We start from the raw sequence: 71,326 nt of genomic DNA on the forward strand, positions 1-71,326 counted from the left end.
TGCCCCAGAATATCTATCGCTCAACCTATTCTTTGATATGCCTGGCTAGGGGCATGTGATATAAATTCAGAGAGGAGTTAGGACCCCACTTGTGCTCTAGTCTCCAGGAGCAAGGGACATACCCCCACACCCACGATAGAGTTGTGGCCCAGGGTTGTCATCAGAATGGCTCCCAGACAACACCAGAGCTGTACTACCTGGGTTTCAGCCCCACTGAATAACAGCTTTTGGTACATATCTTCCTCTCCTTATGTTCACATTTTTACTTTCTTATTTCCTTGATTTTCTTCTTTATTTGTATTCAGATACATTATACAACATTTAATACAATTTTGCAAGTTTCCATTTGGGAAAAAGTGGCGTAAAATAGAATGATAAATACATAACGAAGTGGAAAAAACAACCAGAAATTTGTTTAAATGATACCACTATTGTGTCCAGACAGAGGCTGGGTAATTAAAATGACTTCTTGGGGGCATCTTTTAACCCTCAGCTTTCATCCTTCTGGGCATCCAATATTTACCAAGCACTATCTAGGTGTCAGGCTTCCAGACAGATGCTGGGGACAGCGCCTTCCTGAGTTCAACCTTACTCCAAGGGCAAATTGCCTTCTGCCTGCCCGTCCCCTGCTGCATAAACCTGTGGGCAATTTGTCTGCAGCAGCCCCTGCTTAGCCTGCTGTGGCAACAGGTTGAGGAATGAGATGGTTGGAAAGGTTAGTGCAGTTACCACTACAGGACCCACTGAGGGCAGAGCAAGAGGATGTGGGCAGAAAGAGCCACAGGAGGGATGGGAGTTTACAGAGGGAAGGCTTCCCTCCATCCGGCTGGAGGAGCTGTCTCAGCTGACAGGAGAGCTAAAGGAATCAGAATTAAAAGAGGCACTGGCCAGCCTCCTCCAGGTCTCCGATGGATCTCCTGGCCTGAGCACACACTGCTGTGTCTGCCACACTCTCCGGCACTTCTCATATAGCCCCTGTGTTGTTCTCCACAGAAGCGTCATGTCAGGGAGGTACAACTTCATTCTCTGCATCGAGTACAGGACACCAGCTGGTTCCTACCAACCTTCAACAAATATTGAAGGGTCTGCTACGTGCCAGGTACTGGGGACACACCAGTGGAGTGAGCGCACACACACATTTCTGTCCTTATGGAGTCTCTATGCCAGCCATTATAAATTAAATTTGAGACTTTTAGGCAGTGATCAGATCTATGGGGAAGATTAAGTAGGATAACTCTGTATGTGTACACTTCTATACAAATCATTTTTTTAAATAGAGCCATGAAAAGTATAGTGCCCACAGGGAGGAGTCAAAAGAAAGAGGGAAGATTGCAGTTTTCAACAGGACAATCGAGTAGATGCCATTGAAAAAAGTGACATGGGAACAGTTGTGTTGATATGTGAAGGAGTGTTCCATCCCGGGGACCTCAGCTTACACTGGGCCAGGTGTGGTGCCTCAGACTTGTAATCCTAGCACTCTGGGAGGCTGAGTGGGGAGGACCACTTGAGGTCAGGAATTCAAGACCAGACTGACCAAGAGTGAGACCACGGCTCCATTAAAAATAGAAAAAGTAGCTGGGTGTGGTGGCTCATTGCAGTAGTCCTAGCATTCTGGGAAGGCTGAGGTGGGTACAAAGCAGCCTGAGCGAGAGGGAGATCCCATCTCTACTAAAAATAGAAACATTAGATGGGCTTCCTGGTGCCTGTGGTCCCAGCTACTTGGGAGCCTGAGGCAGGCAGGTCACTTGAGCTCACAAGTTTGAGGTTACAGTGAGGTGTGAGCTTTGATGATACCACTGAACTCTAGCAGAGTGCAGAAAGAAACCTTGTCTTTCACTGTCCCCTTCCAGCCCTTGCGGTCCGTGAACACTGTCCCCTTCCAGCCCTTGAGGTTCATGAACACTGTAGGCCACTAAACTGTGCCTTGGCCCACAGAAGAACAAGGGGCCTTGAGCCTCTCTGAGCTTTAGATGCTTTCACTTCCTCCTCTTCACTTTCGGGAGGTGTTCCGAGTAGGCTGGCTGCAGTGAGTTGGCCACCAACCCCTGCCGAACCTCAGGGCCCTGTATTAAGAAGGATGGTTTCTGAGGTATTGCATCAAGCTGAGCCTCAGTTTACACACCAATAAAATGGGCATAATAACACCTCTTCCTCATAGGATTGTTGGAAATCAAAAATCCAAGAGAAAAGAAAAGGTCACAGAGAGAACTGGGGTCTCAGATCTGAACTGGGAGGCTCCTCATTGGGCTTTTGTTCACTGTGTGCCAGGAACTGGACTAAATGTTGACACTGATCAGCTGTTTCATTCTCACAGCCGTGCTATGAAGACGCTCTGAAATCACCGTTGTTACCAGCTAGGAAAATGAGGCATACAGACTTCAAGGGTTCTGAGTTGGCAAGTGGTAGAGCCGGACCATGAACCCATATCTTCAGGAGCCCAGGGCTCTAGCCCACATCACACCACATATCCTCTCTTGAATCTCGCAAGCCAAATTGTCTTTGGTGGTGTGAGCAGGAAGCACCACGTTCTGAAACCCAAACTAGAAACCACTACACTCACATTTCCTCCCAATCAGCCCTAATCTCTGCGGCCTCCTTTGCTGGGATATAACCCAGTGGTTTTCTTTGCCAAATTCTTATGAGAAGAGAACAGTACCCCCTGAAGCTGCGGCCTGATTAATTTTGGCAACTGTGGGAGGGAGAAAAAAGGAGGCATTCTTAGAACTGGGGCCTAAGCTGGGGCTGGCGGGCTCCACTTTCAGCAATTCTAGAGACCATGGCATGAAGGTTTCGAGAGAAACCCTGTGACTCACCCTAACCTCTCACGGTCTGTTTCACCCAAAGACACACTGCCTTCCCATCATCCTCCCTCGGACCCTCACTGCCAATTCTGCCCAGCTGCCAGCACCCCACAGTGACCCACCACCTCCTCACATTGCCTCCCAGCAAGTCTACACCTCAGCACTGCAAGGGTGAGCTGGGCTAAGAAGATACCAATCCAGGGTAACTTCACTCCCCGCAGCAGACCTTTGAACCCCCCTCCTTCCTCAGCCAAACTGCCCAGCACTCATCACTTTCATCCCGCAAAGAGGAGGTGCAGACAGCCCAGGAGATTGGGAGGAACAACTACCACTCTCATAAAGCCACAGGCAAGGGAGGGGGTCAGTAAGAGGACTCGGGAGACGATAGAGCAGGGCAGGGGCAGGAAAACAAACTTCTAGATGCCCAAAGCCAAGTTCCCCTCTTAAATTAACTCCTGCTCACACTGGGACAATAATAATGACCACAGCACTTACCACTTAGTACCAAAACTTACCTACTCTAAGAAGCAGGTGCCAAAGCAAGAGTTAAACATACAAAGGTTTTATTAGGGAAAATTGCTTTTTTTCTTTTGTTTTGAGACAGAGTCTCACTCTGTCACCCTGGGTAGAGTGCCTTGGTGTCATAGCTCACAGCAACCCCAAATTCTTGAGTTCAAGCGATCCTCTTGCCTCAGCCTCCCAAATAGCTGGGACCACAGGCGCCCACCACAACAGCCGACTAGTTTTTCTATTTTTGGTAGATAGGGTCTCGCTCTTGCTCAGGCGGTTCTCGAACTCCTGAACTCAGGCAATCCACCCACCCCAAGAATGCTAGGATTACAGCATTACACAGAAGGAGACGAACAAGGCTGAGTGTGAACCAGCTGCACCCAGCTGAAAAATTTCTTTATGAGAGAAAATAAGAACCTAGGAGGAGGGACAAGAAGATGGGTGCAAGGGTTCTAGGCACACGTGTCTACAAGGGTGCCAGAGACTTCTCAAGCCAAAGTCGGCTCTCTTTAGATCCTGGTTCTTTCTGGAATGGATGGGCCTTAGTATCCCTATCTCTCTCAGTCACTGGGAACAGGTGAATGGAAGTGAGGCCTCTGCATAAATACAACAATGAATTTCAGAGCATAATATCTGGGGCCCTTGGACAACTAAGTAATAGGAAGCCTGTGAGGCACATTCTCATGCACGGCTCAGTACTGATCCTCATTTTACTAGTTGGTAAGCGGAGGCTCAGAGAGGTCAAGTCACCAGCTCACAGTTTGAACCCAGTTTAATGTAACTATGAAGATTTCTCCTGTGCAGTGTGCATCTGAGCTACTGGCCATATATCCCAAGCCTGATTCCTCAGGTTCAGTAACCTGCAAAGAAGGCTCAGCACATGATCAGTGTCCCATAAAGGCTTTGAGGGAGGCAATGTGGTTGAGCTCCTGTAAAGTAAGAAAAAATACTTGTATGTGTCTTGGGTCCCCCTGAGCAAAACACACCTACCCCACCACCTGCCTTTCCCTGATATCCCTAACCAGAGGGAATCCCTGCCCCTTAACCTCACACAGCACCCACCAGAGTCTGCCGTGTGTCAGTTATCTGCACACTTGTCATCTCCTTGGTGCTCCAGGGGCACTTGCCTACCAGTCTGAGAAGCAAGTCAGGTAGCCTGCTCAAGATCAAACACAGTAGGAGACGAACAAGGCTGAATCTCAGATTTTTGTCTTTTGGCCATTCTGCCTACACAACCAAAATATATGCAAATAACCATAATTGAGATAGCAGAGCTGCTGATGTGGGGAGAGGTTGAAGGAATCCCCTACCCCACCTCTAGGGTAGACTTTTCCAGTTGCCCATGATGAAACCAAGGGTCTGTATCGATCCATTTGAGGAACTGCTGCAAATGCCCTCTTACTCTCAGCTGACTGACTCCATCCCCAGATTGCTCCATTGCTGTATTCATGCATTGATACTGCCGAAATCAGCAGTGCCTATCAAAACCTAAAATGGATGCATTTAAATCCAGCTACGCCACTGCTAGTAATATATTACTACAGAAACCCTTAAGAATGTTTTCATAGCTGGGCGTTGTGGTGAGTGCCTGTAGTCCTACTTGGGAGGCTGAGGCAAGAGAATCACTTAAGCCCAAGAGTCTGAGGTTGCTGTGGCTGTGACGTCACAGCACCCTACCAAGGGCAATAGAGTGAGACTCTGTCTCCAAAAAAAAAAATGTGCTCATGACTGTACAAGATATTTGCAGCATTTATACCAATAGTAGGAAAAGGCAGTGAGGGAACAGAAATATCCATCTATAGCGGATAGTAAATTGTGGCACATCCATACTATGGAATATTCTGTAACCAAAAAAATACATAATTAGTTCTGTGAGTTCAGTCATGGAAATCCACTGAGATATGCTAAGTTAGAAAAGCAGTTTTTACATTATTTAGTGGTTCTGAAAAAGTTCTGGAGAGTAGTTACACAACTGTGTGAATACACTACTTAACTTAAAAATTTACCATCTGCACCGTTTAAAGTGTACATTTAGGTGTACCATGGTAGACTTAAATGTACACTTTAAACGGTGCAGATGGTAAATTTTATGTTGTGTGTTTTATCACAATTTTTTTAAAAAAGCAACTTGCAGAACAGTATGTCTGATTCCCTTTACACTTGTTATAAGCTTCAAAGAAATTTCTCGGCTGTGCTTACAAGCGCAAATGTATCTAGATACATTAGCACAGTGGTTCTCATCATGGTCATTAGAAAATAGCTTTATGGTTGGGGGTCACCACAACATGAAGAACTGTATTAAAGGGTCATGGCATTAGGAAGGTTGAGAACCACTGCTCAGCAGAACGTTTGGGATAAAAATCAAAATAAAATCAAGCTGTTCAAAGAAGTTATTTCTGAAGAGGAATCTGGCAAAGTTGGGTGAGGAGAGGTTTTAGAGAGAACTTCACACTTTGCTCTATAGGTCTCTCTCTATATATATACAACTTCTATGTTTGAATTACTAAAAGTATTTGTGTCAATTTTTCTTTAGATCCATTCATCCATCCAGTAGACTTCCAGTTCCTACCCTGAGTCAGCCCTTGTTTTCAGACTAGTTCTACCCTCTTCCTCCCATGTTGGCTCAAAGAACTCCCTGACCTCCTTCCCCTCCCCTCCTGCCCTCGTCCCTCCTGTGGCTGGGTGGCTGGGAGGGATGAGAGGTAAGGCTAAAGTCTCACTATGAGGACCATTTCCTTAGTACAGGTCTATGACCAGAAAAGGGGACACCTGAGTTCAGAAAACCACAGGCCCCTCTAGATCTTACTACAAATACCAGATCTCTGGGTACACAGACTGTAGCTAAGCAAGGTCTCAGTCGCAGACTCAGATGAGATAGTGGTTTCTTTGAAAAGTAAACCATTGACTAGTGAATTCAGAACCACAGGTCTCCAAATCAGAGGTTAATGGCTGGGAGGACTCATTTCATTCTGAAACTTGAGGCCTTATTACCCCAAGAGGCTCTGACTGTTTGAGGAACAAGAGAGCCACAGCTGCCTGGACTGAGGAAGGGGCATGATCACGTTTCACATGGACTCAGACAGCTGTGCCCAGAGCCAGCCAGTGACTACCCAGAGCTAGGGCCAGAGCCACCCAGACAGGGAGCTCATTTGCATAACTTGCACAGACACTTTGCATATCAGGATCCTAGGATCAGAGAGGTTAAGATTACAGTTTGGTCTTCTTTGGGTCTCAGAGACAGAACCAAAACCAAGAGGGTTGGGGTTATCTACTGGGGAGGGCCATGGGACTTGTAAAGGGGGAAAGTCAGTCCCAGTATTTCACTTGCAAATCCTGGCAGGGGTGAGGGATGGGGGTAGGAAACTTTACTGTCCCTGAGAGCCAGAAAATTATGCAAACAAATGCATTTGCATGCCAGACCTGGTCCCCAAATGGTTTACCATCACAGGTTCCCTCCAGAGAACAGACGTAAATTCCAAGGTAACCCTAGGTTTGAGATGTTGGTGTGTTAAAAATAAAAAGGGTGGAAGCCTAGATACAGTGACATTTGCATTTGTACCAGAGAGGCTCCTAAGGGCTTCATGTTCAATATACTGACAGCCAATCGTAAAGATGGAGGAATGAGGAAGGCTTGTTATCAGCAGAGGCGAGAGGAGCAAAGAAGCCCCTCACAACGTTCATCCCACTCTTCCAGAAGGGCTCCCAATTTCATGTCATCGTTTTCCATGATTTGTAAAATGTATGACTATAAAGAACCTATGTTTAGGGTACTACTTAGTCTTTTTAAAAAATTAATTAACTAAAAAATAAGGGTTGAAATCTCCATCAGACTATATTATCAAATTTTGATTTGGGGAAGCAAACATCAGGAATAAGGGAGATCCAAGTTGGAAAAAGAAAATGGGTAGAAAACACCAAGGCAGATTTCTGAGGGAGATCAGATTTTGTGGGCAGAACACCTGGGGGTAAAAGGTCAAGCTCAAGAGGAGCAGGCAGTAGTTCAGACCAAAGACAGAAGGGGTGAGTATCACAAAAAGAAGGACCTAGCTCTCGAAAAGAAAAGCTAGAGTGGAGATCAATGGGAAAAAAAATTTTTTTTTTTTTTTGAGACAGAGTCTCACTTTGCCACTCTCTGTAGAGTGCCTTGGCATCATACCTCACAGCAACCTCGGACTCGGGCTTAAGCGATTTATCTTGCCTCAACCTCCCAAGTACAGACACCCACCATAAAGCCCAGCTATTTGGTTTTAAAGACAGGATTTCCCTCTTGCTCAGGCTAGTCTCAAACCCGTGAGCTTAGGCAACCCACCTGCCTTGGTCTCCCAGAGTGCTAGGATTACAGGTGTGAGCCACCCTGCTGCTCCTTCTATCCCCCAAACTGTCCTTCCAGAGCCAGATCACAGGGACGCTAGAAGGCTCTGCTGGGTGACAGCCAGCCCCCTCCTGCACCACAGCCACCTGCTGCTCCTCCCTTAGAGCACATGGACTCCCCACCTTCTATCACAGCTGTGTCTGTCCACACCCGACACTGCTCCTTGAGGGCTGGACCCACTTCTTACTCATCTGTGTCTCCATAATTCCCGAGCACTAGTCATTATACAGAGTGGGGGTTCTCAAGACAAACTGAATCAAAATGTGGCATTTTTACATTGAAAATGTGGCTTTATAAAAGTCTTCTAAAGGAGCAGCTCAGGACCAGGAGGCCAAAAGCAGCACTGACCTGCCCAGAGCTGGGGAGAGTGGTCCTGCCCTTGCACACCACAGTCTTGTGGCCTCATGTAACCCTTACATGCCTAGATGGAGGACAGACCCCATCCCCAGCCAAGGCATGGATGTGAGAGCTTCAAAGGATGAGGATCTAGGGCATGTTTCTTTTAACCTCACTCCTCTTTCCAGTCTCAAAACCCCTAGGTGGCCTTAAGAGGCCACCCCATTCACCAGGGCTAGGATGGCACACTCCTCACTATCTGGAACAGTTTCTGATGTATCTTGGCCTGTGGATACAGGGGAAGGAAAGACAAGGCCACTCATTGATGGAGTGAGGCAGGAACTGAGTTTTATACTTGGTTCACTTTTCCCAAAGTACGTGAAGCACAGCATGTGCCTGGGTATTCAGTGGCCAGTCCGTTGGGCAGCCACTCCATGCTGGTCTGACTGGGTGTAAGGAGAGGTGAGGCAGATCAAGTCTCCAAAAGGGCCCCCAGGGTTAGAGCAGGATGTCCCTTTCAAAGAGGTGCTACTCCCAAACTCAGCCACTCACCCTGGGGTGCTGGGGCCCCTAAATGTAGGCTACAAGAGATAGAACCCAAATGGGGCTGTATTAGCAGGGCTGAGGTGCAGTGATGGCTCCCCAAAGCCACCTCTGTCCCGCTCTGGCCCAACTGGGGAGTGCCCAGCAGGGTTTGTTTACATTCACCAGTAAGTGGGACACCACTTTCCCCAACCTCACCACCCTCACCCTCCTTCCTTAAATAACTAAATTTCCTTCACACCCTGAGCACACCTCCCCACTCATCATACACAGTCGTTAGCATTTCCTGTCTCCAACCCAGTCAAAGGAAAACCCCAAATTTACTGTTATTGTTTACCAACCCAACTGCCTCCTCATCTCAAGGGACAGAGATCTACCCAACTATGGGAAGGGCAATGACCCAGCCCAGGCCACTGGCCCCGCTCCAAGCCTAAGCTCTCTGTGCTCTCTGCAGGGCAGTAGTGAAGTAGTGACAAAGGCTGCCTGGTAGTTGGCATTTTAGGAAGTATTTCAATCTTTTATGTCATTGAATCCCTCACAATAACCACAGGGTGCAGGAATACCACCCCCACTTCAGAAGAAACTAGACATCCCTTGGTGGAGGGGTGTCCGGTCTCACAGCTCCCCTCCTCCCCACTCCTGCTGCCCTCCTTTATCAAGGCTTCCAAGTTCTTTGTTAAAGGACCTCTAATCTTAGAGACAGGAGAGCTAGGTCAGAATTGTCTGACAAGTTGTGTCACCCTGGAGAAGTCTCTTTACTTCTCTGGGCCTCAGTTTCTTCGCAGGTTAATCCGACACTGGACTGAGCCCCCAGGGGGTGTTGATGATGAAGAGGGCACTCAGCAAGTGCCCAGGGGTGTCTGCAGCTCCTCTTCGTGTCTCACACCATTTAAGAGCCTTCTAGAAACACACCTTGTCTCCCCTACTCCTGCACACATGCAAGGCAGTATCTACCTTTAGGGACAAAGGTTTCCATTGCCAACCTGCACCACCACCACCCCCGCCCCGCCTAGGAGCGAGCAGAAAAGTGTTTAAATTTTCCCTAGAGTCAGGAGCTTGCCAATATGGAAGGTCAGAGTGTGGGGGCATGGAAAGATGTGGACCCCACTCACCATGCCAAATCCCTCCTGGCCCTTCATCTCAGCCATTTTCCCTGAAAGCCAACCCAGGATGGATCCTCACTAGCCACAAGAGTCTTCCTAAGCGGGGCTGACCCAGACAGGAAGGAAGCAAACGCGTGAAAAGGTGTGAGACAGGCCTCTGTGGCAGAATCAGGGCCCCAGGGATGCCATGCCCTGGTCCCTAGACCTGGGGCTATGTCACCTTACATGGCAAAAGGGACTCTGCAGATAAGATTAAGGCTAATGACCTTACAATGGGGAGATTATCCTGTATTATCTGCACAGGCCAGATCTCACCACACCAGTCCTTAAGGGCAACAACCCTTCCTAGCTGGGTCAAACAGATGTGACCATAGAAGAAATGTCACAGAGATGTGAGGTTGTGGCTAAAGATGGAGGAAGGGGCAACAAGCCAAGGAATGCAGAAAGCCCCTCGAGGCTGGAAAAGGCAAGGACACAGCCTCCCAAAAGGAACACTAGATTTAGCCCAGTGAGACCCTATCACTCTTTTGACTTATAGAACAGGAAGATAATAAATGTATATATTAAGCCATTAAATTTAGATGGCAGAATCAAGAAATACCGTATTACGGCCTCTGAAGACAGCAGAATGTTGACAACTTCTTCCTCCCCTCCTTCCCTGACTTCCTTCCCACCACCCCTCCTTCCTTGTTCCCCTTGGGACCTTATCACTTTTGACATCTTTGTAAGTGCAGACAAAAATAACTGGATTTCTCTCAAAGAAAATTTTCTGCTGGCTTATTTTAAACAATGCTTTCTAGAATGGAAAGTAGTATCTCAGGTACGACCCGACCCCAGCAACCCATTCAGAAGTCATGAAAGGGTGGTCTGGGGCCTCTGTTCCAATGAGTTGAGGGTAGAGATGTGATCCCTTTGATGACTGAGGGGACAAGACAACCTCCCCTCTCTCCTCCAGGGAAGTGGCAGGTCTGAGGAGGGGACCCTGTGGCCTGAGTTCTAGTCCAAACTAGTTAACTGTGTGACCCTGGCAAATTTTTTTTGCCCTCTGGATCAGATTCCTTGCTCATAAAACAGGAACAGCCATCCTGCATTGCCTTTGTCCTGAGTTCTGAGGATAACATAAGAGAAAGTGGGTAAAATGATCTAGGACATGCGATTTCTCTGCCTGACTGGGAGGGAGAGCGATGGGGTTCCTAGACCAGTTTCTATTTTAGACTCTAGAGCAAATCAAGTCATCATGTGATCTCAAAGCCCCATCTCTGGGCCTCCTTTTTTTGAGAATGGGTCACATGAACTCTGCTGTGTCTCTTCAGCCTTTGGTCTCTTCCTCACTCCTATCGCCATCTCCTGGAATTTGCAGGCACTACACCAACTGCTCCCTAATTTCTTTTCCAGGATTTCAACCAAATTTACCACCTCCTCTTCCCTGTGCCCCACACAAGCCAGCTCTCCTAGACTAAGGGTGCCAGTACCTAGCAGCGGGTATGTAGGTCAAGAATAATGTGCCAAGAAGCAGCTGGGCTTCTGATTAGGTATTTGGTAAAAGAGGATGGGCTCCCAGGCAGCCCTTGCTGCCTCCTGACTTGTGCTAGGGAGAGCAGCATTTACCATTCCAGCCGCAGATATGCTGCTGCCCAGGCCCTAGCCAGGCAGGCACTGACTCCTGCTGATCCAGGAGGCCCTCCTCCTTTCTCCTTCCCTCCCCTCTCCTCTCCCAGGGCGCCCAGTTCTGCCTTTCCAAATACACAAAACCTCTCTGCACATGGGAGAGGTGGAGGCTGGGGCCCTGAGCCCCAGAAAGGAAGAGAAAGAAAAACTTTCAACTATTAAATCTGTTTAGTAAAGACAATTTTGTAAAAACGACAGTATACAACAATCTGAGTGCTGGACACACCATCAGAGACGAAGGAGGTGCTGCGGGCACCCGGAGCCCCTCCCCCATGCACAAAAATGACCCTGGGTGCCCCTCTACCACCTGTCCCTGAGGAACAGGAAAGCTGAAGTGCTCCTGCCACCCTTCCCCCAAAAGGGAAGCAGGGCTGGGGGGCCGTGGCACAGAGAACCCCTCCCCAGCTGCTCCTCACCAATACCAGGGAGACCCCTCCTCTCACGGACCTGGACACAGAGCTGAGTTGTTTCAGGTAATGACAAAGTGGCTGATGGGTGAGGGGGCAAAGTCGGGACATCTTTGGTGCAAAGACTCCCCACCACCCACCAGCCACGTGATGGAAATTTGAGAGAGGATCACAGCAGCTCTGGCTCTACCCACAAGGGGTAGCTGGCTGATGCCCCCAGAGCCCAGGAAAGACACATGAAATGCAAAAGCTTTGTCAATACAAACTGCTCAGGTTCACCTGTGTGAGCTGAGAGGTGACCCATTGAGAAATGGCTAAAAATTGAAGGAAAATAAACAAGAATGGGTTAATAATGGCGAAAAGGGGCAGTAGAGAGATTATTCGGTAGATCAGCGCTTCAGATGTCCTAGGACTAGCACTAATTGGGGAGAAGGGGGGTCCAGTCTTCCTGATTGCTGTGCCAGTGCCCAGGTCACTCCTCTCTGCCTCCCGAAACCAGCTAACAGAGACAGGCCGTGGAGGGCCTGGTTCAGAATCTGGATGGGCTTCCCAGGCACTTTGGCAGGCTCAAAATGGGCAGGGCAGGCTCGAGGAGAAGGAAGGTTCTTGAGCCACTGTAGGGCTCCCCTTCTCCCATACCCTGCCTGCCCCTGGCCCTGCAAATGCATGATCCCAGGTACAGACCTGGGCACTCACGCACATGCACACACACACATACACACACACTCACTCCTATCTGTCTGGCACACTAGTGATGTCCAAGGACTTCAGGAGAGGAGGTGGGTGGCATCCTCCTCCAGGGTGGCCTCTAGCCACCAGAATGCCTGAGCCAGCAGGGAACCCAGGCTGTCCTGGGGAAGTAGGGAGGGTAAATGGAACAACACAGGGACATTCCCTATAACAGTTTCCACAAATACCCTCAACAAACCCCATATCTTTGCAGGATCCAGACAGGAAGGGGTCTGGTAGGAAGGAGAAGTAGGAGAAAGGACAAAAAAAAAAAAAGTTTCATAAAAATTCCAGGTCAAATTACCAATAAGGTTGTAAAATGAGCACAGGTTCTAGAGCACCTTGCTCACTTCTCTCTGCAGCCTCCCAACCTCCCAGCCCCTTCCCCTGCAAGGTGGCCAGAAGAACCAAAGGCAGAATTCAGCTGCTGGCACAGTTCAGGGCTCCAGGCAGCTGAGGAGAGGAGGCGCAAGTGGGCAGTTCTGTGTCTCCTCGTTTAAAAAATATATTCATGTAGAGAGTTATTGCTTGTCCTGCAGTGGGGCAGGAGGGGCCTGGAGGCTCAGTGGGCAAGGGCTGCAGCCTCCAGGGCCCGAGCTTTCTTCCGCCTCTTCAGAAGCAGAGGGTTGGATGCATCTTCAATCTTTTTTATCTTGATCTGCTCGTAGTCGACGCGCATGGTGGCCAAGGCACTGGTCATCTCCTCCTGGGAGCAGGGGCAGGGTTTTGGCACCAGCAAATGTGCAAAAAGAAAGCCAGAAGACAAGGAGAGAGAGCAGAGACACATGAGAGATGAGGGACACAACAGAGGCAGGATGAGGGTCGCAGGTGTGGGTACCCACTGCCAACAGCAGCCTCACCCCAGCGCTGGGCAGCAGACAGTATGGCCATGTGCTGCTGCTGCTCTCCTGAGAGCCCTCAGCAAGAGCCCAGGACCTGGAGTCAGGAGACCTGGGTCTGGTCTATCCCAGCCAGTCCCCAGTCTTCCTCTCTCTAGGCTTCAGTTTCCTCTTCCACAAAATAAGATCATACCACATGGCCTTTAAGGCCCAGCTGGAGACCCAGGGAGCAGAGGGCTTCTAGACAGGAACATAGAATGCCAGCTTGGCGCCCATAGCTCGTTAAGGCACTGGCCAAATACACCAGGGCTGGCGGGTTCAAACCCAGACTGGGCCTGCTAAACAATGACAACTACAACAAAAAAATAGCCAGGCATTGTGGCAGGTGCCTTAGTCCCAGCTACTTGGGAAGCTGAGGCAAGATAATCACTTAAGCCCAAGAGTTGGAGCTTGCTGTGAGCTGTGATGCTACAGCACTCTACCAAAAAACACACACACACACACAGAATGCTCTACCCACAACCTAGTCAGGCAAGTGTCTCTGGCCACTGCTCTTGTTGTAATGGAAACACCCTGGGGGTGAGAGGGTACAGAAGCCAGCACCACCCCTCCCTGGGCTCTCCTAGTGAGCTCCCACTCCCCACCAAGCCCCTTTCACCCAGTGGCGCCCCTCACCTTGACATCCTCCCACCGCTCCTTATCCTCCTTCAAGACTCGGCTGGTGTGCAGTGGGGTTTGAGGGACTTTTGTCGATTGCTAAGGGGAGAGGAAAGAGTCAGAGTGAAAACCTGGGGCAGGCAGATTCCTAGCAAGGGCCCTATCCCGAGGGACAGTCCCCTTGTACTTGGACCCAGGTGTCCCCAGCCTGCCAGGCTTACCATGATCCAGGGGTGGTTCATGAACTCTGTGATGGTCATTCTCTGAGTGGGCTCTGTTTTCAGCAGGTTCCGGATGAGCATCTTCACTGTGGGATGGGGTAGGGACAGGAACAGTTCAGGGGCCACTCTCCCTGTCCTGCTCTTCCTCCCAGTCTTCAGGAGGAAACCAGACTCAAAGAGGGAGACTGCTCACAGATCACTACACCACTTAGCAGGCCACATACACAGGACACAGCCAGCAGGTGAGAGCACAGCTGCTGACAGACAGCTACACCACCCACATGAGATGGATGCCACACGGACATGTGCACGTGTGCATGCGCATTCCACACCCCCGACACGGGTTCTTCCCATTGTCCCAAAAGACTGGGTTCATACCTTCCTCTGATACTTCTGACCATTCTGGATTGGGAAATTCATACTGGCCCATTCGAATACGAGTCTTCATGCCCGGAGAGATGGCAAGGCCATGGTTGGAATAGAAGGGGGGATACCCACACAGCCTGCATCAAAAGAGGGAAGGAAGTAGGACACAGGGCAAACATTACATTGGGAAATAGGATGAGAAATGGGCTCTTCTTGTAAAGGTCACAGAGAAATAATGGCTCGTTGATACAGGCACAACATGCAAAGCCAGGGACAGGGTCCAGGAATCCATATACTAAGTATCTAAACCACACTCTTTCCACCCCTTTAGATAGCTTATAGCCACCACTCAGCTGTCAGAATCCACTGAGCACTGAGGGAAGGAGACACAGAGGGGATTCCCTGGGATTCCCCATCCACAGGGGAACACTGACACTTGCCTCTCCCTCTAGTCCTGGAGAGGTCCAGGGCTCCCCATGCCCGCCCTGCCCCTTCCCAGCACACACTCACAGGATATACATGATGACACCCAAGGACCACATGTCACAGGACTTGTCATACTTCTCTGGGCCCAGAACTTCCGGAGCTGCAAACCAAAGGTCAGCGTGGGTAGGCCTAGCCCTCAGGATGTGTGCATGGTGCTCCCCATCCCACCACCCAGCCCATGGTGAGGAAGCAGCAGCTGGGCTGCAAGGAGGAAGAGCCACAACCCAGCTGGGGCTGAAGGAAAACAGAGCACTCTCCTCCAACAGGCACGCTGGAGCTAAGAGCTGAAGATTAAAAAAAAACCTGAATTGCATGAGACTTGCAGACCTACGTTGCCTATTTAATTTGAGAAATGTGCTTTGGAGCTTATTCTGTGCCAGTTAGCTGAGGCTCTAGAACCAGATCTGGGTGCCAGATGCCACTGAGAATCAGACAGAAATGGTAGCTCTTCTCAGAACTGTGCATGTGTGTACACAATCCTGCCCATAACCTCAGGCACATAATCTCCTACGATTTCTCACTCCCAGCTTAACTCTACTTCTGAGCAAGTCCCGCAGAACCAATGCCAGAAAGGTCCACAGGGTGCGACTGTCCTAAATTCTGTGCCCCCCCGCCCCCCAGTGACCTCCAAGAGGAGGGGTTGAGGAAAGTTCTTGGGGAAGCCGAGGTCCCTGGGCCTCCTCTGGACTTACCCACGTAGTATGGCGTATAACAAGGAGTGGTCAAAGAGTTGTGGCTGGTGGTTTCCTTGGCAAAGCCGAAATCAGTGAGTTTCAGAATGGCGTTGGGCCTTCTGGAGGTGTATAAGAGATTCTCAGGCTACAGAAAGAGACAAGATAAATAAAGCCCTGCTGAACCTGCGAGGGGCTGTGAGAAACCTAAGGGGAATGGTTCCTCCCTCCTTCATTCATTCAACCACCCAGCCCCTGGAAGCTGCCCACTAGGAGGAACATCAGCTCTGTGTAACCAGGTCCTGCCTTCACAGAGCTTCCAGGATGCTTGAGAAGCAGTGGTAAACTCTACAGGGACAAAGAAGCCAAGGGTGTGAGGGCGAGGTTCCGACTGAGGAGAACCACAGGGCTGAGTGTGACCAGATAGGGCTTCACTGCTGGGTTTGTGGGTCTGCCCACGGGACGAGAGAGCAGGGCCCTGCAGGGCAGAGAATGACACCCTCAGGAAACAAGCAGGGAGGCTGCAGGGTGTCTCTGCTAACCCGCCTCCACTGCACCCAGGTACAGAGATAGGAATAGCTGGCACCTTGACATCCCGATGGGCGATGTTGATCGAGTGCAAATACTGGATGGCCTCACCAATGCTCTTCATGATCTCTGATGCTTCTGTAGAGGGGAAAGAAGAGAGAGTGGAAAGAAAGTCACAAAGATGCATCACTGCGTTTCAAAGCCCAATGCATCAGACCCACAGCTGAGCAGCCTGAGGCTCCCCAATCCACTACCCACCCTGGAAAGAAAGACACCAGGAGCTGCCCTGGTTGGCTTAGGACAATGCCCTCTCTGGTGGTGGCATGCCAAGGGAAACAGTAGCCTCAGAGTCTTCCCCAAGTAGGCCCTGCCCCACCTGCCTAAGCTGTCCCCACGACAGACCCTTTCTACCTCTTTCTGTGAATGCTTGGTCTCCTCGGTCCTGGATTCGACTAAAGAGTTCTCCACCATCCAAACTGAAACAAAACCACAGTGAGATCTGTGAACACAACACCCCACTGCCACTCTCCATCGTCCCCGGAAGAAATGATGCATTTACATTTCAGCTTCAGGGTCCATGCCTGGGCTGTCCTCAGAGGGTGGGGCACCTGAGTGGGAAGTGGGATGGGCTGAGCCAGGAGCAGCCAGCTGCTTACCACTCCATGACGATGAGCAGGCACTTCCTCCCCGCATACAGGTTCTCGTAGACATCCACGATCCGCACGATGTGCGGGCACTGAGAGGCCCGCCAGTGCAGCTCCACCTCCCTGCGGGCCTTGGGGCAGTCCTGAAGCATCTGCAAGCCAAACAGCTTCCTGACAACTGCACTGTCTCCCCAAGGGACAGGTGGTACCACCCCAAAGGCCTATTCTAAGCCCTGGGCCCATATGCCCTGACATTTCCACCAATACACCACAAACTCCCCCTCTCTATTCTTGCTGGCCCTCACCAGCCCCTCCTGGCACTTTCCCTGGCCACTCCATCTCCCAGATCCTGGGAGGCTTTATAAATGCTCTAAATGAAACCTCAATATGACCCTTTGGGGGCCACTGACAGCTACACTGAGATTCAGTCTAACTGGGCCCTTTCCCAGCTTAGGCCATGAGATCTATTCTAAAAGGCAAACAGTAGTCAGGTAGTAGAAGACACAGGCTGGGGAGAAGGGATGAGGAGAAAGACTAAGAAAAGCCAATATAATAATGGAAAGCAGCCTACAAAGGAAAGACTCCAGAGTCAATAGGAAAAGATACCTCCAAGATCACTCAAACCCAGCACGCCAAATCCCGAGCTATGTTCTTTCCACTTCTGTGGATGACCTCCATCAACCAACAGATGGCCTTGGGAGTCGGCAAGATGTTGGTCTGAAACATAGGTTCTTACTAGATTTGCAAACCTAAGCAAGTTTGTTGACTCACTGAGCCTCATTTATGTTCCCTCTTTTTCCCTGGACCAGGTGCTAGAGGGCATTAAAAGAGGTTAGCCCCTCACGAGCTTCAAGGGCTAAATCTTGACTAGTCCAAGCCAGTACCATTAATTCCAGTCTCTTTGCTAATGACTGGCTTGGGAACAAGTCTAAGACCCAGCTAGCCAAGAACTTCAAAATAAATCTGCTAAGAGTTCTCTTAAAGAGAGCACACAGAACTTACATCGTCTCTCATGTGTGTGGCACCTGGGACCACGGCAGTCACCTTGTTGCCAATAAGGAGGGCTAACATACAAGGATAAACTAACACACTGAGGAAGGCAACCAAGAGAGACAGCAACACCCTGGATCCTTGTTGATATCACCAAGAATCCCCTCAAGACTTCTTTTTGGTAAGATAATAAATTTTCTTTACTATTTAAGCTGATTTCAGTGAAATATTTTTATTGCTTAGAGCTGAAAGTATCCTGATTCACCCCTTATTTGTAAGGTGGAGATAGTAGCTTCTGTTTCACAGACTTGTTGTAAAGACCAAATTAAATAGTTCTGCAAAGCATCTAGCAGAATGCCTGACATGCTCACTAATAAGAGCTGTCATTTCTAACACAGAGTGTCTGCTGAGTGCATGGCGCAGATGCCAAAATGATTACGATGAGGCCCCTCACAGACTCACTATCATCTCCATGGGAAGTCAAGATTAGTCCCATAAATACACACTCGGTGCTCTAGGCATTTAGTGGGCTGGGGGACAGGATGGAAGAAAATGGATGGGCAGGGGGAAGGCATCCAGGCAGAGCAAGCAGCAGGAATTGGGCGCTGACCGAGGAGTAGAGTTGGGGGATGGGCAATGCAGCAGGGAAGACTAAGAGACCTACTGGAAAGTGTCTGAAGCTTGATGAATAAGACATATGGCCAAGATGCAGCTGGATTATAGAGGTCAAACAAAGGAATTTCCAGCAATAAATCTGCCACGCAAAAGCCCGTGATATGCTGGGCTTTTTCTAATTGTACAATGAGGGTCAGGGAAGTAGCATGCCCAAGGCTGTTTCTAGGGCAAGGCAAAGGGTTAGAAGGGGTTAGAAGCCAGGCCTGGTAGACTCCCAAGCACAGCCTTTCCACCATACCATCTAGCTTTTAGAAGAATATGGAGGCAGAGAGCTCTCAGACAGACTTTGCAGAGGCACTTCCCCAAGCAGGTGTCCAGAATGAAACAACTAGATAGGTTGGTCTCTCCCACAGAGTGGGACGGAGCCAACAGCTGCAGGAGGCAAGGTCCCCACGGTGTCACCCTGCCACCTCGTGGCCACCTGTGATATTGCACAGGTTCTGAGTTCTGCTACTTCCAGGAAAAAAAGTTTACCTAACTCTCCCATGCTCTAAGCGGGCAGGGGGAGACACAGGCCAGTTTCATTCGTATCTTATATAGTTCAATAAGCATTTACTGAGCTCTTACTACCACGGACCATGCATTGTGTTGAATGGTAAAGACCAAAGAGAGGACTCCTGATCTGAAAGAGCTTAACACAGTAAGGGGGCTTAGAAGACATGAGGGGAGGCAGACACAGAAAATGCCTATAATACAGTGAGATTAGATGCTATAAGACTGCTACATTCACGGGGTTCAGGGACACGTTTTCAGAGCAGCCAAGCAGGAAGGACCTCTAATGCCCCCTACAGGCACAGGGGAATGGTGGCCCAAAGAGAAAGAATCAAAGTTGTCAAATTACCCTGTCTGTTACCCAGAGGCAACAGGTGCCTGTGGATTTACAATCAGGAGAGACTTGAGCCCTGGTCTGAAATTTGTTGATTTCTGGTTGCACAGCCTTTGAGAGGTCATGTCTATAAAAAAGGGTCAATGGTACCTGCCCAGCCGCCCCCTCACAGAGATGCTATGAGCACCTAATGAAATAATACCTATGAAAGTGCTTTGTGATCAGAAAGGTACCCATCACTGTCAACCAGCAGCATTACTGCCAAAGCACAGGGGGGCCCCCTCTGTCACCACTGAGTTGAGCCTGGAGCATGCTTATTTAACCTGTCAAGTCTCACCAGCAAGACTGTAGGCTAGGTTTCTGTCTTCAGCCTGGTAACCAACACCAGCGCATCAGCTACCTGCTCTAACCAATCAGAACTGTGCTAAGTAAGGGTGCACCCAAGGCCCAAACCAAGGTGCACGCTCCAGGGCAACCACTGAACACAGAGCACTCACGGCAAGTTCTGCCTTAGACTGCGTGGCACTAGGCAAAAGATAATCTGCAGTAAGAAAGGCTGGGTTCACATTGCACTTCCAGACTTACACAAATTCTTCACCTTTTAGAGATGAATTGACGAAGCACAGTGAATCTGGGCTTTGGATCACATGCACTTTGAATACCAGTTCTGTACTTCCTGGCTTGTGTCAAGCAAGCCAATCTACCTTTCTGAAAATGGTTCCCTCATCAGTAAAACCAGATTCCACTTTGTGAAATAATACAAGGGTACTTCAGAAACTCTATGTAGGGTTTTCGACATCTTAACTTTGAAGAAATTTACCATTTTGCATGTTTATGCCTTATCTTCCCAACCTGAGTTTTGAAAGGGCAAGATCTAATTTGATTTCTGTTTAATTTCCCACCCCCTTCCTTCCCTCACTCAGTGGTTTAGAATTCCTGAGCTAACATCTCTCGTCCTTTTGGTTCTTCTCCCTATTGAACTGTCTCCCATGGTGGTCCCCTCTCACAGAGGTCTCCTGAAGTAAATCGGAAAGAGCATTATTTTTAATTTCTTAAGAGAAACTTACGAAGAATTTCCTATGAAGACTGGTAATTGACATTCACTCAGGCACATGTTTTTCAGATATCCCTGACTGGATATGAAAATTAACCCAAGCAATGAGAGCAAGACCTTCAAATCTGTCGGGCAGGCTAGTTGACGTCATAGGGGCAGAGCCCTGAAGGACCAAAGGGGCTTTATAGGCAAGTGTGGGGCACAGAAAGCCTTTAGAGAGGAAATCAAGAATGTGCTAATCTGGAGCACAGGGCTAAGTAAAGAACAGTAGGGGAGGTGGCCTGGGCTCCAAGCCAGAGAAGAGAGGGGAGAAAGGCAGGGTTCCTAGGGCACTGCCAGGGGCCACCAGCAAAGTGAGGCAGCAAATCCAACCAGCAGCCAAGGCTGCTGCCTCTCTGGCCTACATGAGGGCAGTGGAGGCCAACAATCCCAGGCCCACAGCTCTGAGGCCAGAGACTAGACTATAGAAGAGCCTTCCCACTAAGAGCCACAGGCCTCCCCAGTCAAAGAATTCCTAGGAAAGATTGTGAAATATTTTAAGCTCATGCTAAGCCTGGAACCGATTTGTGACTTGCCTTAGCCCTATATAGTTTGTGCCTGAAATTCTCTTGCACTATAAAAAAGGTTAATTGTTGCATGTGTTAGGCTACCATGCAACAGGCAAGGCCCCTGCCAACAGTGTTGGTGGAGTCCAATGCCTGGAGAAGAACCTGTCAGGGATCCACGCCTCTGTTTCTGCCAACCTAGAGCTAAGAGGGACGAGACCCGGTTCAGGTTGTGCGTGGTCCCCCTCGCCTCCCCTCCATGACAGATCTTCCATCATAGCACCACATGAAAAGATTCGAAGTAGTCAGCCTTCTAAGCTGAGCCCAGCAGAGAAAGGGAAAGAAGCAGAGAGCCCAGGGCCTGAGATGCTGTTCACCAGCAAGGCCGTTAAGAGAGAGAGACTGGGAAAGAGAAGCCCTAGACCCCAAGGATTCCTCTTCCCAAGCTCTACTACTTACTAGATGTGAGAACCTGGGCAAGTTTTTAAACCCCTTGTGCCTCGGTTTCTTTATCTGTCAAATAGGATAGTAAAAGCCCACACCTCAGGGGTTACCATATTAACTGAGTTAATACATACATGTACATTGTTGGTAAATTACTAAGAATAGAGCTTGGTGTATCTATTATTATTCTGCTCCCTACTCCCCATGTGCTAGAGCCTCAAGGGTGGGCAGCTGGGATCACAACCACACCCATTTCACTTACAGTGTTATTAATAGCTCCAGGCACTGTGCAGAGGGGGGACCCCAGGACACCAGGACGGAAGCCAGCTTTGGCCTCCCAGCTTTGTGCTCCCCCAGCACACACCACCTAAACTGGACAACTGGCATTGGGGGTGCACATGTAACAGGAGAAGGAAGATATCCCTTCCCAAGACTGACTCTCATTCCGTGCCAGGAGTGATGCCGAAGTCTGATTCAGGCTCTGAGTGTGTTGTCAGTGTGTGGTGCGTGTTGTCAGACGAGGCCTCCTCTGCACTCCAGGAGGCAGCTGGGGGCCGGGGGCAGGCGCCGTGTGTCGTGCGCTAACCCACCATGTCTATGGGCCAGGGCCGCCCACTCCTCTCCCCGCACCACAGATGCCTCTTCTGTACCACATGGAGGAAAGCCAGCCTGGGTGCTCTGGGGGGTGAATGGGAAACAGGAGGAGCGGGAGGGGGGCTGCTGCAGGTGAGTCCCAGCAATCTCCTTAGCACAGTGCTCAGCAAGCAGCAGAGGGAGGTGGATGGGCAAGGGGCAGAGGGCGCTGGGAGTGCTGCTAATGCTTGGATATGGGTTTGAACTGCATGGGGCCACTTAAACACAGATTTTCTACCTCTGTCACTCCTGAGACTGCAAGATCAACTCCTCCTCTTTCTCCTCAGTCTACTCAACAGATGTTCTTAATAATATTTTCTTTTCCCCCAGAGTACTCTATTGTAAGAATACGGTATATAAACCACATAACATACAAATTATGTGTTAATTGATTGTATGATTGGTAAGGTTTCCATTCAACAGTAAGCTATGAGTAAATTGTGGGGAATCAAAAACTGTATGTGGATTTTTTGACTGTGTGTGGGGGAGAATACCAGTGCCCCAACCCCCATTACTGTTCAAGGTTAACTATCTTTCAAATGGTCTCACCCACTTTATATCCACTCTGGGAAGAAAGAATGAGAAAACTCATTATTAAGTCATCAAGTCAAAGCCTTTCAGCCAGCTATCCCTGGCAGGTCTGGAATCTGAATCTTGCTCTTGTTGCTCCTAAAGCCCCCTTTCCAGCACCCCACAGTAAGGCAAAGAGTACAAAAATCTGCCCAAGAACTGTCCACAACATCAACAGCCAGAAATGGAGGCCAGAAAGGGCTTAAAATATAAGCTCTTCAATGTTCAAATTCCACTTTTATGGCAGCGCCCATAGCTCAGTGGTAGGGTGCTGGCCACATACACCCAGGCTGGTGGGTTCAAACCCAGCCCAAGCCAGCTAAACAACAATGACAAAACAAAAAAATAGCCAGGCATTGTGGCGGGCGCCTGTAGTCCCAGCTGCTCAGGAGGCTGAGGCAAGAGAATCAAGCCCAAGAGTTGGAGGTTGCTGTGAGCTGTGATGCTACATCACTCTATCGAGGGCGACATAATAAGACACTGTCTCCAAAAAAAAAGAAAGAAAAAATCAACTTTCATAATCTTACCCTAGGGTACTAATCACAGATGTAGCTTTATGAATATATACAGGGTGCCTCACAACTGTAACCCTAGCACTCTGGGAGGCTAAGCTGGGAGGACCACTTGAGCTCAGGATTTCAAAAGCAGTCAGAGCAAGAGCAAGACCCCCATCTCTATTTAAAAAAAAAGCAAAATTAGCTGGGCATGATGGCATGCTCCTGTAGTCTCAGCTACTTGGGAGACTGAGGCAGCAGAATTGCTTGAGCCTGTGAGTGTGAGGACGCAATGAGCCACGATGTGGCCCCTGCACTCTATCCAGGAGGACAGAGCAAAACCCTGTCCCCTCCCCAAAACAAAAAATACACAATCATACATGTACATCCTGGTAGTTCCTCACCTTAACTAGAAATGGCTAACAATGCCCAACAACAAGTACAATAAAGATTGCTTTTTTTAAAAGTAAATGTATTATGTATACAAACTATAGTCATTAAAATGGTGTTTCCGAATAACGTTTAATGGGTAACTGGATGTCTAAGCGTCAACTAGATTGTCAGTCACCATCACTTTCACCATCTGGAATGGTACCCTATTTTTTCTTTTTCAGTGCAAATCCCTATCTGTAATTTCCTTAAATTTAATTATCAAAAAGTATGCGATAAGTAAAAGGCAAGTTACAAACCCTTATGTATAGTATAAACCCAGTTCTATATGTATATTTATTTACATCTGTAAATATCTCTATATATAAACATAAAAAACAATACGATAAGACACTGCTGATATTAATAAACTGGCAATAGTAATCAGCTCTGAATCACAGGTGATTACATTTATTACACTTTATCTTTTATTTATCTTTACTTTCTAGGGGTTTACAATTAGCATATGTTACTTATTAAAGAGATAAAGAAGCTTCGCTCTCCAAATTTGCATCAGTGGGCAGCCATGCACACTCCCAGGCCCTGTGGCCAGGAAACATGTCTGGGGCTTCCAGGCAGCTCCACCAAGCAGCAGATCTAGAGCCAGAGAGCGTGGCAGGGAGGAGGCATTCGGGCTTGATCCCATCGTCACAGAGTGCCACCACTCAGCAAATAGTTGGGGTGCCTGGCACATGCCACACACTGGTTTAGAGGGTGCTGAGGGTATAACACAGAACATGACAAATAAGGCCTGTGCCCACCATGGAACTTGACATTTCGGTGTGGAAAGTACATGGTAAATAAGTGCAAAGAAAACTGTTCTAATTACACACTGTAATCTGTGCTGCTAAGGTAAAAAACAGGATGCTGCCACAAAAGCAGCAACGGTGATAACAGTGGATCTCTCTCATCTCCCAGAATCAGAGAGCAGCTCTCAGGCTGGAGCAAGAGATGTCACTTCTCAGCTAGGCCAGCTCAAGAACATAAGAGATGGCAGATACACAAATCTTGGTTGAACACTGATTTTCCTCTCTAAGGGAAAGAGATAAAGAAGCTTCTTCCCCCTCTAGAACCTCTGCAAAGCTCAACAAGGAGTGACTGATGGTCTTCCCCTAGAAACCTAGTGTAAACATAAATCTAACAACAGATTTTAAAAGCTTTATTAGGTCGGCAGGATAAAAGATACACAGAAGTTCCACACTGGACCCTCCATGTTGGTGTGCACATTCCCGTACTCTGGCTGGGAGGGAAAAGCAATTCTCTGCTGGTTACTGACTCTCATAAGTATGATCCATCAAAACCCCCACTTAAAACAAAGCTACAACTTATAATGGGGAGTCCCAGCACCAAAAGCCTTAAAACAATCATGCCACACTGCCCAGAAGATGGGGCGCCTGCCTCCGCTGAGGACAACGGTCCCTGTCATCCTCTACCCCCATGGGGCAGTGAAAAAAGACAAAAAGAGGTCCAGTGAAGGGGGTGGGGGCCGAGAGGCCTAGAAGTTACTCTACAAGGAACAGATTTTTTAAATATTTGCAACACATGCAGATAAAAGAAATTTAATTTTGGCAAATCAATTGTAAGAGATTAACAACCCAATATAAAAATGGCCAAAGGATAAGAACAGGCAGTTCAAAGAAAAAGAAACACAGATGGCCAAATGCAAGATGCTCTATGTAACTCATTAAAGGAAAAATGTTTATAAAAACAGTAATAATTTCAGACTGGCAAAATGTTTTAATGCTTGACCAAAATAAAGCTTCTGAGTTTATGCAAAGATTCTGGGAGAAGAGGCACTGTCTCATACATTTACTCAGTAGGAATATAAACTAGTATGTTTTGGGAGGGATTTGGCCATATCTACCAAAATTGTAAATGTTCAAGGCCTGGACCTGGCAATTACCCAGTTGGAAACTCTCCTACAAATTATAGTTATAAAGCATTTTAATGGCAAAAAGTGGTAACAATGTGTTTATCAATAAGGGCTTGTCATATAAATGACAGCAAATCCATACAACAGAATAATATGCAGCCTCATCTGCCTCAGTGGAGAGAACAGGATGGTAGTAAATGAGAAAAAAGCAGACAAGGAACAAGGTATCTTTAATGTTCTATTTGTTTTTTTAATAAAAGTGCTCCATGTTACTGAAATAATTTCCAAAGTTTATTCAAAAAGACAGGACACAAACATACCAAAAAGTTAGTGGTTAATTATAAATGTCAGTAACATGGGTGACATGTTCTTCCTTTGTGCATTTTTTAAATTTCCAAAAATAAAAAAAGGAGAGTGCTGAACAGAATGTGTAGCATTAATCTCATTTGTGTAGTTTTGTTGATGTTGTTATTGTTGTTTTTAAAGCAGACGGGAGACCATATATGAATTTCTGGATGCTTAAATTTTTTCTGGAGGAATTTACCCCAAAAACCAGTTAAGGGCCAGGTGCAGTGGCTCATACCTGTAATCCTAGCACTCTGGGAGGCTAAGGCGGGAGGACTGCCTAAGCTCCAGAGTTTGAGACCAGCCTGAGCAAGAGAGAGGACTTGTCTCTACTAAAAATAGACAAATTAGCTGGGCATTGTGGCAGGCACTTGTAGTCTCAGCTACTCAAAGGCTGAAGCAGAAGGACCACATGAACCCAGGAGTTTGAGGTTACTGTGAGCTAGGTTGATGCCAGGGCACTTTAGCCCAGGGAAAGAGTGAGACTCTGTCTCAAAAAAAATGTTAATGTTGACCACTGGAGAGTTGGTACTAGAGAGAGGTATGTATTGTACTTTTTTCTTTTCATTTCATACCTTTATGTATTATTTGAATCTTTATCTGCATAAATTGTTTTTTAAAAATTAAGTCCAAGGGCTTGGATTCTGAAGTGCAATACATTTCAAGTCTCATATTTGAACCGCCGGCCTGAGATGGTGACACAGTTAGATGTGCCCTGAACGCGGGCTAGTTAAGCAGAGAAGGGTTCTCCTGCTCTCCACAGGCCCACTGTGGCCCAGAATAAAAAGGTATCATCATTGATGTGAAGGCCTGGCATCTTCCCAGAGGGTGTAACCAAAAGATGCTACTACTAGCCCCAGACCACTACTGCTAACCACCCCTGACTTAAATGGAAGTGAGCGCTGCATACAGTGGGGGTGTCAACCAGTCAGGAGTCTTAAGCAGGAAACTGAAAGACTGAGGGACACAGACGGTTTCTTTTCTTTCAATAGATGATTACAACTTTGAAAGAAAAAGAATTTTCATTTATACCGCACTGATCATATGCCAGGTGCACTTATTATAAAAACTGCTATAGTTAAGCCTCTTACAGCCCTATACGACTTGCTGACGTCATTGTACAGGTGTGGCAACCAAGACCCAAAGAAGTAACTTAGCCAAAGCCACATGGCTGGTGAAGTGATAAAGCCAGGATTCAGCCCCAATCCAGACTCTAACCTCCAAGCTCTTTTTCTCACTACAAAGGAGGCTTTACAAACAAACCGTAAGCTGCTAACAGTAGTTTACTGCTGACCTATCTCCTGGCCCTGCTCTGTTCACAGGCTGCCCTGTTTATCTCTGCGTCCGTCAGGCCCAGCGCAGAAGCTAACACAGAGGAGTCGCAATACATACTTACTGATAAATGGGCAGACTGTCTGTCAGAGCAACTTCACAAGCTGTAGCTTATAAGACACAAGGCACCTTTCCCTAGGAGACAAGGCAGACAGTGGTGGAAAGGAAATACACTAAACTCTCCCAGTTGGCTAAGCTAAAATCTGAGTGGCAGGAATAAATACACCATGTTCTTTGTAATGTCTAGGCATGACGTCAAAAAAATCTACAGAGATGGGCAAATTATCAAGAGAAACTGAGATGGGAGAAGGTCAGGAACACTGCTTCTGGCCTCAGCAGCCTCTATCAACTTGACCCTGTGCAACTGCCAAAGCCAAATGAAAATTTTAATTACAAGAGATAAAGGTAATCTCATCTTCATCACCCCAATTCAGTGGCATCAGATTCATAGCGTGTATACCTTAATCTACAGATCTAAGAGAAGGTGGAGGGGGGTTTCGGGAGAAAGCGGAAGAAAGGGGTCCTACAGATCAAGAGTGCAGCTCACAGCCACACACAACGCCGGGGCACATAATTCCACATGCCTGAGACTAGAGAACAGCTGGGTGAGGAGAGAAGGAAAAAGAACGAGAAGATAATTATTATGCAAACATAGGCGAGAATGCAAGCTAGGGAGATGATACAAATCAATCTTTACACAGTAAAAATGGCCCAGAAACAAGACAGAGCTCAAGTCCCCAAACACAAACAAACATAAGGCTGTCTGTGAAAGACAGGTTAAATCTTCAGCCAAGAACAGGGGAACCGATAAATTCTTGTTTTACCTTACTAAAGACATCCCCTCTCACACAGCTGAAGATACAAGGAAGGGAAGTTACCTTGAACTAAATTCTTTCCAGGAAGAAAAATCTAGTAAACTATGTTTAAACACACAGACACACACACACACACACACACACACACACACACCCTCATTAGCAAAAGCAATAACAAGAACACCACACCAGGAGGAAGTAACCTCTCAATTTAGAGTTCAAAGTAGGGAAGAAAAAAAAAAACTGAGACAAAAACAATTTGTTTAGCCTAGACTTCAAGAAAACCAATACTTAGATGTTTGGACAAAGGACAAGTATGGGCAGAACTCCCAAAAGGGAAAGCATTTGGAAAGCTACAGCCTGAGGCTCTAACAAGTGAATTCTGACCACCTGAAACACAGTAATCCTCTGAAGAAGAAACCCGGAGGAGGCAGCTGCAGGTGGTAGGGCCACAGAACAAGGAGGGCTCAGGAGCTCAGATACAAGAGGATGTGTCCAAAGACAAGAGCAACTGCCTGTAAGTCAGAACAGACCCAAAGAGGACAGCTTGGGCTTAGAAGAGAATAAACAGAGATTGTGAAAACGCCAGAGCTACTCAAAGCATGTCTTAAAACTATATCCAAAGCTATGAGAAGAACCAGGGAAAAATGGTCCCCTAGTGGAGACAGAGACTCTACTATACAAAAAGGGCCATGGTACTCCACTGAAGGCGACAAAGTGAAACTCTGACCCCCCCCACCAAAAAAAAAATGCGTTAATAAAGTGTGATAACTAAGAGGATATAAGGGACTGGTTTGGCATTTTTGTTTGTTTAAAGCAGCATTTTTCAACTTGTTTTATCTCATGGCTCACTTGAACCTATAGTTACACTTTTGTGGTATACTTAAATTATGTTGATCCAAAAAAGTTACAAAAAAGAATATACTTACTATGCTTTAAACTTCTTCCGAAAATAATTTAATTAATCTTTAAAAATTTTCGTGACACACTGAAGATCCTCTCACAGCACACCAGTGTGCCAAGACACACAGGTTGAAAATCACTGGTTTAAAGGGGAAAGGAGACACAGGATAAACTGCTCCACTTTACATCTGTCTCTGGCAAAGTTGTAGGACAAATCATGAACTAGACCATCACAACCCAGCCTCCACTCCCTGAGAAGCCATCGCAAACTAATTTCATTTCCTTGTTAGCAGAGTTACTAACTTACAGACCGAAGGAATGCCAGACTTCTAAAAGGTACATGGACAAAGTCTCCTGCCAGACCTTTGGGAGGACAAAGAAAAGAGGGAGTGAGATAACAAAGCACTTAGGTAATATTTGCAGTTGTTATAAACGCCTGATAATAAAGCGTCGTTTAATGGATCTAGGACAGGCTGCTGAACATGAAATCACTGCCCCTCAAATCTGCTCCTGGATCTCAGTAAAAGGCAATGACCTCACCATCTAGCCAGGCTCCCAGATATAAATCTCAAAGTATTTATCCTCAGCCTCTCTTTCTTCCTCACCCACACAACCAATTCAGTATTTCTCTGGGAAGATCTCCCAGATGCGTCTTCCCTTTTCCCGTCTTACTACCACATACTTGGGTGCACCCCCTTTTCTCTGGGGTGCTTTCTAACTGCTTCCTAGATGGGAGACTTCCTCTGTTCTAATAGAAGCCAGTGACCTTCTGAAACACAAATCTGAGCAGGACAATTTTCTTCCTTAAACATCTCCACTGGCTAATAGGATAAAATCCAAATTCCTTCACTTGGTCTTCCCTAATTCCTACCCGGATCATCTCCACCCTCAGCTCCCATCACATCCCCTACACCTAAGCTACACTGAACTTCATGCCCGCTAACAGGCCGAGCCTTTTCATGACTTCAGGTCTTTGTACCCTTCAGGGACCAGCACAGAGTCACCTCCTCTGTGAGGCCCCTCTGACCACTTCCAGGCAGGGTTAGCGTCTCTTCCTCTCTGTTCCCATAACTCTTGTTGAAGTCCTACTTCAGCACACCCCTATGTCATTTATAAGATGACCTCTCCTCCCACTATAGACCATGTACCTCTTGGAGGCTGGGACGTCTCCATAAACTTTTGATTCCAAATCCGAAACCCAAACATGGCATTTAGGAGGTACCCAATAAACATTTGCTTATTGACTAAAGTCATAGAACACTTCCAGTGGCAAACCAAGGAATACAGTAACAGCTTTTTTTTTTTCTTTCTTTCTTTTTTTTTTTTTAGAGACAGAGTCTCACTTTATCACCCTCAGTAGAGTGCCGTAGTGTCACAGCTCACAGCAACCTCCAGCTCTTGGGCTTAAGCAATTCTCTAGCCTCAGCCTCCCCAGTAGTTGGGACTACAGGTGCCCCCCACAACACCGGCTACTTTTTTGTTGCAGTTTGGCCAGGGCTAGGTTCAAACCTGCCACCCTCGGTATATGGGGCCAGTGCCCTACTCACTGAGCCACAGGCACCGCCCGAGCTTTTTTTTTTTCACCAAAAAGCTCCTATCTACTCTAACTGAAGGCAGAGTAGACAGAAAGCTTATCAAACTTGCAAGTCACAAAAAAATAAAAAGGGGGGAGGGGACAGTCAGGGTGCCAGGTAGATTTTTAAAATATCAGCACAGGAGAAAACATGGGCCAAAACTAACCAAAAGTCATGTGCAGAGATTTTTCTCAAGTCACATCCATATAACATGAAGTGAGAAAGAGGGCTCTGAAGCCAAGCACCTGAGGGAAGTCCCACTTCCTCTAATTAAGTAGCTGTGGAACCCCAGGGCAAGTTTCCTAACCTTACACCTCCAGTTTCCTTGGCTGTAATACAGAGATAATAATAGTACCTACCTTAGAGGGTTGCTGATTGATTAATAACAATAACATAACTGCATTGAGAGTTGTGCCTAGTTCAATAAACTCTTTTATTATTTGTTTTTGTCCTTAAAAAGTGCTTCTAAATACAGGAAAGAGGTGTAAAACATTTGTTTATAAAAAAAGGGCTCTGAAATTACACTGCCCCAAGTTCAAACACCAGCTCTAAGCTCAGTAGCTGCCTGGCCTTAATCAGTTATTTCACGTTCTTTAAATTTCCTCATCCATCAAATGGAGCCTATAAAAGTATCTGTCTAAGATAGTCACTTTAGGCTCAGCACCTGTAGCTCAAGCAGCTAAGGCACCAGCCACGTACACCAGAGATGGCGGGTTCAAAGCCAGCCTGGGCCTGCCAAACACTGACAACTACAACCAAAAAATAGCTGGGCGTTGTGGCAGGCGCCTATGTTCCCAGCTGAGGGAGGCTGAGGCAAGAGAATCGCTTAAGCCCAGGACTTGGAGGTTGCTGTGAGCGGTGATGCCACAGAACTCTACCCAGGGTGACAGCTTGAGGCTCTGTCTAAAAAAAAAAAAAAAATATATATATATATATATTCACTTTAGCATTATTTTAAATTGGGGGAAAAAGTGGAAATAAACTAAGTATCTATTAATAGAAATCTGAGCAATTAAATTATGGCATATCCATACCATAGAATAATATGCAGTTATCAAACAAAAGTGAGGCAGATCTAGATATCTAAATTCCAAAGTTATTCACAAAGATAGTCTTCCAAGCAAAAACAAGCCACAACTTGACATACATAATCTGATCCCATTTTTTTTTTTGTAGAGACAGAGTCTTACTGTACCGCCCTCGTGCCGTGGTGTCACACGGCTCACAGCAACCTCTAGCTCTTGGGCTTATGTGATTCTCTAGCCTCAGCCTCCCGAGCAGCTGGGACTACAGGCGCCCGCCACAACGCCCGGCTATTTTTTTGTTGCAGTTTGGCCGGGGCTGGGTTTGAACCCGCCACCCTCGGCATATGGGGCTGGTGCCCTACTCACTGAGCCACAGGTGCCACCCAATCTGATCCCATTTTTATAAAACGTTTTCCAGAAGAACAAGAAAAAAAGAAATATGTCTATGTGTGTGTTCACTCACACTTTTGTAAATAGAGGCAGCTCTTGCTTTGCAACAGTAATGCAGACCCATCAAAATGACCATGTAAAGAATCTAATTCATCAATGGGGAAAATTATGATTGTTCTATGAACTTTAAAATTTTGTCAAAACATTACACATGTTACTGCCAAGTTATAAGTGAATAAGGAAATAAAAAATAGTAAAACTAGGACGGCGCCTGTGGCTCAAAGGAGTAGGGCGCCAGCCCCATATGCCGGAGGTAACAGGTTCAGACCCAGCCCGAGCCAAAAACTGCAAAAAAAAAAAAAAGGTAATATTAATATTTATATCTAATACTGAAATCTAAGACATAGGAATCCCTGAGAATGAGTTTTATCTCTTAGTAAAAAGCTTATCTAGAGCAGTTTGAACAGTGCTTGCTTTCTTCTTGTTTAACATACAACACGGAAGGGCGTCTTTTATACGCCTTCACAAACTGTCCTACTCCTAGTTTAGATCAGCGTGGAGGTCTTTACCCTCTGCAGCACTTCCAATGTTGTGAAACACCTCCAAGAGTGCCTTGAAGGTGAAGTTTTTTTTCCCCCCATTGTCACTTCCTCTGGGACCTCTTCAACCTTTTCTCATCAAAACCACTTTCTCCAGGGATGTCAGCGTGTCACGTTTAATGAGTCCCCTGGCTGCTGGCTACACACGTTAGTCCTGCAGGGTGACACCGTTGACATTCCCAGAGTCGTGTATTTAGTCTGTAATTCCATTACATCTGGCTCGGATTTCACTTCCAGCATTACTACACTTCCACTTCTTTGCTGAAATGTCATCTTTGTTGGCCGATACCCTCTATCATTGTCCGGTTTTGCAAAATGTCACGAATTTCTCACTAGGAGACAAGGAGGCAACACAACTACACACTTTCCTGTCTGTGTGAAGTGAACAGATGGGCAGTGACCACAATGAGCATCTGTTATGTACACGGTGATTGGTGGACTGAAAAGCTAACAGCAAAGTTTGTATTATATACAATTACTCAGAGTTAATATACCATGGCAACTGAAATTTGAGCCATGCTGTTGGGGAACTGGTGTTGTTTAACTAATCCATGACAACTGAAATTCATACAGTTTAGAACCATGAAAAATTAGGAATGTAAAGAATGCAATCTGGAAGTATATAAACCAAAGAGCTAATACTGATTACCCTTCAGGAAAAGCTATATTATTTAAATATTTTTCTCAGAGTCTAGGTTCTACACCTTGATAATTGTGCCCCTCATCCCCATGGAACACCCACCAATGTCTGAAGACATTTTTAGTTGTCACAACTGGGGGGATGGGCAGATGGTTGCAACTGGCATCTAGCAGGTAAAGGCTGCTAATTCCTACAAAGTACAGGACAGTCCCCCACAACAAAGACTTGTCTGGTCTAAAGGGTCAATACTGCTGAAGCTAAGAAACCTTGTTTTATATGGAAGAGTTTTTGTTAAGTCAATTTTAATAGCACCTTTCTCATCATGTGGTGGCAAAGACTAAATGAGGAAATGGCACACAATAAATGCTATTAATATCAGAGGCTGTAGATGACTGTAAGCTGAATGAGTATCTTAACAAACTTAGATTTGTGGCAAATTTACAAACACTAACTCATCTGGTCTAATGCCATGATGCGGCTGCCAAAAAGTTAACATCACCTTCAGTTCACTGGCAGATCAAGTACCGAGACCAAGACAGGAATCCCGATCCATCCACACTGATCACATCTAGAACCTAGCACTTAGAGGCAGGGTGTGGCAGCTCAAGCCTATAATCCCAGCACTCTGGGAGGCCAAAGTGCGTGGATTGCCTGAGCTCATGAGATCAAGACCAACCTGAGCCAGAGTGAGACCCCATCTCTAAAATTAACTGGATGCTGTGGCTGGTACCTATAGTCCCAGCTACTTGGGAGGCTGAGGCAGGTAGATAGATCACGTGATTGCTTGAGCCCAAGAGTTTGAGATTGCTGTGAACTGTGGCGCCACAGCACTCTCCTGAGGCCAATAAAGTAAGACTCTATCTCAAAAAAAAAAAGAAAAGAAGAAGAATCCAGTACTTAGTTCTGGGCAACACATAAGAAAAAAATATTAAACTTCCATAGGAGGATAACCAGGATATAAAAGATCTGAGAACTGACACATGAGAAACAGTTCAGTAAACTGGGGCGACCAGCCTGAAGAAGAAAAACCGTAAAGGAGCAACTGAGGGACTGAAGTGATAACAGTCCTAAAATTCTACAGGGCTTCACAGAAAAGGGACTAGATTAGATTTGCCACATGTGGTCCCTCAAGGGAGAAATATCGGGAGCCTTCCCACAATAGTAAGAGCCTTGTAAGGTAGTAAGGTCTCCAGCCCTGTAAATATTCAAGTGGAGAGCACCAGGTGGACTCTCAAGGGGATCCCCACACCGGGCAAGACATCCAGCTAGAGGAGCAATAAGGCCCTTTAGTAAGGGCCTTATTTAAATTGCACCACCCTTATTGCTGGGTGCAATTTCTGGGTGCAAAGCACGAGAGGGCAGGGCAGAAAGTGAGAAAGGAACAAGAAGTAACAGCCTCCTAGAACCCAGCAGCTACACTCCCAGGTATTTAATCAAGAGAAATGAAAACATTATGTCTACAAAAAGATTTGTACAAGAATGTTCATAGGAGCTTTATTCATTATAGCCCCAAGTTGAAGACAACCCAAATGTTCATCAACAGGACAATGGACAAATTATATCTATGTGAGGGAATACTACTCGGCATAAAAAGGAACAATTACGGATATGTGTCACCACGTGGACAAACCTCATAAAAGAGTGTACACTGATCGTCCTATTTATATGAGGTTCCAGAACAGGAAAAATTAATCTATGGTGAAAAAAACATCAGAGCTATAATTACCTGCGAGGGTAAGTGTGGGAATGATTGGGAAGGACGATGGGAGAACTTAGTAGGGTAATAAAAGTTGTTGTTCTATATGTGAACAGCGGTTAGGGTTGCCCAGATAAAGGCGCTTATCAAAACTTACCAATGGTACCGTAACAGTTGTGCATTTCACTGTTAAATTTTACCACTAAAAAGCAAAACAATGCATGGACAAATATTGAAATCTAATTAATGCCTGTATATGCTGAAATGTTTGGGAGTAAAGGGCGCTGCCACCTACAACTTACTATGAAATGCGTCCCCAAAATAAGGTGGACTGGTAAATGGATAAAAGATAGAAAGTGACCTGGAAAGACAAATGGTACAATCTAGCGGTTGGGTAAATGAACATTCACTATACATTCTTTTGAGTTTGCTGCACATCTGAAATGTTTCATAATAAAAAGTTGTGGGGAGGAGGAAGTAAGAGCAGGTGGGAGCACCACAAGAGAAACAAGAGGTGGCTGGGAGGTCAGGGAAGGAAAGTGCAAGGGGAAGAGGAGGGCTGGTTTCAGTCAACACAGGGGCCTCTCAAGGGCAGAACTGCAAAAGGCCAGGCTGACCTGGGAACAGGCAATCTTTGCACAGTTACTGTCCTAAGTTCTTGTTCCTAAGGGACCAGCTCTATCACTATCTGACTGTGTGGGTCTTGCCCCTCTCTGGCCTTGCTATAGGGATCAACATACTATGAAGGGATCAGCTGAAAGGATCCCTTATATGTTCTGACAGTCTACTATTCCCACCCAGCACCTGTGGAAACCACTCTTCTAGGTAGGAACCAAGGAATGCACAGATACAATTAAAGCTTCCACAAGCTCCCATTGGTTTCACATAGGCAAAAGGCAAGGAGCCTGCTGTTGTATCCATGTGTCCTCAAAGAAAGGGCCGGGGTATAAGCAGCTCTCCACTGTCTGCATGTGACTGTCCACTTTACTGATTAGCCACAACAGCCCCCCCACACACACACACATCCCCACAGCAGTTCTCTGGGGCACAGAATCTCAGTGCCAATATTATTTCCACCTTAAGCTCCTTAATGGAAACTAGGGGTGCAGAGAAGTGTGGATGTTCACCAAGGTTACTCAGCCAGCTGGTGGCAGAGTGAGGATTACAACACAGACCCTCAGTAAGCCATGTGGACTCCCTAGAAAAGCACAGGGAACCTAGAGGCCCCTCCTGAATTTCAGTACCTATACCCAGCCCCTCTTTCTCTGCCTTTGCCAATCTGGTTTCCAAGGAAATCAGAGAATGTAGAGCTTCTGGCACTAGATTTTAAAGACAAAGGGGAGATAGGTCTGTTTCTTAAACCAAAGACCACCAACTGACTAACTAAAAACAACCTTCTGGCAGGACTTCCTGCCCACCATTCTCCCTGGGGGTGGTGGGGTTAGGCTACTTAGAGGTCAAGACTCAGAAACAGGAGTCCAGAGGAAGTCTCTGGGTTGGTTGCCTGGGAGTGAGGAATTCCCCACTCCTGGCGTGGAGTAACTGGGCCCGTTACCTAGGGAAATCTGGGAATCTCGTCACGCAGGACACAGGACACTCTGCCTAGGCCCAGATGTGCAACAGCTGCAAGCAAGGCCATGACAGGAAACAGAGGCCCAGCAAGGAGAGAGGAGAGTGAGGGTACAGTACCCAACCACATGCCTACCCACCTGCTAGCACCACACATGCCTGCCCAGCTGATGGGGGACATCAGAACAACAGGCGAGGGGAGAACAAAGATAGGAATGGGGCTCAGACGCTACCCTGCCTTCTGGCCTTGAGGGACAGCAGGTAAACGCTTAGCATTCACTGCCAGGACCTAGAAAGGGCACATCTGAAGACTCTTCGGAACAAATAAAGCCCCACCCAGAGGTAAGAAAGAATTTCCGTAATGACCAATTTGTCCAGAAGTGGCCTGAATGTCTTTCCCAGCAGCAGTGATGCATTCCCAGCTGATGGGGGAGGAGGGAGTCATCCTGTCCTCTATACCCTGCTCCCAGGCCTTCTCCAGCCTTGCCCCACACCCACCACATGGATAGCTCAGCAGTTCCTGGCAAGGGCTGCCTCCCTGAGGGCCACAGCAGGCTCATGGGGATCAGAGCTGCTGGTCCCTCCAGAGACCTGGAGCCTGGGAGTCTGCAAGGACAGCCCCAGTTGGCGGCAGCAGCTAACACTCCTGCTTCCCAAACCAAGGCCGGGCCACCCAGACTTCCCAGGGGAGGGAGGTGGTCCACTGACCATCTAGCCTTTCTCCATTAACAAAGGGCAAGAAATCAGAGGGTTCAGGGACTCTGTGGCTTTGGCCAAGGAAAGGCAGGGAGGCAGCCAGAAGCACTAGGAGACGAAGGACGCCTCACCACTGCTCCTGCCGAAGGTAGACTAAATCCTCCAGAGGGTCAAAAGGGGGAAAGCAGCCCCTTGAAATTCAATCAACCAACCAATCAAATGAACAAACAGAAATAGGAAATCCTGGCCCTGTGTTAATGAAGTCTCTGGACACTAGAAGTGTACAACAGCCTAATTCCCACCCCACGTTCCTATTTGTTTCCAGTGCTGATTTCCTTAGATATAACCATGGCCTCCCTGAGAGCTGCACCAGAAGGGCCTGAGCCCTGCAACAGGTTCTGGGAATTCCCTAGGCCTGGGTTTGTTCCAAGTGGAGAATCCAATGAGGTCCCCCCAGGCATTTCTCTGGGGGCTTGCATCTGCTGGACCAATCCCTCCTATCCACCTCCGGCTACCAACAGTCTGAAAACAACTCTAGTCAAGATTTTCAAATTTTAAAACTTCACTAACTTCAGTAAATCTAGTTTATAACTCTGAACTCATCCTTAAATATAAACCAAAATTCCTTCATCTCAGTTCCCCTGGGTAATCGAAAGTTAAGTGTCTCCCTGACCCAGCCCACCCTCCAGAGGCCCTTCGGTTTAGTGGAGAGGGCAGAAAACATCCAGCCCACCTGCTTCTTCTTGGCGGTCCCCTTGAGGGTCAACACAACCTCCCCCACTGGAAAAGAAGAATGCAAAGAGATAAGGGAGCTAAATCTTGTTCCCCTCCACTTCCAGGATTAGCAAGCAGCTGCCTCCAGAACCCCTCCCTTCTCCAATACTGAGAAGCTCTTAGCAGGCTGGGCCTCAATCAGGAGTGTCCTTTACCCCCCACACCGCAAACTGCTGCTTCCCAGGCATGACAGATGTAGCTGCTATTGAGTATTTTCAAGCCAGGACAAAAGCTTTTCCAGAAGCACAAAGCCAACAGGGATGCAGACAGTGCCAACTTCAATAGAAGCCACCTGCCGGGGCCCTTCCCTGACACCCCCCACCACACACAACCTCTCCAACCTGTGTTGACCCAGAGTCAGGTGACTTTTTATCTGAATCACTTGTCAGTTCTCCCAGAGCAAGGAAATTGTATTGCCATTTCTCAAATGGTATTCCTTAGTATGTTAGTAAGTGATAAGTAAAAAGAGTCCTATATATGTTATAAACCCTAGGTTAAACAAAGTTGAACAGATTTTTTTTCTACAGAACTTCTCAAAGTCTTTAATATGGTAAGATGTGCTGCAGACTGCTCCCCAATTCGTGTGGTCACAGAGCATCGGGGGATTGGCATGATGCTTGGAGAAATAGACGGTTCCTTCCTCATGTTCAGCCAGTCCCCTTGCTCGCATGTTTCCCTCTTAACAAACTTAGAGTGAACCAATAAATGGACAGACTGACCACACACACACACACACACAAATAGTATCTTCGTTATTCAGTTCAAGAGGTAATAAAGCTTCTGCAGGCTCAGCTCCCGTAGCACAGTGGTTCCAGCGCCAACCATATACACTGAGGCTGGTGGGTTCGAATCTGAGTCAGGCCAGCTAAACAATGACAACTGTGACAAAAAATAGCCAGGTGTTGTGGCAGGCCCCTATAGTTCCAGCTACTTGGGAGGCTGAGGCAAAGAGAATTGCTTAAGCCCAAGATTTGAGGTTGCTATGAGCTGTGATGCCACAGCACTCTACCAAGGGCAACATAGTAAGACTCTGTCTCAAAAAATAAACAAATAAATATAAATTTAAAAAAATAGGGCAGCGCCTGTGGCTCAGTGAGTATGGCGCCAGCCCCACATACTGAGGGTGGTAGGTTCAAACCCAGCTCCGGCCAAATTGCAACAAAAAAATAGCCAGGCTTTGTGGCAGGCACCTGTAGTCCCAGCTGCTTGGGAGGCTGAGGCAAGAGAATCGCCTAAGCCCAGGAGTTGGAGGTTGCTGTGAGCTGTGACATCATGGCATTCTACCTAGGGCAATAAAGTGAGACTCTGTCTCTATAAAAAAAATAAATTTTAAAAAATAAAGCTTCTGCAAAGATCATTAAAACTTTATAAAAGGGGGGGGCGCCATAGCTCAGTGGTTAGTGCACTGGCTCTGCACACCAGGGGCCATGAGTTTGAACCTTGTCTGGGCCTGATTAACAAGAAAAAAAAAAAAAACTTCATGAAAGGAACTGAACCCATTCACATCCTTCAGGCCAGCCTGGGCTGTGGATCACGCGTGCTCATGTCACCCAGGAACCTCCTGATGAGCCAGCTGCTTTTATTCCCTTATCAAGTCCTCCGTTACCCCAGACCTTACCCACTGTTTTGCATTTGGTTATGAGGGTAACTGGGTGACTGCATTCAATATACTGTTCACATCTACAGTCAGTGAGAAGTCACCACCATAAGCACCACATATGGGTTGGTGAGCTCAGCTACCACTGCCAATGTTCCAGCAAAGAAACTGGAAAGGAAAAGTAGGAAAGGCTGACCAAGCTTGACCAGCAAGGAGGCCTGTGGACACTCCCCACCCAAATGACAAGTGGACAGGAAATAATAAGTGGAAGACTCTCAGACATAGCATTAATCTTCAGAATTTCCCAGAAAGTCTAGTACTTTTATATGAGACCTATACCAGATTTTCACTTGCATCTGAAATTAGCACCCCTCGTCACCCCCAAGGAAAAACTGTCAGACCCCAATTTGGGGTTATATACTGTGTACCCTGGGGTGAACTTGCGGCTCCTCCAGCAGCCTCTGTGATTTCCGGGGCTTTTTGCTTCATTCGTAATGAAGCAGAGCCTGAAAGGGTGCCTTCCACGGACCTCTGCACAGCCACGCACAGAAGCAAGCAGGCACACCCAGCACCACCATGACAAGCTGCTGGGCAACCTCGAGCCCCGGGCCCCTCACAGGAACCTCTGTCTCTTCAGCAGGGTCCCCTCGTTCTGAAGCCGCAGACTGTTCCCAGCATGCATGCTTCAGCAGAGAAGGAGATTGTGGTCAGAGTCTGGGGACCATCAAGAGGCTGGGGAATTCCTCGTGCTCTGGTTCTGACCTAGAAAGGAGGAGGCCCTGATGTCAGCCCCAGCAGCATCAGAAGAAAACAAGATAAGATATCATCAGGCAGTTCTGAATAGTCCCTGCTAACCACCGAACACAACTGTGAACTTTATCACCTTAGGAAAAAGCGAAGAATTTATTCCTACCCTATTTTCCCAGTTTCTCTTCTTACCCATTTGGGAAAATGAGTCCAATCTATAGAAACTGGGAGGAGAAGAGAACACGGACAGCCCTCCCTAGGGGAGCACCTGCCCCTGCTCCCACCCAGCCCCACCTCAGAGAAAAGAAGCATGAAGGTCCCCTTCCTTGCTTTCACTAACGTCCACCCCCAGGCCTCTCCTCTTTCTTCTCAAGCCTGAACTTCAGTTCCACTCATTATTGTATTTATCTCCTCTAACTGGGCGGGGTTATATTTGGAAGTAGCTGCTTCTGAAGCTGACACTTTAATGCCTGATTTTTCTAACTTTATTGTTTAAATACAGTTTTGCCTCTGAGGCAGCCAAGCCTCACACCCTGCTTGTTTTATCAGCTGTTAAACAGCACTTTTCTCATCACCTTCAGGCCACTGAGAATAAGAATGCTGCTGCTGGGAAGGGGCGCTAGCTCACATGTGGCAGCCTTACCAGATTCCAAAAAAAGACAACCAGGCAAGAACCACCACCGTGGATAGGTAACTTACCTCTGAGTGTCAGGTGGTGTGCGTCCACGTGGGAGCACCACGTGAGTGAGGAAAACCCCTTATTCTCAAGGGGCTCAATCTAGCAGGGGAGAGCCTGGTAGGCAGAGATGGTGACTGAAGTTCATAGCAGTCATGTAGGCAATACAAACCACCACTCTGCAGAAGTGGGGTAATTCTGCCTGGAGTTGGTAAGTAAAATTCTAATATGAGCCTCGAGGGATGAATACAATTCTACCAGGAAGCATACAGAAGAATGAACAAATGGAAGGCCCAAGAGAAGACAGGGAAGCAGACGCACAGCAGAGTGGGAAGCAGTGATCTCCCAGAAAGGAGCAGGTGGAAAGGAAGGTCACACCAGCTCGCTTGGACTCCACATTTAAGAGTTGGAGCTTTATTCTGGAGGTGAGGGGAGGCTACCAAAGGTCTCTGAAGAGAAGTAGTGTTTGTGGTCATATCTGATAGGAATGGATGGCTGAGTCTCTCAATGCCTCTGAAGAAAACCAGGTGGTGCCTCAAACAGCAAGCACAGAGGAACAGGGCTCTTCCCGTGGAGCAGGGTGCGGAGAGGCAAAGGCACACGTGGCTCTGTCAGGCTCCACGGAGATTCAGACCACTCCTCTGTCACTCAGCAAGGCTGACAACTGGGAGGCTCCTGGGAATGATGCATCTCCCTAGAACCCTTGGCAAGTCGAGCACTCTTAACACACCCTGATACAGGAGGCAGGACCCACAGCACAGCTATGTTCCAATACCTGCTGAAGGCTGAGAGCAGCGACTGAGCAGTTTCCATGAGGCTCTACAAGATGCAACAAGTGCCAATGGATTTCGCAAAGTCAGGAAACCAAATTTGGGACTCAGTAAACACAAAAATTTAACCATAGTGTTTTTTTGTTTTTTTTTTTTTTTAATGCTCCCTCTGGCTGCTGCATGGAAAACAGATTCCATAGAATCTGATAGAAACAGGAAAACCAATGAGAAGGCTGCCCAGCAATCCCGGTATGCGATGATGGTGGCCAGACCAGGCAGTCCAGATATATTCTAAAGGTAGGACACTGGTCAGGGCTCCCAGAAAGATTAGAAATTGCTTTATTTCAGTTTCACAGCCCCTCTCAGAAGTGGGGATAATTATTCCCATTTTGTTTATTTTTTGAAATAGGGCCTCACTATATTGCCCAGACTGGTCTTGAACTCCTGGCCGCAAGCAAGGAGGTTGTGATCCCAGTCTCCCAAGTAGCTGGGTTTACAGGCACACATCACTGCCCCTGACAATAGCAATTTTCTTTTTTTATGGTAAGGCTTTCTTAAAGGGGGATAACATCACTCATCACTAGAGGAATTTAAGCATAGGTTACATAGATCAGTGGTTGCCAAACCCAGATAATTATCACTTAGGTAGCACACTAAAAACACACATTCCTGATTACCACCTCTGTGGAGTCTTGAACACAATACAATACAAAGAGGGGTGCCCAGGAATCTTTATCTTGAAATGCTACCCACGAGCAATTCCAATAGTCATCCTGGTTGGGAGCCACTGTGCTAGATGACCACCTATAAGGAGGGAGTCCTAAACAAGACAAACTAAATACTTTTTCGTATCATTTTATAAATGATTATCTTCTATTTGTCTTCTTTCCTGGGCCTCAAAACCTGTCATCCTCATGCCCTTCTACAAATCCCCTTCCAGCTGTGATAAATCTTTACCAAGGTATAGAACGATCATCCTAGAATCCTGCACTAAGAGAATGTTCTATGATGGGATGTTCTCTATCTGTGGGGCACAACACTGAAGCATTAGCTGACTACTGAGCACTTGAGATGTAGTTAATGCTACCGAGAAACTGAATTGTAAATTTTCCTCAATTTTAACCTAAACAGCCATATGTAGCTAGTGGCTACTATACTGGCCAGTTTCCTGGGAAAGAGGGCTACGCATTCGCTATCCAGGCAAACGAGCAAATTATGGCCCCCCCCCCTCACCCTATCTGAGCTCATCTCTAGTTTGAAGAGACCTACTTGATGACAGGGAGATCAAATTCAAAGAAAACAGCAGAAAAGGAGGAAGTCTGTGTCAACCCTATCAGAGCTAACAGAGAACAAACAGCCTGAACAAAAACTCTCACCCCTAAGGACACTGCCCTTTTCCACTAGGAAAAGCAATTACCAACAGCAGCCTTCACCCCATCCTGGGTACCCTTGATGCCTTGTGCCATTTCCCAGCTTCCTCAGAGCAAGCAGCCCTCATTCTCAGGGATGTCCTAGAACATCCCTCACTCAACTAAATAAAGCCGGAGTCTCAAAGCTAGATGGTACTGGAAATTTTGGCTGTATTGGGATACGGCAATCCACGAGATAGGAAAGGAATCTCAGGGAAGGAAGGAAAGAAAGGTAGTTGTCATCAGGAAAATATACCATCTGTACATTTCTAAGCACAACTGGATTCTTGCCCAGCTACCACACAAGGGCCAAAATCAAATGTGACTCAGGACTCCAGATTAACACATGTAATCTTCCAGACTGATTTCTGCCTAGACACACACTCTGAATCTCCCAACGAAGTGGTTATACCTGCGTTAAGAGACGAGTATTGCTTCAACCTTCTGATGCCAAATGAACACAGACCAATGCAGCAGCAAGAGACGCCAGGTGGGTGTGAGGAACCACCTGTCGTATTTGAAGAGCTCTCAGTATCAAGGGAGAGGTCACCAGCAACATTCCAGGTTTGAGTTGTTGAAACAGACCTCTCTTGCATGGAGGACGATGGAGAAACGCTCTATCAGGATTCCCTCCATGCAAGTCATGGACAACTTTCCTCTTTGGAAACACAGATAGCCCAGCCAGAGACACAATGTCTCAGGGGAAACGGAGACTGGAAGGTGCAGATGGGGACAGGAGGAGGAAACAAGACTATATTTGCAAAGCATTGACAGGGGAGGGGCAATAACCATCCATCACAGACTAGATACTTGTTCTGAGGTTTACTGGAAGATGGTTTTTCCCCCTCCTTACTCTATAAAAAGAAAGAAAAAAAAAATGTTGCAACTTCCTTTGTCACAGCACATGCTCAGGAACGGACCTGACTCATTGCTTCACATTCCCATCTGCACCAACGGTCGGGTGGGCTCCAACCTCTGCTTTCCCAAGCCCAGAGATGCAGAATGCAAGGATGGCCAGAGACCCTCCCAGCCCCCTGTGTGCAGCCTGTCACTCCCCTCCCTAGGAGGCCAACCACAAGGACACAATTATTCAGAGCAAGAGAGAAGCCCTATGAGGGCCCCCAAAGGAGTATAAAAACACTCTGCTCTAGCCTCAGCCCAGCCATTTCTTTTTCATTACCCCTCTTGACTCCTCCCTGACTCTGTGCTACAGTCTGTTAACACCCAGTCCCAAGCATTTCCTATTACCAGAAAGACTTCCGGGAGCCACCATCTCTCCCTCCTCAGCCAAACAAAAGATGGGGCCCCAATGCCATCCCTCACATCTCTCCTTGGAAACCAGCCTGCCAGTCATATTTTTGTCTGCACCCTCCCTGGGGTGTGTCACAGATACATATGTTCATGAAGTATCCTTTCCCCACCTCAGATAAAGAGACCCCCTCTCACATTAAAGCACCCAGAATGTGTCTCTGTATCTTTTATTGGTCACCTTGTTGCCCTGACTCTGACGCTTATCCAAGAATCAGACCACCTGGCCTACGAGGCTCAAATGGGACAATGTGTGAAAGGGTACAAAATGGATTTTGAGAAATGTTTTGTTTTCATTCATTTGATACACACGGATGTTCGCTCCTCCCCTGAACCCTAAGTTCCCAAAGGCAAAGTCTACAACTTATTCTTATCATTGTAGTAATTTGTACAAAATAAGTATTCTACAAATATTTGATCATGAAACATAAATTACTAGGTCATCTAAGTACCAAAACATAATGGAGTCACAGAGAATTATTAGACAGGTGATTGTGCACTGTAAGGGGCCCAGGTTCAGAGTTAGACCCTCTTGAGCACTAATGGCCTCAGGCCTTTGTCCTTGCTATTCCGCTCCCCGTGCCCCCACCACCACATTCCTCCAGGGCTCACTCACTCAGACAACACCTTCTCACTGAGTCCTTCCTTAATCCACTATACAAATGGCAACACTCAGCAGTGTATGCATGGTGTTCATTCCTGCTCGAAACATAAATTCCCTCCTTTATTTTCTCCTTTCTACCCATCATCTCACAAGCCGTGCCACTCAAGTGATTGTCTTCCCCTATAAGAATGTAAGCTCTATTCGGGCAGGATTCTCTTTCATCTGTTTTATATACTAATATCTCAGAAGCCTAAGATAATGCTTAGCACTTAGTAAGTATCCCATAAATAACTGCTAATGAATAAATTACTCTGAAAATGTTTCTTTTTCTACAACATGGGAGCTTTGATTCTGGAATATTATTTTAAAGATTAACAAGAGTGTAAGTAAAGCACCTATTACAATGCCTGATACAAAGTATCTCTTCAATAAAGACTTGTTATGAACCTCAGAAACCTTCAAAGACTTGCTAAACTTCCAACAGTGATCTGAATGATAGAAGACTGTTTGATGTTATCAGTCTGCTGTTTTGCTCTATCCTTAAGGAAGTTCCAAAAGTCATTCTTGGAACTACTAATTAACTTTCTTGAATAGTAAATTGCTTTGGATTTCAGAGGGGTAGAAAAACCTAAAGCAAATCCTTTAGGAGTCTAATCGAAGCTGCTAGAAAGAGTCATTGTTCTGAATTCCTCTCAGCTCCGATAGGAGAGGTATTAAAGGGTTTAAACCCAAGAGAATGACCCTGATTTCCTTCCATTCTAGGCTAATTCTGCCATCTGGGTGTCCTGATGGCCAGTCAGCAGGGAACACAGGGGGCAGACACAGAGGAAAAATAAATGTTTATAAACACTGGCTGAGTGAATAAAAATACTGCAGCCAAGAGAAGAGTGAAATAACACTGTCCTACAGAAACTGAGGGCAGAGACAATGGTTCTCACTCAGCCTTCAGGGCTCCCTGGGACCCAGGCTGGCCACTTCTTTCCCAACATCAGGTCACTTTCCCAACAGTGGGGATGCGGCAACAAGGATGAAGAAAGGAGTCCTTGAGGTCAAGTCTAGGCCCTTTGATTAGCAAATCAGGAAACTCAGAGAGGCCCAGACAGGTTCTAGGACTTGCCAGGGCCACACAGGTCAAGTTCGAAGCCAGGTCTCTCTGAGTCTAGTCCAGTCTCAGGTTCGCTTTTTCATGCAAATCTGTAATAGCACAGAGTTGGGTGGCCTCACAAGGTTCAAACGTCTGACCCCAGTCCTGGCAACTAGATGCTCAAAGCTGGTCCCTCTTAAAACACACAGGAATGAAACCAACAGACAGGTAATGTTGGACTGCATCTGTGTGTCTCTGCTGTGTCTGGAGCTAACCAGAAAATGCCAAGAGCTGTAGGAAAGTTGGCAAGCTCCACATTTGTCCCTCCCTTAGTTAAAGTTCTCTGAAGGGCAAAAGGGTCATCTCCATAACTGAACAGGAAAAGGAGGGGACCTGGAACAGGGAGAAGGAGGAGAAGCTTCAGTGGGAAACTGTGGTCAGGGCCCTTATAAGAATGAGAACTCTGTTAGCAGAAATAGCAAGGTGCCTGCTTGAGTCAGCAGATCCGTGTGGGTGGAGGGAAGAAATGCCCAGAAGACTGTCCTCAGAGTGGCTTTTGAACCGACAGGAGGAAGAACAGAACAGACACTTAGAGGGACCTTCACTCTACCCCTGGCTCAGTCTCAGAGAGCCCAGGCCGATTCTGCCCCACCCCCAACCCTGAGGATGACTTCTCTTTACGTAGGTAGCATCTGCTGTTATTCAGTTATCACACCTTCATGAGGCAGCAAGCGTAATGCACAGTGCCAAAATACTCTATGAATTTTTTTAAATGAGGGCATATGGTCACTACGTGGAAATAAGAAGATACAAAAATAATAAAGAAGTGGGTTTTCAGAGAATTTACAATCCAATCCAGTATCTAAATGAGTACTTTGTACGTAGAGAAATGCATTTAAATGCGAAATAAAACAAAGAGTATCTTGGCAAGTTTGACAGGGAGGGATGGGAATACCCATTTCTGATGTGAAAGGCTTCGGAAGAGCAGCATTTGCGCAGGACAGAATAAGTAGGTATAGAAGGGGAGGGGCACGAAGAAGATGCGGATGGGTGGATGCAAACGTGTGGGGGTGGGAAAGCAGAGCCCTGTTAAGGAAACAACTTATAAAAGCCAGCTAAGTTGGGGGAAAAAACGCATTCAGAAAAAAACCAACTGGGGCCAGATCTAGGAAGGATTCACACATCTCCTGCACTAGACCAGACAAAGGAACTCACTGACGGCCTTAAATGACATGATCAGAGCTGGGCTCTGGCAATCTAACCCCCCACCACACATTTAGGGGCAAGACCTTCATTCCAAAGCTGAGGGTTCTCAGAGCTGGTCCTGAGTTTTGACTGCCCATCCCACCCCCCGCCCCAACTACTCTCTCTGTTCCTTTTTACTAGTTATACCTCAAACCTAATTTTATTTTCTTTTAAGGAATTTAAGCCCAGATGCCAGATGAAGTCCATGAAGTCAGAACAGTTTGTGACCCAGGAGAACTGCCACCCCGCTCTTCCTCTTCCTCTTCCTCTTCCTCTTTGAAAGCACAGGTCACTGGAGCTCCCCAAGGAAGGAGAACACGGAGAAACCCCAGGTAGGCTCTGCTGGGAAGGACATGGTGCCCATGAGCATGGCTGGAGAGGGAATAAAGCACTCAGCAGTGCATCTATAAATGCAGCATTTACAAAGCTAATTTCTTCTTGTGGCCTTTCCTCTACCAGAGTCATGGCACCTGTATAGAGAGAGGGAGGGGACAAAAGGCACAGGACGGCCCTTTCCTAGGCTCCAGCACAGCAGAGCAGCCAGACTGCTCCCCAGCTCCAGGGGACACATGGTCTCCTGCCAGTCCACCTGCATTCCTAGGATGCTCCAAGTTTCACACACGTGGCCTTCACTGCCCAGGGCTCCTTCCCCTCCCCCGCCCCAAGACCCTTCGCGCTTTGCACAAGCCAAGCTGCACAAGCCCAGCGTAAGGAGCAATCTGCAGATTGCTCATGTACGGAGGCTGCCCTTCTGCAACCCCCGTGAAGCCTGGCCTTTAGAATCCAACTCATCTTGTAGGAAGACAAGGAAGGAGGCTGGGATAGGGAAAGAAGAGAGGGGATACAGCCATTCCAAGGACAGGGGCTCCTTCTGTCAGAGTTAAAAATAAACTCTTAGCAACAACACCCAGCTCCTCCCCGCCAACAGGCCAATGGGCCTTGGCAGATACATCTCTCCCCCCATGGAGGAAATGGGAGAGATGGAAGAAGGCGGTCATGGAGACACAGTCTGGGTGTATAACTCCAGCTGAAGGCAGGCAGCTCCCCAAGTCCTACCTCACAGCTCCTATCACTGTCCCTCATATAGACCTTTCCTCAAATACAAACTAATCCCAGAAAACAAGACACAGTACCCTCCTCCTATTCTGTGATTAGTACCAACACCTAACCAGGAATTGAAAAAAATCAGAAAGAAGAGAATGGCCGGTCACCTGTAGGAAATACTCCACCCAGGGTCTCTCAGGGAAGCACATATTCCAGCTCCCTGAGCCCTCTCCTCACCTTGCTCCGCAGTTTCCAGGACCCTGGGCATAGGACATAAATCGACACCTCTGCACTGTGCATTCAGGAGGTAGGAGAGACCCTCTTCTGTGACATACTGGAGGTGGTTGAGCTGGCAGGGTCACAAGGGTCATGGCCTACCTCCAGAAGGAGGTCCCAAGAGCCAGGGCCCAGTTATTCTTGGAAGCCAGCAAGATGAAGTCTCTCTTTTGAATGTGGTAACCTAAAGCCCCACACTGTGGACTGGCTGAGCATGTAAATTAGGAACAGGGCAGCATTACGCGACAGGTAGCTTGCTCAGTCCCAGGGCAGAGTGTGCCCAGGCAGGCCTCATACTCATCCCCCACAAACTTTCTGGCAGAGGTCTCCTTGGAGGTGGAGCCCAGAGGAAGTCGGGGCTGAGGGTAAGCACAGTAGAAGGTCTAATCTGCTCTGATGAGCCTGTTCACCCTCCTCTGACCCTTTCCCCACCGAGAAATGAACAAGAGCCTTTGTACACATAAATCTAGATAGCTGGAGACTCACCAACCACAGAGCATCTCCCAGCACAGAGAACAGTGAGTTCGCCCCAGTGCCTGCCAAGCTCAGGCGGGAAGAGAAAGGGGCAGGTAGGGAGAGCACTGGTGAGAAGTGACAGAAACAGCTCAGCAGTGTGGCACCGGGACAGCGATCAGGGGCTGGCTGGGAGGGGAGACTGCAGCAGTGGCAGGTTTATTTTTAGCTGTTGGGGCACAGGGGCTGAGGTAGGCCAGGCTGCAAATGTCTGATATGGGCTGGGAGCCTCGTAACAATATGGATAATCTCAAAATGGCAGCAAAGTGATCAACTCCATCACCTGCCTATGAACAAGAGGCAGGGCAAGGAGCCCCACAGGAGCGTGAATCTGAAGCAGCTGGGGTAGGGGGACAATAGGTGGACCTCCTTCTAGGACTGGAGAGATTTCACCTTGGCTTCAGGCTCAAAAGAATCATGGAGATAAGCCAGCCAGAAGCGTCAACAGTACAGCTCCCTCTGTTCCCTCATCTTCTCTGAACCAGATAAGGCTTCCAACAGGCAGCTGCTAGCTTCCGCCTCTGGCCACCACTCCGCACCTCCTGGATGAGTCCTACATGGACGCTGGCCATGGAGATGTCCGGAAATGTCCCTCAAGAATCAGATGCCCTTTCATATGACCCTTTTAGAGAGCTCAGGTTCCTAGCAGAATGAACACACAGCTTGGCCAGTCTCAGAGGGGAACATCAGATAAAAATATGGATTGACCTTGGGGCTATGTCCCAGGCTCTACCACCTGCTGGCTGGCACACAGAAGTGTTTACTAGATCAGAGAATACAAAGACCCCAAAAACTACATTGCTAGAGGCTGAGCCCACCTATATGCCCCATCTCTTCCTCCTCCACCAAACCTGACGGCCTGGTACACCGGCCCCACAATCCAAACCTCCAGGGCTGAACCCACCGCTCTAACCTTGAGAAGGCAGGAAGAAGAAGAAAGAGAACAGAGGTTACCAGGCATCCCCTTCTGTTCTTGCTTTCTTAGACTCCTAATATCTCTTCTAACCAAGCCTGATCTGGGAGGCTGAGTAGTACCTGGATGGAACTCCCAATTTCCTCATCAGGTCTGGGAATCATTCCCAGACTCTTACCTCACAACAACCCCTGGCTTATAACTATACCTTTGGGTGAATTAGAATAAGGCACCCCTTCGAACAGACTCATACCAAGAAGGCAAAGCCTGGCAAGATTTCAGCCCTCACTCACCCCTCACCAGATGCCCCTGCACAGGGCACACAGCCTGTACAACTAGTCACAGTGACCATCAGATGTTCCACCTCTTGATGTGAGAAAGAAGCACGGGGTGGGGAAAATAAAGACATCATCCCTACCTCACACCCACCAAACTAAGATTCTGCTAATTACAAGGGAAGAGAAGATATACACCCCCACTGAATTATACAGCCCTCTTCTTTGCTGAGTCACTAGCTGGAACACTTTCCAAGTCTTCATATGAGAGGAGCAACTGTCAGTGATGATTATTAATTAACTGGACACAAGCTGCACTGGAGCTGGGCAGGAAGCCTAGGAAAGGGCACCTATGCTGGCCCAAATACTGCTGATGGTCAGACCCAGAGTAAGCCAGCAAGCTACTCTGCCCTGGCCTCCTGCTCTGCCTTCTGCTGCCCACATTGCCAGTGCTCAAGAGCTGCTAGAGCTGGCCCCTTGAGTACAGGGAGGCCTGGGACATTTAGCTGACCTACTCAAGGTCACGCGATTAGGAAGTTAGGCAAAAAGATGAACTTTTTTCTCCTTTTTGCTTTCTTATCTAGTATATAACCTTTGGTAACAAGCTCATCTCTCCATATCTATAATCATGTGTGTGTGTGTATAAAGTATCAGTACTTTCCTAAAGAGTAGAAAAGACACAGCAATCTAATGTGGGATGTATAAGTGGTGTTTGGCCCCTTCTCCCTATGATGCTCTCATTTACAAGGTAACCTATGTCAAAAAATCCTAGCTGAAGGGAGAATGGAGCTCAGTTTTGCTCCAGGTCTACAGTCTTCGAGTAACCAAAAAAAACAAAGGAACCCTGACCAAGAGCAGGTACCAGAGAAGCAGGTCCCTACAGTGCACTGGCCACAGAACCTTTCTGCACCGGCCCAGTCTCTTCCTCAGTGACATGGAAGGAGTTAAGAAAGAAGACGGAGGAGTGTGGACTCTAAATTGCTATGAGGTGTGGGTCCCTTTACCCCTGGGCCTTAAACCATTATCAAGAGCAGCTTCAGTTCCCTCAAAGAACAACTCTTCCCTGCCCACTCCCTTTCAGCACACAGAACCACCTAGAAAGGCACACTACAGGGGAAAACGGAAAAAAGAGACCTCATGTGACCCTCAGAAGGGCCTGAAGCAGAGGAGAAGGAAGTGTGACTCCTATGCCCCGACATCAAACCCCCAAGAAGAAGCCCAGCCCAAAAGCACGTAGGGCAACTTGGGAATTGTGAAGTGGCTCGGCGCAGCCACTAGTGCCCTGGTCTTCCCCAGCTTGGCTGACATTCCTGCTGCACAAACCCTGACACTCCGGGGTTCTGCTGGTGAGGGGAGCTTCGACCTCTCCCCCAGCCCCAGAACACAGCCAGGGATTAAGTCACCTCCTGCAGTGCTCAGGCTTCTCCTGGATCTCCTCCCAATCTCCTGCATCTGCTTCTCTAGAAAAATCACCAACTATTAATGGCCCAACCCCTCAGGTTGCAAGAATGAGAAACATCTTCACCATGGATCCAACACCTTCATCCTCCCAAAAAGGGGGTCATTGTTTCCCTAGAGTCCTAGGCGTCCTCAAACGTTTTAAACAGGGGGCCAGTTCACTGTCCCTCAGACCGTTGGAGGGCCGGACTATAGTTTAAAAAAAAAAACTATGAACAAATTCCTATGCACATTGCACATATCTTATTTTGAAGTAAAAAAACAAAACGGGAACAAATACAATCACACCGCCTCAGTGGCCCACAGGCCATAGTTTGAGGACCCCTACGGGCCTAGACATTCACCAGTATCTTTGGCCCTGAGGCTCTGGGATTTTTCTCTCCCCTCCTGTCAATCACTGATCCCAGATCTCAGCTGGTGATTATTTTCAAGCTCCATCACAGCCCAAAATTCACAACTAAAAAAGACCAGTGATCTGTACCAGCTTTGATGCTGCCTCAGTGGATGCCAAGAGCCTTGCTGCAATAGACTGGAGTCAGGACCAGGGGCAGAGCCCTTCTCCCAAGGGAGGCAGGACAGGGACTCTAAAACCAGAAACCAGACCCTTCCCTTAAAAATCCATAAGCCTGGGCAGCACCTGTGGCTCAAGAAGTAGGGCGCTGGCCCCATATACCGGAGGTGATGGGTTCAAACCCAGCCCCAGCCAAAACAAAACAAAACAAAAAATCCTTAAGCCTGGCTTGGCACCCTGGCTCAGTTGTTAGGGAGCTGGCCACATACACCAGGGCTGGCAGGTTCGAACCCAGCCGGGGTCTGCTAAACAACAATAACAACTACAACAAAAAAACAACAGGGCATTGTGTCGGGCACCTGTAGTGCCAGCGACTTGGGAGGCTGAGGCAAAAGACTCGCTTGAGCCCAGGAGCTGGAGGTTGCTGTGTGCTGTGATGCCACGGCACTCTATGCAGGGCAACAGCTTGAGGCTCTGTCTCAAAAAATAAAATAAAATAGAGGCTCGGTGCCTGTGGCTCAAGCGGCTAAGGTGCCAGCCACATACAGGTTCAAATCCAGCCCAGCCCTGCCGAACAATAATGATGGCTGCAACCAAAACAATAGCCGGGCATTGTGGTGGGTACCTGTAATCCCTGCTACTTGGGAGGCAGAAGCAGGAGAATTGCTTGAGCCCAGGAGTTGGCTTGAGCCTAGGAGTTGGAGGTTGCTACAAGCTATGATGCCATGGCACTCTACCCAGGGCGACAGCTTGAGGCTCTGTCTCCCCCAATAAATAAATAAATAAAATAAAATAAAATAAAAATAAATAAATAGCCACATGGAGATAGTGACTACCGCCTGCACCAATGGACAGTGCAGTCTTAGCCCACATTTTTTAATTTCACCTTCTCCATTTATGTTTCTTAACTCTCAAAATTTTACAGGCCCTTTTTTTACATCTGTCTCCTCCATGCAACTAAGTTTATGCAAGACACTCAGTAAACTGTTAACTACATGCAACCATATTTGATGTAAAAGTGGCTGGTTTGGCCAATGAAACTTTCCTCAGCTTGTGATTTCATCCAGAAAACCCCAATTTGGAGCAGTGCCTCTCACCCAGCCACACTACCTGTCTTGGTCTCCACAGGTACACAGCATGAGGTGTGCCAGATAGGAGATGGTGCTTGTACTGTGGGATGTGGCATCTCCCCCTAAAAGTGTCCAGACCAATCATGAGAGGTCCCAAAGATCTCCCCTTCGTGTCACCAAAGGAAGCCACATTGCAGTGGCACGCAACATGGCCTGGGGAGGAGGACCACTGGAGAAATAAAAGAAGAGACTCCAGTTCCTGATTTTCTCTAATCCATGCAATGGAAAAATAAACAGAGATAGGTTATGACAACATTCTATATTTTGTAAAGCAATAACATGCTTTACCTAATAAGAGTTGCACAGCAGAGAAGGACAATGGTGTGGGCTTTAATTAAATTTGTTCAGCTAATAACTAAGAGTCACTATGACACAGTGACACAGGAAACAGCTGAGGAACCCCACAAGGAATACAACCAACCAATTAATACACAAGTGGGCTGAGACTAGGTGTCCTTATCAAAGAAATGATTAGTAGAATTCCCATGTTGTTGCACAAAAAATAAGAAGTAAGGTTTCTATCAAAACTCCCCAAAAGGGAAACAGTGGTTTAAAAAAAAAAAAAAAGCTTGTCACAGCAAGTCTACAATTCATAGAGCTGCTGAGTTGGTTTTGAAGCTACCTCTCCAACTTTGGGATTGTTGGGGAGACAGCAAATACCCACCCAGCCTCCTCCCCGACAGTGAAAGAAAAACCCTCAGGCTCCCTCAGGCTCCCGGCACTCCAGCAGGAGCAGCAGCCTGCAGAGTCTGTGCTGTCACTGCAGTTAGGAAGTTGGAAGTGCCTGAGCATGGGAGTCCAGCAACCTGGGTTCTACTCCTGCCTCTGCCAAGTGAATAGCTGTTACCTTGAGCAAGTCACTCCCCAGCTCTGGGCCTTGGTTTTTCCTTCTGCAAATGCCTCCATGAGCTAGATGTGATGACCTCTCAAGTCCCTTCCAACTCTGACTAGAAGTTTAAGTATGACTCAGAACTTAGCAAAAGCAGCCAGGAGAGATGGTGAGGTCACAGCACCCACCGAAAAGTGTTTAAATGTTAGCTCTCTGAGGCAGAGAGACAAAAGCAGCAGGGTACGTTCTTAAGCACCAATTCTTAAGCACCAATTTTACTTAACAAGGCTAAAAGGTCACCAGACCACAGACAGAGCAGGGCAGCTGGGCAGCCCCCAGATCCCACAACTGCAAGATAGCAGACTCCTTCACTCCAGCAGAAGCCAGGCTGCTGCCCCATAGCTTGGCCCTGGATCTCCAGGAATGGCTGCAGGGCACTGGGCAGAGCAGAAGTCCCCTCCCTTTTCCTCAGACACCTTCCTAGGTGAGGTGATCCCTCCTACCCCACATCTTCTCTTACTTTATAATCAGGACTCCTGGTTTTGAAAATCATTTCGCTACTCAGCACCTCAAGTCAATCAAAATTCAAGATCTAGAAATCTCTTTGGTGTATGTTTCTGGAACAGTATTCTTTGAACCAGATTGCCCCCACAGCTGTATTTATGTGTTAGCCAATATTTGGATATGGAAGTGCTGCTAACACTGCTGTCAGTCTCCAAATGCCTCGCCATTCCTTTCTTCCTCTATTATTAAGTTTTAACACAAAAGATGTGTGGGGAATCTGCAATTTAACAGTTGAGTCAACTTAAAAGATCTGAGAACAGGCTGCCTGTCAAAACAGACTGACTTCACTCTTCACCCACTTCTAACCTGAGAAGGATAAGCTATGAGTGTTATTTAACATATTGCTGAATTTTTCCTTTCAAAAATATACAAAGGAGAAAAATATCCAAACCTCTTTCCTACTAATTACAATAGAAATCTGAAGTACCACCCAAACACATTTTACAGGATGATTTGGGGTACGTGTCTATTAAATAGAATAAAGAGCAGAAGTCGAGAGCTTCTGTTCTCAAGTTTTTATATAATTCCAAGTATCCAAGAGAATAAACAACCAGTGCCCCCAAATCACTGACAGCATCTCAGAGAGGACAAAAAAACTCTCAGGGAAAGAATGTCAGTACTTCCTCATCAGTACAGGTTAACTGTGGTCAAATTGTATTCAAGGTCAGAGCCACCATCATTCCAACTCTCCTTTCCCTCCAGTTATGAGTTTGGAAAGCGAAATCTAAGGCACAAATTAATTCAAGTGTTCAAGATACTGATATATTCCTTCTCCAACAGTCAACACTAAACAAGCAGGATTCCATAGCAAGAGTTTATAGCAGAAACCAAAGAAATGTGACAGTATTAAGTATGAAAGCAACAAGAAAATGATTCTAAAGGGCTTAAAATCTAGAAATTGGACATGTATGCTCTCTCCAACCCCAAAGTACCCAAATTTTTTATATCTGATTGTATATTCCAATAGTTCTATCCATAATTCATTCTGAGTTCTGTATTTGATAAATGCAATACAGCTAGCTGTGGGGGCTGAAGTGGAAAAGAAAAACATAACACAGGAAGTATTTTTTTTCTTCCTCCAATCATTAAGACACCCCAAGGGAAACAGACCTTAGGTGTCACCTTTAGAAACTGGTTTGACCTAAAACCCCTGAGAAGAAAACCTTGTTGACAACTCTGAAGGACTAACTCACACTTCACTGGGGACCCACCCCCCTAGTCAGACCTCCAAGTCCATTCTGTTTAACTTCTCAAGTGGGTATTCTGATATGAATCCCCATTCTCCTCCTACCCTACACCTCAAGAAATTTCAAAAAATTAAAAGGTGGAGTTACCCCAACTCAGGGATAAGGTTTCCTCCTACAATCTTTGCACTGCCCGAGTCCAAGACTCAAGTGGCCATCTCCAGTTTTCGGAATCAGCACTGGGCCACCTCGTGGCTTACAGACTCGGTTTACAAAGATCAATGGAACTATGGAAACAGCAGACCTCGCGCAGGAGCCTGCCAGCATCCCGTCAGGAGCCTCACAGGCACAGGAGGTAGGAGGGGGCCTGCTCTCAGATCAAAACAATCCCTCCCCAGCGCCGGGGGGCGGGGGCGGTGTCTCCGCGGAATCTCCAGTCTTACACCTCCCCGACCGGCGCGCCCCAAGGCGGCACCGCTGCCCTCGCGAGGCCCAGGGAAGTGAAATCACACATTCCGGCTCCCAAATAAGGAGTGAGGCTAAATAAACCTCTTGAGATCCTACTTCTCCAAACCAACCGACCAACCAGCTCAATGAGTAATGGGCCTTTTGTGCCCGCAGAAAGAAAAGAAGGAGGGAGGTGAGGATGGAGAACCACAACCCCTGAAAATCACTTCCTTGAGACAGGGTGAAATTAGCAGAAGTGGTCCCAAGGGCAACCGTCCCGAGTCGGCTGGATCCCGCTCAAACCCCAAAATGGCAGAGTCCTCAGGAGTCCTCACGCCCGTAGGTGACCGGAAACTCGGTCTGGGCGGCGTGGTGTACTCGGACCCAGCGTTCCCCACTGGTCCCCTCTCCCGCCGCCCCCAGCCACGCATTTGACACCCCTCGGGTGCCCCGGCTGGACAGCCCCGCTGTGGCCGGCCACTCCTCCACCCTAGACACTCAGTCCGAGAAAGGGTCTGCCGCTACAGAGCGCCAGGGGTCATCCCCGGGAGCCCCATTGTGCCCTTCCTCCACTCTCCGGGGCCCCAAACCTACTTTTAGGGCGAATTTCTCCTGGGTCCTCTTGTTGAAGATCTGCAAAACTTTCCCGTTGATGCCCAGTCCCAGGACCTGGCTGGTGACCTTGTAGTCGTCGATGATGGCGTTCTTCTTGATCTGCAGGCTCGACTTGACGTGGAATTGGGGGAACTGCGGCGGGGGCTGGGCCGGGGGGTGAGGCTGCGCGGGAGCGGGGGGCTGCGGCGGCGGGTTTGGGAACAGCACCGGCGGGGTCTGGCCTTGAGAGTTGGACAGCATGGTGCCCGGAGACTCGGGAGCAGAGGCGGGAGGGCCCGCGGCCGCCCCTTCCTCCGGCTCCGGACGGGGTCCCCGCCAACCCCCGCCCGGCTGCGAAGTTTGCTCCGGGCTGGAGCCGGCTTCCCCGTCCCGGCTCGGCTCCAGGCTCGGCGGGTCGCGGGGCTCCGTGGGTCCCGCCGTGCGCCGCTGGCGCCCACCCGCCCTGTTCCCTCCCGTCCTCCCTCCCCCCGGGGGCCTGGCGCTCTGGGGAACGCGGGACAGTGGGGGCCCGGCCCGGGGGAAGCGGCCGCGCGACAATGTAGCCAGCCCCGGGGCCGGCGGCCGCGTCACAGCCTTGTCTGCGTCCGGGGCCGGTCCTTAAAGGGGAGGGTCATAGGGGCGGAGCTTGGGGAGGCGTGGTTGTGGGGGAGGGAGAGGCCTTAAAGGGGAGGATGCAAGGCGCCAGAACCCACAGGGCGGTGGCTGGGGCTAGGGGCTGGAGCCTGGGGGACAGGGAAAATCCTGGTTCTTAATCAGGGCCACAAATGGGAAGAGGAAGGTGTATAAAAATAGCTACGTAATTCACGTAGAAAATCCACTTCTCAGATTGCCTGTATCTTTTAGACAACAGCAGCGTCTTGGGAGACGGATTGTATTTTGAAGGAGAGGGATGACTACTAAGTGTCCCGTCAGGAGAGACATCAGCAGTGAGCTGGAGTTACACAGGCCATTCAATCCAGAGATAGATGCGGAGCAAAGACGCATTAAAATTTTTTTTGACTTGGACATGTTCTTCTGAGTTTTGCATTTCTTTTCTCATAAATTTACTGCTTTTCAGTAAAGATTTATTATTATGTAACCATCAGCACTTTACTGAATATAACTTTGAACATTTTTTCACGTAAATAAACTAAACAAGATACACGGTAGGAAGAAGATGGGTTGAGATTTAGTCAGCCTGAATTCCCACAGTATTTACCACTGACCTGCTGCGTGATCCTGTACCAGCCTTGCACCTCTTTCTCCACAGAAAGAACGGCTTTCCATAATGGTGTGGAGAGAATCAAATAAAATAATGTAATAAAAGGGGAAGATCTGAGGAAAGAGTTGTGACCTCCACATGGACAAATTAGTTCCTGCACATAAGCTATAAGGAGTGGGAGGGTTTTTTGTTTGTTTGTTTGTTTGTTTGTTTGAGACAGAGTCTCACTTTCTTGCCACCGATACAGTGCCTTGGCATCATAGCTCACAGCAACCTCAAACTCTTGGGCTCAAGGAATCCTCTAGCCTCAGCCTCCCAAGTAGTTGGGTGTACAGGTGCCTGCCACAATGCCCAACTGTTTTTTTCAGAGGCCTAGTCTCACTCTTGCTCAGGTTGGTCTCAAACTGGTGAGCTCAAAGGATCCACCTGCCTCCGCCAGCCAGAGTGCTGGGATTACAGGCTTGTACCAACTCACCTGATGAGAGAGTGGGTATCTTTGAAGAAGCCTAGTTCTTGTCCAGGTTAAGGATCTAGCTGGACCAATAGCATAGCCCTGTTCAAGGGAAGGGATTGTGGAGGCTCCAATATAACCTATCCTAGGGTTTCTATAGACCTTCTGAAGGAAATAAATCCTGCCGACCTCCTCCTCCCTCTGACTGGTAGTGCACTTGAGAAATAAGACAAAGGAAGCGATAGGTGAGGACAAAACCTCAACTCAATTACTGATAAAGCCAAATTAGAGAATGAGGCTTGACCTATGGCTGCACATGGCCCCTAGTATGTTCCTCCTAAAACTCTAGAGAGAAAAAAGTATTTAGAGGAAGGAGTCCTTGGGAATGGAGCCCAGGTGGGTAAGGCATAAATGCTAGAAGCCATTTGTCCTGCAGGGAGGCAGGAATGAAGGAGGGGAGCGAAGGACAGGACTGTCCATACCACAAATATTCACTTCCTCCCCCCCTTTTTCTAGGGATGAGTCTTGCTCTGTGGCCCAGATTGTAGTGCAGCCTCCAACTCCTGGGCTCAAGGAGTCCCGTCTCCTCATCCTCCCCAGTAGCTGGGACTACAAGTACACATTACTACAGCCAGCTATTTTTTTTTCCATTTTTTTGTAAAGATGGGGTCTCACTATGTTACCCAGGATGGTCTCAAACTCCTGGCCTCAAGTAATCCTCTCGCCTCAGCCTCCCAACCTTTGGGGATTACAAACATGAGCCACCACACCCAGCCCCTCTTTTCAAGCAGCATTTATTTAGTGCTATTTAGAAAGTGCCATGCTCAGCCCTGCTGCGGTAGATGGCATTAACCTGGTGGGGAAGAAGATAGACAGGTAGCAATAGATGCCATCGTAAGAGTGGCAGACACAAACCCGGGTGGGAGGGATTCACTGTCCACAGCAACGGAAGCTTCCTCTTAGAGAACATACATGGTTAAACAGCTACGGGAACTCCCCTGGATATTCAAGAACAAAGACACTACCTAAGACCACAGGGACTGGAAAACACCCTCACCTTACCAGTTCTATAGTATTGCTGTCACCTCGCCAAAACACACAAAGGAGATGCTCAAGGACTGAGCGGAATGAAAGAATTGAGGAGGGAAGAGCTCCAACTGCTCAGGCTCTTTCTCAGGCGGAAGGGGGTCCATGGTCTGGGGCTGCTCAGGGGTCTGATGGGTCCATTTGCTTTGCAGAGAGTCACTTGGGGCTTCTTATGGCTTCTCTCTACAAAGTGAGAAAGAGAATAAAATCCTTCTGCCTTTTCAGTGGCAGGGAGGCACAGTGGGAAAATGACAGAGTCTGAAGACAAATAAGCTGAATCCAAGTTTATCTTCCAGCTGAGTTACCTTGAGGAGGCTGTTTAATCTCTTTCTGTATCCGAAAAAACGAAAAAGATAATAAAATCTACTTTCAGAGTTGAATGAGATAGTATGTATGAGAACTCTCCTTCAAGAATATACTGTTAACTACCAGGAACTATCAAAGGTCACCACTATTCAGACATGGCTGTTTTGCTCCTCTGCCCTGTGCCCACTACCTAGGGATCTATTCTTGATATCAAAGCCACCTTCCCACCTAGCTAGAGCTCTGGGGAGATGGTGAAGCCCACTGGCCTAGGAATAACAGGACAATTGAAACCTTACTGGGGTTTCCTCCTGGAGTAACAAGGGCCAAATAGACCTAGGAAGCACACAGGAGACTACGGGCACATATGCAGTGATTACAGAAACTGCACACGCAGCACTCAGAACACACACACACATATATGAACACAACACATAAGCCTGGCGTGTCTGGTCTGTAGCAGAATGAATTCCTAATAGAGGAATAGCTGACAATGGAGAAGAGATCCTTAGCCTTCTTTCCATTCTGATACCAACTCACTGTGTAACCCCATGAAAGTCCCTTGCCTCCCGGCAGTTCCTTCTTTCTCATCTATAAAATAGTGACAACAATTGCTCTGCCTGCCTTGTAGGTCTAATTGTAAGGATAAAATAAAATATTTTTCCACAGGACACAGAAGTCCAAAGTCCTATTTGTATAACACCAACCTCTCAGCCATCTGTAATGAACTTCTTAATCAACTGTTTTTATGGATGTGTAAAGTGGTTCAAAAGTTGTAAGTCTATGTAAATAGAAAGTACTCGTTTTGTGGACTATTAACATGCAAACATACACATCATGCTACATATTACACACTAAGTCAGTTTAAGGACTTCCAGAACAAAGAATTGCATTAATTATAATCCTCTATTCATGAGACACTCTCATCATTGGAACATTGATACATGGGTCCCCAGGTTTATTTAGTTAGTTAATAATTATTTTTAATAGTGCAATAAGCACTGTGACCCATTGCTCAACATAAAAAATTAGGATTTTGACAATAATACACATCTAACTAGAATCAGGCCCATCCAACCTGAGGCCTGTGGGCCACATATGGATCCTATGAGGACTTTTTTGCTTATCTGTTGTGGTTGGATATCACAAAAATTATGCATGGACATTATTAATTTTTTTTTTTTTTTTTTTTTTTTGCAGTTTTTGGCCGGGACAGGGTTTGAACCCACCACCTCTGGCATATGGGGCTGGTGCCCTACCCTGTTGAGCCACGGGCACTGCCCAACATTATTAAATTTTTTTGCTTGTCAGCTTTCATCAGTGTTAGTGTATTTAATGTGTGGCCCAAGATAACTGTTCTTCCAACGTACTACAGAAAAGTAAAAAGCTTAGTAGATAATCCCTGCACACACACACACAATTTCCCTGGCCCAAAACCACTACGTTCACCTTTTTGTCGCTTTCCTTTTTTTTATATATATATAGTTTTATTTCATGAGGACATATTTAAAGGCATCATAAAAGATGAAGCTCAAATTGTCTTAAAAGGAAGGTAGCCATGGGTGACTTTATCAGAAAGATGAAGTTAAAATAATAAAACACCTAGTCATACTTTCAAAGTATTCCCTGCCTTCTCATGACAGTGATAATGAAGATAATGACGATGATTATCAAGGGCTTCCTCTGTGGCCAAGTTTGTGTTCATCTTTCCACCTGCGTTGTCTCATTTACATCTCACAGGCCTCTGTGGCTGAGATTGCTAGTTGCGTGGGCCCATACCTGTTTTCCTTCTCTTTGATGATAAATAACCCTCAATATTTATCCAAGCACATGACTGCCTGGAATACATATTGCATTTCCCAATTTTCCAGACTCTATAACAGCTAGTTACATTCATGACTTATAAATGGAAGTGGTTCTAGCCAATGACTTATAAATGGAAGTGTTTAGGGGGAAGAAGAAGAAGGTCCTTCTCTTTCTTCTTCTCTTTTCTCTTTCCTACTGGCTGGAAGAAAATTTTAATGCTGAGCTTGAGCCACTATCTTGATCATGAAGTGGAAGCCATAGATTGAGGATGAAGAGCAAAAGCACAGAAGGAGCCTGTGTCCTGGTAAGCACGGATCCATTATATCAGCCCTGACCTACTTACCCAGACTTTTATATGAGAAATAAATGGTCTTCGTGTTGAAGTGACTGATATTGGTTTCTATCACTCACAGCCAAACTTTGTCCTAACTATTACACAACCCTATAAGATATGTAGTGTTATCTTCATCTATCTATTGTATAAAAGAGAAAACTGAGTCCTAGAGAAATTAAATTAACTCTCCCAGGGTCACTCATCCAGCAAGGACAGGACATAAGTCTTTCTGACCCAAAGCCCATGATCATGTCCCCTACTATTAATCTTGAGCAGACATATACCTACATATCCATCTTGATGTCAAAATATGGTATCTACCATGTCTGGGCAGGAATTGCCTAAAGAGGGATGGGCCAGTACTCTCCATTTTAGATCTACTATAAATTTTCCACGATCCAATTTTCTTTCACTTTGGCCTCATCTGTGACAGAGTATGGATCTATGTTAATTTGCATGACTGGGTTGTATTGCTGCATACATCAAGACAATCTCTCTTCTCCAAACTTCCCCCCAGCTCTGCCTTCACATCATCAGGAAGTAAACATTTCCTATATTACTATGATGCAGCATTAGGAATGGATGACAAAGGGTGGAAATCTATGAAGGTGGATTTTGTGGAAATTTTCACATACTATTCTCTTGATGAGATAGGAACATGCGCGTGTTCCTGGTGGATGTGCACATGTGTACAACAGATAAAGTGACCTTTGTAGCCACTCGTTGCTGGTATGGCAAACAAAAGATTGCAGAAGGGAGCATGATTCTCAGGAGAAGCCCTAGCCACTAAAAAAAGACCCTTGGAAAGAAAAATGACTTTAAGAGATAAGCAGTCTTCATGTTATATGCTAATATTTCTTTGATTAAAAAAAGAAATTCTCCAAAGCAAAAATGACAGATACATATACATAAAGCTCATTAGTCATAAAAATTTCTGACCTAAAAAGTGACATCAAAACATTGATCTGTTGATCAAGGTTGCTCAGAGAAGGCAAAAAAAAAAAAGCAGAAACCTTGATCTGAATCACCTTTATCATCCCTTTCATTTTACCCCTCACTGAAGGTGCTAAGGGCTTATTCTCACAAAAATACTCTACCAAAGCAGGTGCCCCTGGCAATGCCCCAGGTTGGACATCCCAGAAGGGGAGAGACGTGCTGCTCCCTAACCTCTGTGCCCTCGTTTGCATTCTACCTCTCACAGGTTAGTGTCATGGCAGGGAGCAGCTAGGGCGGGGGTGAAGGATGGGAGGAGAAAGAGAAATAAGTTATAACTGGGGTATAGCTTTCACGTGAAAGCCATAAATTAGTTTCATAGTAGGACTGAGTACATTGGATACTTTTTCTTCCATTCTGGTGCATCTTACCAGGGTATATGTGAAACTTAGTAAATGTGGAATGTAAATGTCTTAGCACAATAACTAGGAAAATGCCAGGAAGGCTATGTTAACCAGTGTGATGAAAATGTGTCAAATGGTCTATGAAACTAATGTATGGTGTCCCATGATCATATTAATGTACACAGCTATGATTTAATAAAACAATAAATAAATAAAAAATAAAAAAAGAAAGAGAAATAAGGAAGAACCCCAAGAGGAAGGGAGACTTCACCTTTGCACATCAACAGACATAACATGGTGCTAAAGGACTACAAATGGCACTAATTAGTACCGTCATTAATGTAATTATAATTCTGCAGCTAAATATGGATATTATAGGGAAAAGAGGCAAAATATGTATTCAAGAAAGCCCAAGGCCATCATCCCTGAATTGAAACTTCACCCTCGGGGTTAGCCTCTATCTGGAACATCCGTTGCAACTTGGATGAGTAGACAGCATAATGGATAATGAGTTGGGAAAAAAGGAAAGGAAAGGGGGACTTGCATTCCGGGAACCCAAGTAAGGTAGGTCAACCGCAAGGATCATTTGTCCTTGCCTGGTGACCTAGTGATGCCTGGATGTTTTCCTTTCACTTAAGTAAATGGAAGCAGGAAAGTGGAAGAGGCAGGGGAAAGGTGTGAGACTGTGTGTGGAACGGTAGAGCTTTCCTAAGGCTTTAATGGTAAGTAACGTCAGGTAAGAGTACAATTTTTTTATTTTTTTTTGAGACAGAGTCTCACTATGTCACCCTTGGTCTAGTGCCATGGTGTTACAGCTCACAACAATCTCAAACTCTTAGCTTAAGCGATTCTCTTGCCTCAGCCTCCCAAGTAGCTGGGACTACAGGCGCCGGCCACAATGCCCAGCTAAGAATACAATTTTGAGGCAGCAGAACATGGTGGAATCAAATCCTGGGTTCCAATCCCACCTCCACCACTTACTGGTAGGCTTAATGGCACATCAGTGTTCTCTTTGTGTAATGAAGGCGATTTCACCCCTATAATTGTGAGCTGCTATAAAAGGTACCTTCATATTAATCATTTAGTCTTCTGAACACTATTCTGCTATTTTGATCGTTGCAAACACAATGGTTCAGAAAGATTAGATAACTAACCAAAGTCATCATATAACCAGATGGGGGACAGCTGTTTCCACATGTGTGAGAGCCCATGTTCCCAAGTGCGCTTGTAAGTGGTCCAGTGACTGACCCCTGTCAGGCCGCCCTGGGGAAGCCCTCCTGCCTGTGCACATGGCTCAGGAGAAGGAAGCACAGTCTGCAACTGCAGCTTACTCTCCTAAGAGCGTTAAAGGCAAAGAAGTCATTTGATTATTAATGAATTTAGAATCCTAGCATTTGTAAACTTTTGAGAAAAAACCCTAAATGTATGAGGTGTATGTGGTACACGTACATGCTACGTTTTGTTTTGTTTTGTTTTCGTTCCATGACAGGTAGAGGTAGGAACTAATTTTTTTCCCCACATTTCTCATGAGTTATGAAAACAACAACATTGTAGAGATGAAAGGAACATATAGAGATCACCAGATCTGTCCCCTTCCTCCAAAGACCACATCTATGTCATCACGTAGGCAGGTAGGCGTGTGACCTTAAAAACACTAGGCTCTCAGAACTTCTGGTGCTCCTTTATTATGCCAAGAGAATTGATTGTGCCAAGAGAAGAGGTTCTTCCTTTTGTACGACCTGTCCAGCCCATGTTGCATGCAAATTTCTCTCATTTCTGGAAACTCATTCATTGATGCTGGGGAGGGGTCTTCCCATGGCCTTGTCTAAGGCCTCTTCCAGCAGAGCAATAGTAGGTGCAGGGAAAAATTGTGCATGCTGGAAGACAGAAGTCAGCATGTATGTCGGCCTGAGGGCCCCCCATCCTCTCCACCATCAACTTTGTACCTCCTTTCACGGCAACATACATTGACCAAGCATCATGGGAATGCCCAGAGGCCTCGATGCATATGCCACCTAGTAAAGGTGCCAGTCACTAATGTTAGCACAGGTCAACTCCAGGTGCCTCAAAGAGTTATATAAAATACATGCCAAAATGCACCATTTTAAATATACAATTGACTGGCATTAAGTACATTCACATTGTGCTCTCATTACTACCATCCATCTCCAGGACTCTTTTCATCTTGCAAATCAAAACTCTGGACTTGCTAAACAATATCTTCCCTTTCCTCCTTCCCATAGATCATGGCGCCTCCATTTGACTTTCTGTCTCTATGAATTTGAATACGTAGTTACCTCAGATAAGTGGAATCATATACCCTGTTTCCCCGAAAATAAGACAGTGTCTTATATTAAGGTGTGCTCCCAAAGATGCGCTAGGTCTTATTTTCAGGGGACGTCTTATGTTTCCTGTGAGTAGGTCTTATTTTCGGAGGATGTCTTATTTTCGGAGAAATGGGGTAGTACCTGTCTTTTTGGAGGAATCATATAGTACCTGTCTTTTTTGGTCTGGTTTATTTTGTTAGCATGTTTCCAGGTTTCCTCCATGTCGCAGCATGTATCAAAATATCCTTCCTTTTTAAGGCTAAATGATACTTCATTGTATGTACACACCACATTTTCTTTATCCATTCATGTATCAATGAACGATTGAGTTGCTTCCACCTTTTGGCTATTGGAAACCATACTGCTATGAACACAGATGCACATGTATTTGTTTGAATCCCTGGTTTCAACTCTTTGGGGTGTGTATCTTGAAGTGGAATTGCTCAATCATATGGTAGTTCCACGTTTAATTTTTTTGAGGAATCCACCATCCTATTTCCACAGTGTTCTATGTTCAGTAATAGATAACCCTAATGGAGATAGCCTTGAGAGGATTTAAGCATGGTTCTCCAGGGCTCATAAGTGGGAGAGATGTATCAGGAAACCTTCATAAAAGAGGCAACATTTGGTGGTGCCCGTAGCTCAGTGGTAAGGCGCCAGCCACATACACGAGGCTGGCAGATTCAAACCCGGTGTGGGCAAGCTAAAACAACAATGACAACTGCAATACAACAACAACAACAACAAAAATAACTGGGCATTGTGGTGGGTCCCTGTAGTCCCAGCTACTTGGGAGGCTGAGGATTACTTAAGCCCAAGAGTTTGAGGTTGCTGTAAGCTGTGATGCCATGGCACTCTACCCAGGGTGACAGCTTAAGACTGTGTCTCAAAAAAAAGAAAAAAAGAGAGACAACATTTAACCTGGGCCTTTAAAGATGGGCAAGACTTCTCCAGGCAGAGGAGGAAACCACATAGGAGAAAGTGCTTAACATGAACAAAGGAATGGAGGCAGCGAAAAAAATTGCATGGCGGGTTTAGAAGCAGCAGGTGGTCAACACAAGCAGGAATGTAGGGTTTGTGGATGAGAATATCACAAGATGTGAGGTTAAGGCAAATGTAAGGGCTAGAAATTCCACTCAATAGGAGCCATCGTTAATGTATGTAAGTGTTGAGCAACTTTTGATACATTTGATGAATGCAAGAATTTCAAATTAAAAAAAGAAAGGTTTTTAAAGAAACAAATGTACTGGGTGGTGCCTGTGGCTCAGTGGGTAGGGTGCCGGCCCCATATACCAAGGGTGACGGTTCAAACCCAGCCCTGGCCAAACCGCAACAAAAAAAGGCAAGAGAATTGCCTAAGCCTAGGAGTTGGAGGTTGCTGTGTGAGCAGTGTGATGCCACAGCACTCTACAGAGGGTGACAAAGTAAGATTCTGTCTCTACAAAAAAAGAAAGAAAGAAAGAAACAAACAAATGTACTAAGACTAGTACACACTGCCTGTGTTCTATATTATACAACATGGTGGCAGTGTCTAGCATCTGTCTGGGAGGATATCAGGTCCCTGAAGGGCTGGCACTGGCCCGTTCCCTCCCTTTTAGCTCCCAAGTACAAAGGCAACCAAGCAGCACAAATGGGCTGACCCTGTTGACCTCCCCTGTTGGGAGAGGTTCCCCCTCTGCATTAGATGGAAGAGTCATGGTCTTCCAGGTCTGGACAGAACTGCAGGCCCATCCCCCTCTCTCCTGGACCACTGCACTCAGCATCACATCTTACAGGACTCTGAGTCAAACAGAAAATCTCAAACCCAAGCAACCACCTGCTTTGACAGCCCCTTCTAAGCCTAAAGTGCAGGGCTTCCCACAGCAGTTGTCCCACCATCCCTTCTGCCATGAGAATGGATGTTATATCCAAGAGATTTACAAAATCACAGAATTTGTTTATTCCTTCTCTCTTTGGAGCTTTTTAATACATTCATATGGCACTAAATACAAATACATAGAGTAAAATGTCTCCCTCCCACCCTAACCCCTCAGCCACCCAGTTCTCCGCCCATTTCTTGTTTGTTCTTCTAGAGGTATTTGAGCCAGTCGTCCACCAAGGAACCAGCCAGGACTGGTTTTGGCCATGGAGATTGGATCCTAAACTCTGAAGTCACACTGTTAAGAAGAAAGTCCTGGACCAGGCCATGTGACTCAAAGTCAGACAACTGTGACAGCCTGTGGGGCAGTGCCAAGCTTCAGTGCAGCCGACATCGTGGCTTCCTGGGATCAAAGCATCCTCACAGGAGCACAGGCTTCTCTTGACATCTGTGCAGGAAGGGTATAATTCCCCCTCCCGGAGAGACACGGAGTAGGGGATGTCAGCCAAGGGCGGGAGTTGGGCCCATAAGTAGAGAAGAGGGCAGGACAAATCCTTAAAAAAGGTAGATGAGGGAGGATGCTTGTCTGGCTGGGCATCCGGAATGACTGGCCGTCTACTTGTGTCTATAGTGCTGATTGGTGCCAACATGCCCGTAACTGAGGCCAAGAATGACTGGAAGTGTAGCAAAGAGGGACACGTGAGCAGCCTTTCCCCTGAGCCTTCCCCAGGCAGGCCAGGGCCCAGCAGAGGTGTTTCTTCACACCTTGGTGTAATCATAGCTACCTCTGCTGCAGAGCTCCTGATGTGTCACTCCCCAGGAATCTGGCTCTTGTTTACTATGATGAAGTGTGGTTATTATGGAGCCCAGTAGCCCTGGAGCAGGGCCTGTGGAAGAGCCCAGGGCCTGGGAAGGGAAGCCTGGCCCTAGGGGAATTGCTAGTGGGAGGACCAGCTTCCTGGGGTGTTGCTCTCCCAGGCCTCCTGGAACTAGGCAAGTCATGGAAGAGCCTGCCAGGATTCTAGGGGCCTTGCCCGGTGGAGCCTTCCAAAGGCTATCTTCCTACAGAGTTGGGAATAGAAAGACCAGAGAAGCAGAAACAGCAGACAAAGAAGAGAATGGACAAGGAACAGGGCCCAGAAACTGGGAAGGATTGGCTTCAGTGTGACACCACTGACCGTGTGCTGTCCTCTGGGTTAAGAAATAACAGAAGCCAGGCTCAGTGGCATGCCTGTAATCCTAACACTCTGGGAGGCTAAGGCAGGAGGATTGCTTGAGCTCAGAAGTTGGAGACCAGCCTGAGCATGATCTTAGACACCCTGTCTGTCCTAAAAATAGAAAAACTGGCCAGGAGTGGTGGCTCACACCTGTAATCCCAGCACTCTGGTAGGCTGAGGTGGGTGGATTGCCTGAGCTCAGGGGTTTGAAACCAGCCTGAGCAAGAGCAAGACCCTATCTCTAAAAGAAATAGCCGGGCGTTGTGCTGGGGGCCTGTGGTCCCAGCTACTCAGGAGGCTGAGGCAAGAGGATCGCTCGAGCCCAAGAGTTTGAGGTTGCTGTGAGTTATGACCCCATGGAACTCAACTGCAGGGTGACTAAGTGAGACTCCGTCTCAAAAAAAAAAAAAAAAATATATATATATATATATTAGAAAAATTAGCTGGACATTGTGATAGGCACCTATAGTCCCAGCTACTCAGGAGGCTGAGGCAGGAGGGTGGCTTGAACCCAGGAATTTGAGCTCGGCTGATGCCACAGCACTCTGGTCTGGGCAACAGAATGAGTGCTTTGTCTCAAAAAAAAGAAAAAAGAGAGAGATTGAGAAGTAACAGAAACTTGAAGGAGTGAACCCTCTGAAGAGATTTACGTGAACAGAATGGAGCATGGTGAACAGCACACAAAGGCAAATTTAAAAGATCCCAGTCATAGCTTCCATTATGCTAAATGTAATGTAAATACAGGCGGCGCCTGTGGCTCAGTGAGTAGGGCGCTAGCCCCATATACCAAAGGTGGCGGGTTTGAACTCAGCCCCGGCCAAACTGCAACAAAAAATAGCCGGGTGTTGTGGTGGGCGCCTGTAGTCTCAGCTACTTGGGAGGCTGAGACAAGAGAATCGCCTGAGCCCAAGAGCTGGAGGTTGCTGGAGCTGTAACACCACAGCACTCTATCAAGAGCAACAAAGTAAGACTCTGTCTCTAAAAAAATAAAATAAATAAATAAAAATAAATGGCTAAAAAAAAATGTAAATACATTTACATACAGTATTATGTTCCTGAAATAACTGTGAGCAATTCTGTGTGTGGACTCAATGAATGTCCCGGAACAACCCTATAAGATAGGAGTTACTAATACCCTTCCAGGGGCCCAGATGAGGAAACCAAGGGCCACTGAGTGTAAGTGACATAAAGGCCTGGAGTGGGGATCTGAATGCAGGAAGCCAGGACCTAACAGCTGCCTCCTCACCCCACCAGGTTCTCCTGAACAGGGAGCAGACTTATAACTACTGTGATTTGGAGGATAAGGCTCCATACTTGAGTTTTTCTTCCTAAGTCAGTTACCCTGCTGTAACCCTCATCCATCTCCCAACAGCTGGGTGGGCTTCTCTGGACCCCTATTCTAAGTCACAAAGAGATAAGATGATTATGTTTTTTTCCAAACTGAAATTCCAACAATTATTAATTTGGCTCAAGGTCTCAGTATGTAACCCATAAAAAAGGCGTGGGTCCCAGCACCCACAAGCCCAATACCCTGCAAGGCTAAAATGTTCTCTTATTCCCTCTGATCCCCCTCCGTGATGCCTTTCTCTTTCCTGTTCCCTCTGCCTTTTTTCAGAGTATTATTTTAGAGTATTGTCCAAATGAGGAGGTATTTCAGAAACACCAGCTTGGTTCATTTATTTCCCACATAGCTGTCTGCTCTTTTCTCCCTGGGAATTTAAGCTAACAAGGTAGTATGAAAATCAGGTCATTTTAACTGTTTGTCAGTGTTTCCAGAGGCCATGGTGCTGCAAATGGAAATGCCAACATGGGATAATTACATTGGCCCTGACGCCCTGTTTTCTGACTACCATTTATCCATAATCAATTCCTGAGAAAGACAAAGGCCGTGAATAATCAACCAAGCAGATGTAGCATCGGGCAGCCAGGCAGAAGAGAAAACACAGCCCCCTGAAGGGAGAGGGAAGACAGACCTCCGGCCCAGAGAATGTCTGCTGTGGGGACAGAGCCAGCTATCAAGAAAGACACATGGCACAGACCTGGGCAGATAAGATGTGGGTGGCGGGAGCCAATTCATCATTGGACTTTTCCTTCAACATCTTCTGACAGCCATGGGAAGCGCTGTCTAGGAAATGAGGAAGGAAGGAGTAAGGAAGAACCCTGAGGCTGTCACATGATGGGGAAGCAGGGACAAAAGAACAGAGGGAAAGATCACTGCAAGTTCTCGAAACCGGCCATTCAGAGCCATGCCCTGTGACACACACACACACACACACACACACACCCCACCAGGGGTTGTCAGAGCCTGTGGCAGTTTTCTTTGGCTGGCTTCTTCTTTGCCTTTAGGTCCAGCTGAGGAGATAGGGCCAAGTATTTACCACCCGGCATTTTGTCAGTTTCACTTCCTGTTTCTCATGCTGAGAGCATAATCTTCA

At 47.0% G+C, this 71,326-nt stretch overlaps 1 protein-coding gene across 2 annotated transcripts; it reads right to left on the reverse strand.

Annotated features, from left to right (window-relative positions):
- Positions 1 to 11,486: 11,486 nt before the first annotated feature.
- Positions 11,487 to 57,542, reverse strand: MAPKAPK2 (MAPK activated protein kinase 2). Of its 2 annotated transcripts, XM_053606364.1 has the most exons (13): positions 56,951 to 57,073; positions 39,993 to 40,131; positions 37,732 to 37,778; positions 29,117 to 29,172; positions 16,894 to 17,033; positions 16,649 to 16,713; positions 16,296 to 16,375; positions 15,731 to 15,857; positions 15,063 to 15,138; positions 14,565 to 14,689; positions 14,187 to 14,272; positions 13,984 to 14,064; positions 11,487 to 13,175 (listed from the first exon to the last, which is right to left on the reverse strand). In XM_053606364.1, exons 2-13 carry the CDS (start codon positions 40,049 to 40,051, stop codon positions 13,032 to 13,034), a joined length of 1,086 nt encoding a protein of 361 aa, XP_053462339.1. In that variant the 5' UTR covers positions 40,052 to 40,131; positions 56,951 to 57,073; the 3' UTR covers positions 11,487 to 13,031. The 2 variants fall into 2 exon arrangements, with proteins under 2 accessions (XP_053462339.1, XP_053462338.1); XM_053606363.1 differs by lacking the exons at positions 29,117 to 29,172; positions 37,732 to 37,778; positions 39,993 to 40,131 and having other exon boundaries at positions 56,951 to 57,542.
- Between the last annotated feature and the right edge of the window lie 13,784 nt (positions 57,543 to 71,326).

The sequence above is a fragment of the Nycticebus coucang genome, chromosome 10 (genome assembly GCF_027406575.1).
Source record: "Nycticebus coucang isolate mNycCou1 chromosome 10, mNycCou1.pri, whole genome shotgun sequence".
NCBI lineage: Eukaryota > Metazoa > Chordata > Mammalia > Primates > Lorisidae > Nycticebus > Nycticebus coucang.

Bases quoted from the DNA above. Each gene is read 5' to 3' on its own strand.
- MAPKAPK2 (XM_053606363.1), bottom strand. From the start codon at position 57,211: ATGCTGTCCAACTCTCAAGGCCAGACCCCGCCGGTGCTGTTCCCAAAC. The intron at 14,690-15,062 runs GTGAGTGTGTGC...CTTTTGATGCAG, and splicing joins GGTGTCATCATGTATATCCT to GCTGTGTGGGTATCCCCCCT. The intron at 14,273-14,564 runs GTATGAACCCAG...CCCATCCCACAG, and splicing joins GTCAGAAGTATCAGAGGAAG to TGAAGATGCTCATCCGGAAC.